This window comes from Xenopus tropicalis, chromosome 1 (assembly GCF_000004195.4).
Source record: "Xenopus tropicalis strain Nigerian chromosome 1, UCB_Xtro_10.0, whole genome shotgun sequence".
Classification (NCBI taxonomy): Eukaryota; Metazoa; Chordata; class Amphibia; order Anura; family Pipidae; genus Xenopus; species Xenopus tropicalis.
The window spans coordinates 196,709,707-196,770,654 of NC_030677.2; the positions used below are offsets into that span (position 1 = coordinate 196,709,707).

Sequence of the window (60,948 nt, forward strand, 5' to 3'; positions counted from 1 at the left end):
CTTTGCCATAAGAAGGATGCGCTGCTCCAGAAGAATGCTGCAAAATAAAGCCATGAAACGTTTATAGAAGAAAATGACATAGGTGGGACATCTGCACCATGAATGTAGTGAATGTAACGCCCATTTATACTAATGGCACTATAACACGTATACAAGTGCAAGCACAGAATATAGTGGCACCATCACCCACCCTGTGCCCAAATACACTAATCAGGCCCTTTGGTTGGTTCTAAGGTTTAGGGTGAAATCATTTCACTTTGACCAATGGGAGGTACTTGTTGCATATTTATAATTAGCCAATCCTACTAAATCCCTATAGTAATAATTAATTAGGGGCATAACTATCAATATCCCAACAACTTATCAATCAGTGGATTTTTTTTAATACAATTGTGGTTTTTTTCCTTGTGTATTTATAAACAATCATCAGTTCTGAAGATCAGATCCCTACTGACTCAATTGCGTCATGGCAGTCGTTAGAAAGAATGGTTTTCTATGCAAAGTGTTGTTTTTTATGATACATCTCAACAAGTAAAAGGAAAAATTGTGATTATGAAAATCACCTCAGGGTGGCAGATTTACAATTTAAGTTTAAATAAATCTGTTAAAAATAAGCCAATGGCACTTTATGAGAGAATATTATATCAATAATGGAATCTGTATATCTTCTGGAACAGATATAAAACATCTGCCTGTAGGAATGTTCCAGACTATACACACAAATACTTATTGTTTGCGGTTTCCCCATTTAACTGACCTTCTATATTTAAATATAGTTTTGACTGCAGCCTTTGGTTGAGTCTTGATGGCTACAATTCTCCTGGTTTCTCTGTGTTGTGCCCGATATACCTGAAATAAGAGAGAGACCCCCATTATTATGCCTTTGTTCCAATAACCCCCCACCCCATATCTAGGGGGCCAGTAACTCACCTGGCCAAAAGCACCAGCACCCAGTTCACATTGTAGTTTGAAATCAGCCATAGTTGTCTGATTCCTGAGAGAAAACAAGAATGAAATATAATCTCAGTTACTTTATGGTTGACCTGTGTGTGTCAGGCAAACCAGAAGATAGAAAGATAGAACAAATCTTTATTACATCTTAGATACAGGCCCGCATCTATTTTCTTAATGCATGTGCCCCTGACGAAGGCCCCTCCCTGTGAGGATGAAACGCGTTGGGTTTTTGTATCTAAGATGTAGTAAAGGCTTTTCTATTTTACCATAACAACCTCAGTATCAAAATAGAAACCCAATATCCTACCTTGCGTCCACCTTTACGTGGTTTAGTGCCCTATCAATCTCTCTGATTATTTCACAGTAACAATTTCTAGCCTAGAGAAGGAGATGAAACACCATTAATTCAGTCTCACTTGGGCTAATGATACCATACAGTGTAGTCTAATCTTATGTATATCTCTATAAAGGATATTATGTGCCATAATCATTCTTATAGTATATTCTTTTACTGCATTTATACACAATACCCTATAAACCCAAATCTAACAAAATCTCACCAGTTCCAGCTTAGAAGGAGATAAACTCTTATCAGAGAAGTAATCACTTGCATCAGTATATTTGGAACTTTGAGCAGTGAACTCGGAATGCGGATCAGTATAGTGATCACTTGCACTAGCATAATGAGAACTTGGATCAGTGTAGTAATTCAGTGGTTCCACACAGCTTAAATATAAGCTCGCAGATTTCTCATCCTTTGCGGGAACATTCTGAGCAATATCCTCCACGTCAGGAATCACTTCAACATTCTGCGGCATCTCTTCATCATCCTTCTCTCTCTTTGGAATCAAAGTATTTCCAAAATCTGAGGAAGGATCACGAGGAATACTTGGAGACTCTGGAAAGATTAAAAATATAAAATTATTTTTTAAAAAGTCACCTTTTTAGTTATATGGGGGTCTCTGTGGGTTTATTGGGCATATATGTCCTTGGTTCTGTACCTGTAAGGATCTCAATTGGTTTCTCCTTCAGTAGCTCCTTTTCCTCGAGGATCATCTCTGTGTTGCTTACTTCCTGCACAATTTCTGAACATTTCTATAGAAAGCCAAATGATAAACTCATGATTAAAAGGCAAAGAATGAATCAGAAACTGATGCTGAAAATTCAGGAGATATTTCTCTGCCAGGAAAGTCAAGGCCGTAGCATTGTTAGTACTAAAGCCGCCCCAATGAGACAGGGGAGCTTGCATTGCACTGAATGTTACTTGCCTGTAGCACCAGCACCTTTTTGTGTAATATATACAAATGCTAGCGCAGCGCATAAAATAAAGCCCTGTTTTACTGTGCCCAGTGGGCAGAGGTCATGGGCAGGGGCGGGAAGGCAAGATTTTTTAGGGGTGGCAACTAGTTACGCCACTGCCCTTAAAGTGATACTGACACAAAAAAAATACTTTGTAAATTATGAATCTACATAAAAAGTAACCTATAGGTCATGTTGATCATTTTTCCCTGGTAGGGCTGCTTATGTAAGTAATTGTCACTTGAAGTTCCTAAACCCGACTGTTTTGCCAACCTAACTGTCCCTTCTCAGCCTGTCAGTTATAGCTTCTAATGCTAACAGCCTACTGCTGCACAAATATGGCAGCCCCCTCATAGAGGAACATGGGGGATCAGATAGGGAATGTAAAAGTATCAGGAAATACTTTTATAGCAAAATTATAAAGCTCCTGCAAAGACAGTGTTATGATAGAAATAAAAAAAAAGTTTCATTTCTGGTGTCAGTGTCTCTTTAAGCCAAATATATTAGGGGCGGTGCTTCAGGCAGAACATTTACAATACAATAACTAATCTCAAAATCCTGTGGCCTAAATGAAACACCTTAAAACAGGATACAAATGTACAAATACTATATTGGTCAAAAAGGGGAGACGAGCCTAAATATGCAGAATATGCTCCACCTTCTCCGCTAGGTTGGACGCACATTTAAGAAGCACTACAGCCTATAGTAACCCAACATAGCTGAGAGAACATTCTTTCCATGTGCTGCTGAGAGAGAACATGAACCAACAGCCAGTGACACTCAAGCCTAAACTCAGAGAGAGATGGTGGAACGTTCCACCTTACCTTCTTTTTACATTGACAGAGGTTCCTAATTGATTTGCAGAGGCGTCGAAGTATTCCTTTCTTCGCGCTTGCTTCTATAGTGGAAAATATAGATTAAAATACATTGAGATGATACAGAAACAAATACAATCACTTTCTAATACTGCCTGGCTGCTCTGATTGGTTAATCAGGAGGCCAAGCCGAGCAGTAGACCTATGAAATCAGGAGAATGTGGAAGAAGTCTATAGACTTTTCACCATAGGAGGAGGACTAGATCCTTAAATAATCATGTGTGAGGGAGGGCATTTATATGGAGTGCTAATGGTTTCTCCTGCTTTAGTACAAGTAGAGGTTGGTCTCTAGGTTTTAGGGATATTTGCCAAATTGGTAAATGACTGAATGCTGTTACATGATCCCCCATAAGCACCCCCTTCAGTTCTACCAACTTGTTCCCCATTGCTATAATATAACCTTGGGTTCCATATTACTTGTGCATATAAGAAGGCTGTGTGTTTCGTTAACCCTGTGAGCTGCGACTAAGGACAAAACAACAAAGTAACGCAGCCGATCCCTCAAATTCAAATACCTGCAGGTTTTTCAGCTTTCAGGTTCGAAGCAGATGAGATGTCTGTCTCTGTCTTTTGCAGAGGAATAGAAAAGACACTTCTGCTTTTAGGTTCCTGTGGGGGGGAAAGATTTTCACAAACACCATTAAAAAAATAAAACCTCCAAATATAAATATATAGATAAATACACATATAGCCTTAAAAACAGAGCTCAGTGATGTCAGCGGGTATAATTATTGCTTGTTGATGTCACTTATGGCTAGGGTTGCCACCTTAACCCTTTAATATCAGTCACATATTGAACCCACATCCTGCATGCCTAATAAGCAATTAAGTTAGATACATGCTGCATGGCTACATATAAATCAGTTCAGTCTGCAGCATGCATCTAAATGAATTGCTAATTAGCCATGCATGATGTCGTATCAATATGTGACTGGTATTTTATAAGGGGTGAGGTGACAACCCTACTTGTGACACAGGCACAGGACTCATTGAAACCCATATGTTATAATAATATAATGATAAATAAATAATGCACCCCCCTAACAGTGTCCAATATACATGAGCAGCTCCTCCCAGTCAGTCCCAGTCCTTCCCAACTCATCCCAGTCAGTCCCAGTCCTTCCCAACTCATCCCAGTAAGTGGGACACTAAAGTCAATACCAGAGGAAGACATTGGGGCCTTACCTTATTTTTAAGTTTAAAAAAGTTGGTAAATATTTTTCGCATTCGGTCACCCATGCTGCAGCTCCTGTAACAGAAAATAGAGATTTTATTTGAGTTTATGCTAAAATAGAAAGGAACCAGAGATTATTGTTAATTCTATGCAATTGTGTGTTTATTTTTAATTGTCAGTGCATCATTCCTATCAGTGCCTGCCCCATGGAGCTTTCAATCTAAATACAAGAACATACAGGCATGGGACCTGTTATCCAGAATGCTTAGGGCCTGAGGTTTTGGATTTGGATCTCCATACCTTAAGTCTGCTAAAAAAATCATTAAAACATGAAATAAACCCAATAGGAGGTAATAATATCTTAGTTGGGATCAAGTACAGGTACTGTTTTATTATTACAGAGAAAAGGGAATCATTTAACCATGAAATAAACCCAATAGGGCTGTTCTGCCCCCAATAAGGGGTAATTATATCTTAGTTGGGATCAAGTACAGGTACTGTTTTATTATTACAGAGAAAAGGGAATCATTTAACCATGAAATAAACCCAATAGGGCTGTTCTGCCCCCAATAAGGGGTAATTATATCTTAGTTGGGATCAAGTACAGGTACTGTTTTATTATTACAGAGAAAAGGGAATCATTTAACCATGAAATAAACCCAATAGGGCTGTTCTGCCCCCAATAAGGGGTAATTATATCTTAGTTGGGATCAAGTACAGGTACTGTTTTATTATTACAGAGAAAAGGGAATCATTTAACCATGAAATAAACCCAATAGGGCTGTTCTGCCCCCAATAAGGGGTAATTATATCTTAGTTGGGATCAAGTACAGGTACTGTTTTATTATTACAGAGAAAAGGGAATCATTTAACCATGAAATAAACCCAATAGGGCTGTTCTGCCCCCAATAAGGGGTAATTATATCTTAGTTGGGATCAAGTACAGGTACTGTTTTATTATTACAGAGAAAAGGGAATCATTTAACCATGAAATAAACCCAATAGGGCTGTTCTGCCCCCAATAAGGGGTAATTATATCTTAGTTGGGATCAAGTACAGGTACTGTTTTATTATTACAGAGAAAAAGGAATCATTTAACCATGAAATAAACCCAATAGGGCTGTTCTGCCCCCAATAAGGGGTAATTATATCTTAGTTGGGATCAAGTACAGGTACTGTTTTATTATTACAGAGAAAAGGGAATCATTTAACCATGAAATAAACCCAATAGGGCTGTTCTGCCCCCAATAAGGGGTAATTATATCTTAGTTGGGATCAAGTACAGGTACTGTTTTATTATTACAGAGAAAAGGGAATCATTTAACCATGAAATAAACCCAATAGGGCTGTCCTGCCCCCAATAAGGGGTAATTATATCTTAGTTGGGATCAAGTACAGGTACTGTTTTATTATTACAGAGAAAAGGGAATCATTTAACCATGAAATAAACCCAATAGGGCTGTTCTGCCCCCAATAAGGGGTAATTATATCTTAGTTGGGATCAAGTACAGGTACTGTTTTATTATTACAGAGAAAAAGGAATCATTTAACCATGAAATAAACCCAATAGGGCTGTTCTGCCCCCAATAAGGGGTAATTATATCTTAGTTGGGATCAAGTACAGGTACTGTTTTATTATTACAGAGAAAAGGGAATCATTTAACCATGAAATAAACCCAATAGGGCTGTTCTGCCCCCAATAAGGGGTAATTATATCTTACTTTCTGGATAACAGGTTTCTCTATAAGGGATCCTATACCTGTACTAACTTTTATACTTATACACTTATGCCTCTGATTTATCCTACAGACTATAAACTCCTACACTACTTTGTGGCACTGTAAAACCTATTACTATATTATATATATATATATATATATATATATATATATATATATATATATATATATATATAAAAGTTCCTATCAAAATAGTCACAGTCTTGTCAAATAAATCGCCGTTGCATCAAGAAAAAAGTCACAGTCGTGTGTTTGACACGTTGGAATATCTATAGTTACACAGACGGCCCATTCCAGGCCTACAGCCCCAGGCTCACACCCTATTCCCTCTATATATCTGAATGATAAAACCAATTGGCTGACTTACAGATATGGAGCCGAGCGAGGATGCGCCGAAGCAATTCGATGGTAAAGGCTTAAAGCCTAAAGGTGTTAAAGTGGCTTTAAGGAGGCAAAAACAGCTGATTAGGACAGAGCAGCTCCCAGGGGATCTGCCCTGCAACCCAACCAGCTCAGCTCTGACACTCGCTTGGCAGGGAAGCTGCACAAACTTCGCTGCCCATTGTGACATCACAATGTTCTGTTTGTTTGTTATGATGCAGCCTGAAAGGTTATTACAGGGCGAATTGTTCTGCTGCTCAGCTCGTATTCATACAGATAGGGACTGAGTCCCACAGGCATTTTAAAAAGTCAGTGAAATAAAAAAAAATTGCAGTTGTGTCAAAAAAGTCGCAGTCAAATAAATTGTGGTGACTTCAAAAAAAGTTGTGGTCAGTTAACCCTAGGGTTGCTGAATTGCTGGTTGCCTGTTAATAGCAGTTTAAAAGTGCAAATATCTGTAAAAAAAAAAAAGTGCTCCGGGTATGGTTACAGCAAGTTATTAGTGGGGCTTGTGAAGCAAAGCATCCCTATTGTTATCTCACAGGCTTATTTTTCTTATTATTATTATTATTCTTCCGTACAAAAGTTTGGTGCGTAACTAGTCCCGCACCGTTTGTCGTACACCCATGATTAGAAACGTGAAATTTACCACATTTGAAGAGGTTTGCAACCTGTGTCAGAAGATACCCCGCACAAGGGTATAAGTTTTACCCCCGGGGCAAGAGAGGTCCCCAAATTTGCCCCATTTACTTATAATGGGGATTTGGCAAATAACTAGTTTGTCGTAGACCCATGAATGAGGTGTCAAACCGTGCGGCTTATTCGGGAATGGGGTGCAATGGCTGATCTGAAGGGTGGGCGGTTAGTTGCCCCCGCAGGGGGCAATTAACCGGGCCAAAAATCCCATTGACTTAACATGGAGGCAAACTTTGACGGATTGTAGCGCAAAGAGGGATATTTTTAGAAACGTGAAATTTACCACATTTGAAGAGGTTTGCAACCTGTGTCAGAAGATACCCCACACAAGGGTATACGTTTTACCCTGGGGCAAGACAGGTCCCCAAATTTGCCCCATTGACTTATAATGGGGATTTTGGCGAATAACTAGTTTGTCGTAGACCCATGAATGAGGTTTCAAACCATGTGGCTTATTCGGGAATAACTATGACTTTTCTGAGAGGTGGGCAGTTAATTACCACCGTTTGTCGTAGACCCATGAATGAGGTGTCAAACCATGCGGTTTATTCGGGAATGGGGTGCTGTGACTTTTCTGAGGGGTGGGAGATTAATTGCCCAGCAGGGGGCAATTAATCACCGTTTGTCGTAGACCCATGAATGAGGTGTCAAACCATGCGGCTTATTAGGGAATGGGGCGCTATGACTTTTCTGAGGGGTGGGCGGTTAATTGCCCCAGCAGGGGCAATTAACCACCGTTTGTCGTAGACCCATGAATGAGGTGTCAAACCGTGTGGCTTATTCGGGAATGGGGTGCTGTGACTTTTCTGAGGGGTGGGATATTAATTGCCCCAGGAGATGCAATAAACCACCGTTTGTCGTAGACCCATGAATAAGGTGTCAAACCGTGCGGCTTATTCGGGAATGGGGTGCTATGACTTTTTTGAGGGGTGGGCGGTTAATTGCTCCAGCAGGGGCAATTAACCACCGTTTGTCGTAGACCCATGAATGAGGTGTCAAACCGTGCGGCTTATTCGGGAATGGGGTACTATGACTTTTCTGAGGGGTGGGAGATTAATTGCTCCAGCAGGGGCAATTAACTACCGTTTGTCGTAGACCCATGAATGAGGTGTCAAACCGTGCGGCTTATTCGGGAATGGGGTGCTATGACTTTTCTGAGGGGTGGGAGATTAATTGCCCTAGCAGGGGGCAATTAACCGCCGTTTGTCGTAGACCCATGAATGAGGTGTCAAACCGTGCGGCTTATTCTGGAATGGGGTGTTATGACTTTTCTGAGGGGTGGGCAGTTTATTGCCCCAGCAGGGGCAATAAACCATCGTTTGTCGTAGACCCATGAATGAGGTGTCAAACAATGCGGCTTATTCGGGAATGGGGTGCTTTGACTTTTCTGAGGGGTGGGCGGTTGATTGCCCCAGCAGGGGCAATTAACCATTGTTTGTCGTAGACCCATGAATGAGGTGTCAAACCGTGCGGCTTATTCGGAATTGGGGTGCTATGACTTTTCTGAGGGGTGGCCGGTTAATTGCCCCAGCAGGGCAAAAGTTCGGCGCGTAACCAGCAGGGGGCAATTAACCACCGTTTGTTGTAGACCCATGAATGAGGTGTAAAACCGTGCGGCTTATTCGGGAATGGGGTGCTATTACTTTTCTGAGGGGTGGGCAGTTAATTGCCCCTGAAGGGGGCAATTAACCACCGTTTGTCGTAGACCCATGAATGAGGTGTCAAATTGTGTGGCCTATTCGGGAATGGGGTGCTATGACTTTTCTGAGGGGTGAGCGGTTAATTGCCCCAGCAGGGGGCAATTAACCACCGTTTGTCGTAGCCCCATGATTGAGGTGTCAAATCATGCGGCCTATTCGAGAAAGGGGTGCTATGACTTTTCTGAGGGGTGGGCAGTTAATTGCCCCAGCAGGGGGGCAATTAACCACTGTTTGTCGTAGACCCATGAATGAATGAGGTGTCAAATCGTGCGGCTTATTCGGGAATGGGGTGCTAAGACTTTTCTGACGGGTGGGCGGTTAATTGCCCCAGAAGACAATTGACTTTTCTGAGGGGTGGCATTTAACCACCGTTTGTCGTAGACCCATGAGTGAGGTGTCAAACCATGCGGCTTATTCGTGAATGGGGTGGTGCAATGACTTTTCTGAGGGGTGGGCGGTTAATTGCCCCCAGCAGGTGGCAATTAACCACCATTTGTCGTAGACCCATGAGTGAGGTGTCAAATCATGTGGCCTAATCGGGAATGGGGTGCTATGACTTTTCTGAGGGGGGGCGGTTAATTGCCCCAGCAGGGGGGCAATTAACAACCGTTTGTCATAGACCCATGAATGAGGTGTGAAACTGTGCAGCTCATTCGGGAATGGGGTGCTGTGATTTTTCTGAGGGGTGGGCAGTTAATTGCCCCAGCAGGGGGCAATTAACCACTGTTTGTCGTAGACCCATGAATGAATGAGGTGTCAAACCGTGCGGCTTATTCGGGAATGGGGTGCTTTGACTTTTCTGAGGGGTGGGCAGTTAATTGCCCCAGCAGGGGGCAATTAACCACCGTTTGTCGTAGACCTATGAGTGAGGTGTCAGATCATGCGGCCTATTCGGGAATGGGGTGCTATGACTTTTCTGAGGGGTGGGCAGTTAATTGCCCCCAGCAGGGGGAAATTAACCACCATTTGTCGTAGACCCATGAGTGAGGTTTCAAACCATGCGGCTTATTCGGGAATGGGGTGCTATGACTTTTCTGAGGGGTGGGCGGTTAATTGCCCCAGCAGGGGGCTTATTCGGGAATGGGGTGCTATGACTTTTCTGAGGGGTGGGTGGTTAATGGCCCCAGCAGGGGGGCAATTAACCACTGTTTGTCGTCGACCCATTAATGAGGTGTCAAACTGTGCGGCTTATTCGGGAATGGGGTGATATGACCTTTCTGGGGGGTGGGAGGTTAATTGCCCCAGCAGGGGGCAAGATGGAGGACAAGATGGAGACAGTGGAGGACAAGATGGAGACAGTAGGGCAAGATGGAGACAGTAGGACAAGATGGACACAGTAGGACAAGATGGAGACTGTAGGGCAAGATGGAGACAGTAGGGCAAGATGGAGACTGTAGGGCAAGATGGAGACAGTAGGACAAGATGGAGACAGTAGAGCAAGATGGAGACAGTAGGGCAAGATGGAGACTGTAGGGCAAGATGGAGACAGTAGAGCAAGATGGAGACAGTAGGACAATATGGAGACAGTAGGGCAAGATGGAGACAGTAGGGAAAGATGGAGACAGTAGGGAAAGATGGAAACAGCAGGGTAAGTTAGAGACAGCAGGACAAGATCAACCAACGAAAATAATTTCAAAGTTTAATTCCCTGCCCCCCCCAGGAGCCACAATAACCACAAAATCAAAGGACAGAGAATCTGGAGGGAAGACAAAGCAAGTGGGTCTGATGGGAGATTTAGTTCTACGTTTAGGGAATGTGCGCGTGTAGGTGCTTACTTGGGCCCAGGCTTTGTGGGGCCCCTCACACTAGCTGTTAAATAGAAAGATATTAGGGTTACATCTTCCAGCCCCTCTTGGCAACCAGACAGCTATTGCTACTACTAAACATACATGGAGCAATCTATGCCCAATTTGACCAATCTGGCTAATCCAATCATTTATGGCCCATAATCCTTATAGTGGGATATGAATGGACAATGGAGCCCTAAACCATCTGACAGATATCTGGCCAATGACCAATCACTTTCCAATCTGTTTAGGTTGTTTAGTGATAGTTCTTTACATGGAATTGCCCCCTATTTAGTGGCATTCTGCCCTTGGCACAGTTGTTCCGTCAGACAAATTAAGGCGGCCATACACGGGCAGATTTAAGAGCAATTCGGCAGCTTATCTGCCTGTGTATGGGCTCTCTCAACAGGCCTACCCAACCAACATCTGCCCTACAATTGGCCAGATATCAACCAGGCAGGTTTGATTTCCCTGTTGGATCCAACGATTTTTCGAAAATAACGCCCATAATTCTTGATTTATTAACATTTAGTTAATTTTTTTTGCTAGAAAAAAAAATTGTCAGGTTTGATCTGTCGAGGGCAACTGAGACCTATGAAGCCTTAGAATAACAGAGGAGCAGACTAGTCAGTGACAGCCTGTCCATCACACATTTTAAAGGGGAAGTTAATCCCCCTCACTGGTTTTTATTTCACACATTTTCAAGGGGAAGTTAACCCCCTCACTGGTTTTTATTTCACACATTTTCAAGGGTAAGTTAATCCCCCTCACTGGTTTCTATTTCACACATTTTCAAGGGGAAATTAATCCCCCTCACTGGTTTTTATTTCACACATTTTCAAGGGGAAGTTAATTCCCCTCACTGCTTTTTATTTCACACATTTTAAAGGGGAAGTTAATCCCAACATTCAACCAGTTTCAAGTGAAACAAAAGCAACGTCCATTTAAACTACGGATGCACCGAACCCACTTTTTTGTGTTCTGCCGAACCCGCCCTAATGGATTCTAGCGAATCCCGAACCGAATCAGAATCTAAATTAGCATATGCTAATTAGGAAGGGTTAAGAGTTGCCGCGCGCTGAGCACCTGTCTAAAAATTTCCCCCCTAAATTTTAACCCTTTCCGAATGCTAATTAGCATATGCCAATTTATGCTAATTCGGGTTCTGATTCAGTTCGGCCGGGACCGTGGATTCGGCTAAAACCAAATCCATCAAAAAAAGGCTGGATTCGGCCAGAATCCCCAACCGAATCTGGGATTCGCTGCATCCCTAGTTTAAACTCAAAGTTTTAACAATAATTAGTGGTTCTCAGCCCGATACCCAGCCAACCCGGTCAGTATTCAATGTAATCTCATTTGGTACCACTAGATGGCAGTATAAAATACATTTGTTGGTTCAAGAATAAAAAAAGGTTAAATGGCAGAGGGAATTATTTGCTGTGTAACAGTGTCATTTAGAAATAAAAAGTATCCCATAAATATCAGGGCAAGGATTTGAGTTTTGGGCAAACTGTAGGTTCATTTTATACAAAAATACCTGAATATTAAAATTATAGTTCAACAATTGGTTCAGTATTTGCTGAATATTTTGTGGAGAATTTGGCCAATTGTTTACCTTGTGGATGTGCTGTATCGCTGTTAAAGGGTAAGTCCACCTTCTAGTGTGTTTATCCAATCGAGTCGGCCGGTGACTTTCATACTCGGCGAGGGGGAGGGGCTGTGAGATGAGAAAAATGTGAGAAAAAGGTCCCATTCGACAGATGGAAAACACAAAATAACAATTTCACATTTTGCAAAAGATAAAGCGCAGGAGGGGCAGTCATAGGCGGAGGGTTGTTTGGGAAGGCTAAAGATGGGCCCTACACAGACTGGCCTAAAGCTAATGGGGGCCTTAGGGGATTTGCTGGTGATGTAAAAAAGAACATCCATGCTATCTCTTGGGGTTCCCACTGACTCCCAGGGATACTGAGCAAAAGTGCGGGTGGAGGTGCTTTATTCACCCTTAAATGCTTAGGATACATGCACTTCTGTGAGGGGTTCTCTATCCATTTGTGTTTGGGATCAGTTGGCTTCATTTTATTTTAGTTTGTCTTATAACAAGATAGGCAGTGGGTACTGACACACCAGGCACATTATATACAGTGAGTCTGTAGGTACAAACCCGGCACATTATATACAGTGAGTCTGTAGGTACAAACCCGGCACATTATATACAGTGAGTCTGTGGGTACAAACCCAGCACATTATATACAGTGAGTCTGTGGGTACAAACCCGGCAAATTTTATACAGTGAGTCTGTAGGTACAAACCCGGCACATTATATACAGTGAGTCTGTAGGTACAAACCCAGCACATTATATACAGTGAGTCTGTGGGTACAAACCCAGCACATTATATACAGTGAGTCTGTGGGTACAAACCCGGCACATTATATACAGTGAGTCTGTAGGTACAAACCCGGCACATTATATACAGTGAGTCTGTGGGTACAAACCCGGCACATTATATACAGTGAGTCTGTGGGTACAAACCCGGCAAATTTTATACAGTGAGTCTGTAGGTACAAACCCGGCACATTATATACAGTGAGTCTGTAGGTACAAACCCAGCACATTATATACAGTGAGTCTGTGGGTACAAACCCGGCACATTATATACAGTGAGTCTATAGGTACAAACCCGGCACATTATATACAGTGAGTCTGTAGGTACAAACCCGGCACATTATATACAGTGAGTCTGTAGGTACAAACCCGGCACATTATATACAGTGAGTCTGTGGGTACAAACCCGGCACATTATATACAGTGAGTCTGTGGGTACAAACCCGGCAAATTTTATACAGTGAGTCTGTAGGTACAAACCCGGCACATTATATACAGTGAGTCTGTAGGTACAAACCCAGCACATTATATACAGTGAGTCTGTGGGTACAAACCCGGCACATTATATACAGTGAGTCTGTAGGTACAAACCCGGCACATTATATACAGTGAGTCTGTAGGTACAAACCCGGCACATTATATACAGTGAGTCTGTAGGTACAAACCCGGCACATTATATACAGTGAGTCTGTGGGTACAAACCCGGCACATTATATACAGTGCGTCTGTAGGTACAAACCCGGCACATTATATACAGTGAGTCTGTAGGTACAAACCCGGCACATTATATACAGTGAGTCTGTAGGTACAAACCCGGCACATTATATACAGTGAGTCTGTAGGTACAAACCTGGCACATTATATACAGTGAGGCGCAGTGTGTGGGAGTGGGAGGATACAGTATAGTACCTGTGGGAGTGGGAGGATACAGTAAAGTACCTGTGGGAGTGGGAGGATACAGTATAGTACCTGTGGGAGTGGGGGATACAGTATAGTACCTGTGGCTGTGGGAGGATACAGTATAGTACCTGTGGGAGTAGGGGATACAGTATAGTACCTGTGGGAGTGGGAGGATTAAAGTATAGTACCTGTGGGAGGAAAAATATAGTACCTGTGGGAGTATACAGTATAGTACCTGTGGGAGTGGCATGATGATACAGTATAGTACCTGTGGGAGTGGGATGAGGATACATTATAGTACCTGTGGGTGTGGGAGGATACAGTATAGTACCTGTGGGAGTGGGGAATACAGTATAGTACCTGTGGGAGTGGGAGGATACAGTATAGTACCTGTGGGAGTGGCATGATGATAAAGTATAGTACCTGTGGAAGTGGGATGAGGATACATTATAGTACCTGTGGGAGTGGGAGGATACAGTATAGTACCTGTGGGAGTGGCATGATGATACAGTATAGTACCTGTGGGAGTGGGATGAGGATATATTATAGTACCAGTGGGAGGATACAGTATAGTACCTGTGGGTGTGGGAGGATACAGTATAGTACCTGTGGGAGTGGGGAATACAGTATAGTACCTGTGGGAGTGGAAGGATACAGTATAGTACCTGTGGGAGTGGGAGGATACAGTATAGTACCTGTGGGAGTGGGAGGATGCAGTATAGTACCTGTGGGAGTGGGAGGATACAGTATAGTACCCGTGGGAGGATACAGTATAGTACCTGTGGGAGTGGGGGATACAGTATAGTACCTGTGGGAGTGGGAGGATACAGTATAGTACCTGTGGGAGGATACAGTATAGTACCTGTGGGAGTGGGATAAAAAGTTCACAGTTGGTTCTTAGGTAAAGGTTACAGCTGCAGATCCTTCATATCTGTCTCCATTTCTGCACTGCCTTCAGTTTGTAATATCTTCCCAGCCCTGCCCACACCTGATCCTTGATTGGTCAATTTTACTGGAGAAGCAGCAAAAAAAAAGGAGCCAATCAGGGGGAGTGGCTGCATGGCGCGGAAGTGGGACGTACTTGTACTGAGCTTCGTGTTACAGATAAAAAGCGGATTGTGGGATTCCTGGCAAGATGGGGAAGCACAACAAGCACATTTCATCTGCCAACTACTCCGGGCATAAGGACTTACCTCTTCCGGGCGGCATGAAACAGTTCTTTCCCCGCTCACAAGAGACACCAGAACCGCCGGACGGAGACAACATGGTGGAGGAGCCTCGTGGTCCGTTGGGCCTGACATTAGCCCAGAGCCACAAGCGGTCTCAGGCACAGCCTCAGGGGGAAGTGCAAACCTGGAAGACATGTTTAATATACTGTCACTAATGCCGCGCAAATCCCATTTGCAGACTTTGGGCACTGACCTTAATCATACAATATACACAGAGACTGTGGCACTAAAACAAGAGTAAGTGAGTGTGAGAGACACGTTAGGAGAACTGGGGGAGTGCAGCATATCATATAAATGGAGTTTTGCACTACTAGCACATAAAGGCGGTAAGGCTTTTGCCCCACGGTATCCCATGGCAACAGCACAATTCTGCCAACAACTGGACATACCTGTTCCAGGCATCACAGAATGGCCCAACTATATTCTAGGGGCACCGGAAGAAGGTCTCCCGACCCAAACGCCCGAGGTACCCCCCACCCCGCTTCCCAGGAGAGATGCGACTCCATCCAGACAGTGGGGGAAGCGACACCCAATCCCCAGCTCTCTCGCCCAGTGTTCCCCCGAGACAAGCGACACTCGGGAAACCTTTAACACAGCCGAGAGTATAACCCATACGACTTGCCTGCTTCCTACCTAAATATAGCTAAGTCTCATAACGGAATGGGACATTTCCCATCGCTCATGATAAAATAATCTGGAAATCCCAGGGTGTGTATCTGCCCCCAGTATGGAAATGTATATAGTTATCCTATTCCTCCTTATACTGAAGGTTCCCAAACCTTATAGGAAGCTCAGTCCTAACTTTCTCCCCCCTTCCTTCCTTCCCTCCCTCCTCTATATACCGTATATACTCGAGTATAAGCCGAATTTTTCAGCCCTAAAAATGTGCTTTAAAAGTAACCATCGGCCTATACTCAGGTATATACGGTAATTGCACGCAAACTACATGCAATACAGTAGTTGAGCGCTGTTTGCTGGAAAATCCATAGCCTGAATAAATGGAGCTTTTCTTTAAAAATTAGTAGTCCTATGAATTACGGACCTCCAACCTCCATGCAGTGAAGTGAAGAGCAATTCTATTTTATCTGCTGCTTGCAATTTGGTGCAATTTGGTATTTTTTAAAGAATACAGAAATGCCATATTTACTTATGGGATTAAAGATTTTGTATACAGGTATATGGATGTTTTTCATGCTGCACCATTGAGGGGCTTATACTCGAGTCAATACGTTTTTCCAGTTTTCTTAGGTAAAATTAGGTACCGCGGCTTATATTCGGATCGGCTTATACTCAAGTATATACGGTACTTTCTTAAACTGGCCCCCAACCTACTTTGCTTCCTGCGCTGAACCATAAACACAGGATACAGTATAATATGTGTATGTTTAACTGAATACACCTATTTTGAAAATCTTGAATAATTTAATGTTAATCATTTTTGGAATTTGAAACCCAAAGGAGTTTACCCCTATACCACGAGTGTAGATTAAACGGCTCATACCAGTTTCTCTAGTGGTTTCATTTCCCCCCAGTTATTATATTTCTTACTCCCGCTCCACCCAAAGTACATATCCCATTTTTCCTTTCCCCCCTTCTCTCCTGACCTTCTTATATCTCCCCCCAGGTGGAAGGAACAATCTATAATGCCTTATCCCAAACCCAAACTCTCACCCACAACTACACGATCAATGCAAATGGATGGAAAGGACAGCCTTGTTGCAAGAATTCAAAGCTAAAAAGATACAGGTTGCGCTGATCCAGGAGACACATTACAAGACCAATCAGATACCGAAATGCTATGACAAATATGATTCCACGATCATACACAGCCCCCCACAATTTACAAAAGTCAGAGGCACAGCCATTGTCCCCACTAATAACCTACAATTAGAGATTAGAGCTGCCAAAATGGACCCTCAGGGAAACGACACATTTCTCAAAGGGAAACTGAACTCCCTTACGTACACATTTGCCTCAATCTACCTACCTGACACAGAGCAGACTGATATCATGAATAAGATCCATGATTTGCTGCTCCTGTTTGTGGAAGGGATGGTAATAGTAGGGGGGCATTTCAACACCCCACTAGAACCCAAACTAGACTGCTCCTCTGGAACATCATCCCTCCCATTTAAACAAATTAAAAGGCTTAAACAAGAACTACATTGGCTTCAACTACTAGATAGCCGGAGAACTCTCCATCCCCAAGATAAAAATGGCTCCTTCTATTCACATAGCCATGACACATATAACAGAATCGACTATATATTTATCTCACAAAGCACTAGATAGTACCCAAAAGGAAACAATAGGCTCCATTACATGGCCAGATCATGCCCCAGTAGGGGCATTAGAACCCCTTCTCTCAACTATCCGAAACAATCCAAACATTCAGGGCATCAAGGCAGGAACTTCCCATTGCAAAATTTGTGCCTATGCTGACGATCCGCTCTTTATTCTTACTCAACCTACCACCACGTTACCCAGCCATACGAGAAATAGACCGTTATAGCCTACTAAGGGGTTTTAAAATAAATTACAAATGAAGTGCACCCAACATTAGCCTCCCTCACCCTACTGTGCTAGCCTTAAAAGACAAATTTCTTTCCCCCCTGGACTGTAAATAAACTTACCTAGGTATTCTATTGACGGCCAGTTATAAGGACTGGACTTCTATCAATTACCATGCTATCATTAAGGAAATTAGAACCAATATTAATGTTTGGACTAAAATGCCCTTATCATGGTTTGGCAGAGTCAATACTCTCAAAATGAATATTTTGCCAAGGCTAATTTATCTTTCAAACTATCCCACTAAATCCACCTCCAGACGTCTTCCCCATGCTGAACAACTGGCAAGTTTGTATGGAACAATGAACAGTCACGCATCAAACCATTCTCCGCTGCTCCAAACAGAAGGTGGTCTGGGGTTACCAACACACGGGACTCACTAAAGTATAAATCCAAACTAATGGCAGAACCCTCACTACTGACTCCCCTAACTAACAATCTTGCTTTCCTGCCTGGACTACAAAAAGGCTATTTTACTAACTGGCAACAGGGTACAATACTACACATTTTTCACATCACAAGCAACCCCTCTCCTCTCCAAGCCTACCACATTTTACGAAGTGGGAAAAAGCTCTAAATGAGCACTTCACAGAACAAGAACTAGAAGGAATAACACTCAAATCATTTACTGGGCAAAGGAGCTGCAGAATAGTGGAAAACAATGATAAAATCATTACAGGATGGTATACCACACCAGCTAAACAAAGCAAAATTTACCCAGGAACATCAGTTGCTGGCGGTGCGGGCTGTAACCAGGCCCCCTAATACATATACCATAGCTCCAAACATTCAAAAAATTAAAGAAGGACAAAAGATTTGGCGCGTGCAGCGCGGCAACATTTTGACCACGCCAACTGTTGTGCCCATGCCCCAATTACCACACCCATTTTTTTTTTTCAAAAAATACTCCTTTTATATAGTTGAAATGGTGGGTTCAGATGCAAATGTGCTATACCCTCATACTGTACTACCTAAGGAAAACACTATAGCAACTACTACATATAAAATACAAATATAGAGAGAAGGCAGTTGGTTATAACTATGTACCAGTTTGGCCCCCCATACACAGTGCCCCAAATGGCCAAATAGACAGTATCCCCCATACACACTGCCCCCCATAGAAAGTGCCCCCAATTTCCTCCCATAGACAGTACCCCCCATAGAAAGTGCCCCCATAGACAGTACCCCCCCATAGAAAGCATCCCCAATTGACCCCATAGACCAGGGGTGGGCAAACTACGGCCCGCGGGCCACATCCGGCCCGTCAGCCCTTTTAATCCGGCCCGCCGTCTCAGGCCCCCTTAAAAGAATGACGGGCTCTGATTGGTTGCGCCCTGTGCGTGCGCACAGCGTCAGCACGCACGGGGCGCAACCATATAAAAGAATGCACTGGGGAGCCTGGGAACAGAAGGACGGGACAGAGGAAGCAGCGGGTCGCTGGGGAGGAGCTGAGAGGCCCCATAATTTTTGATGGCAGCCCGCGGGCGTAACGCTGTCCCGGCCGTATGTTAGTTAATGTGGCCCCTGAGCTAAAAAGTTTGCACACCCCTGCCATAGACAGTGCCCCCAATGGCCCCATAGAAAGTGCCCCCATATACAGTATCCCCCCATAGAAAGCACCCCCAATTGACCCCATAGACAGTGCCCCCAATTGCCCCATAGACAGTGCCCCCATACACAGTACCCCCATAAACAATACCCCAATAGAAAGTGCCCCCATAGACAGTACCCCCCATACACAGCGCCCCCATAGACAGTGCCCTAATTGCCCCATAGACCAGTGCCCCCATAGACACTCCTTCTTCTTCTGCGGCTTCCTGCTCCTTATGCGGCTCCTTGTGTGGTGGCGACAGGCCCTCTTATAAGGTTGCGCCCCGTGGGTACGTGTGACGTCAATACGCAAGCGAGCGGATCTTAACGTGTATGGCCACCTTTAGAGCGGGGAGTTTAAGTGGACTTGTAGCTTTAGGATGTACAGAAGCTGATGATACTCAGGGTGGGGAAATAATAAGAGCTGACGTGTACACTAGGACTTGGTAGGGTTCTTAATGCTTTTGAATATTGATGAGCGAATCTGTCCCGCTTCGCTTCATGGAAAATTTTGCAAATCTTTCGCAAAACGTCGAAAATGTTACGCGTCAAAAAAAATTTGTCACCTGCGTCTATTCTTTTGATTGTGCGACTATTTATTTTGACGCGTGACTATTCTTTTGACACCCGCAACTATTTATTTTGACCTGAAACTATTACTTTGACGCCTGCGACTTTTATTTTGATGCGAGACTATTCTTTTGAATAGAGACGTGTGGCGAATTTTTCTGCAGCAAATTTTTTCATCCGTTTCGCAAAACAATCTGCCAATGGCGAAATGTGGAAATTCCAAACCAGCAAATAGCAACGGCACTCAAGAGCTACATACGGGCCTTGCCCTTAAAAAATCCTTTATTGCGGAAATGCAACGTTTCGAGGCTAGGACAGCCCCTTTGTCATTTTTTAAGGGCAAGGCCCGTATGTAGCTCTTGAGTGCCGTTGCTATTTGCTTGTTTGGAATCTGTGGGGAGGGTGCCGATCCCTCTCTAGCATTGTGCACCGAGCTGTGAATTTTTCGTTGGAGGGCTGGAGTGCGGGTTTGGATTCGTTGCTTGCACGTAGAAATGTGGAAATTCGCCATGAATCCATGCCCTGGGCGAAACATTTCGCCCATCACTACTTTTGAAATAGGGGAAAAAGGACGACTAATGGGGTCAGTGGGTTTTGTCTCAGGTATGTAATCCCCATACATGGGCTGTTACCCAAAAGACTAAGACGATAAAGATAGACAGAATACAGTCACTTGTAGGTGCTCTGAATGCTGTGAGATCCACTATTCCGGCTCTACTGGACAAAGCCATATTGGCCATAAACCCTGGTAACTTTGTCCAGTTAGGGCTTGATGGTGGCAACATACTCCAATTCAGTTTTTTAACCAAAACACTATGGGGCACATTTACTAAACCCATGAATCCAAATTGAAACATTCCGATTAGAAAACGAACATTTTGCGATTTTTTCGTATTTTTTGCGATTTTTTTCGGTCGCCGTTACTTTTTTTTTATGAAAAATAGAATTACATTTTTTATAATTATATGGAAAATAGAATCAATTATATTATTTCAAATTTTTATTAGAAAAAATAGAATTATTTCCAAATTATATAAAAAAATAGAATTATTTTATTTTAAAAAGTTTTATAGAAAATAGAATTACATTTTTTTACAAATTATATACAAAAATAGAATTACATTTTTTACAAATTATATAGAAAAATAGAATTAAATTTTTTACAAATTATATAAAAAATAGAATTCAATTTTTTACAAATTATATAGAAAAATAGAATTAAATTTTTTTACAAATTATATAGAAAAATAGAATTCAATTTTTTACAAATTATATAGAAAAATAGAATTCAATTTTTTTACAAATTATATAGAAAAATAGAATTTCAATTTTTTTACAAATTATATAGAAAAAATAGAATTCAATTTTTTACAAATTTTTTTACAAAATAGTAAAAAATAAATAAATATAAACATTTATATAAAAATATAATCATCTTCATAGAAATGAAGACATTTGGCTTTGAACGTGTCTTCTTCCTCCGAGAAGATCGGGTCATCGTTAGTCAGCTGGGGATCTCTGAATTAGGAGGGAGAGGAAGTTAAAGAGAAAATACAACCTCCGCAGGACACCAAGATAACTCCAACAAGCTGTTTCCCAAGACCCCTTATGCTAAGTGTATAATGCACCCCCTCCCTCCCTTTGTTCCATTTTTTCTTTTTATTTTTATAAAGGCAAACTCCTTACCTGGACTAAAGAATTCACAGGAACCCGGTTTTCAAGGCAGAAGAGCAGGACAATTCAACTGTTCTAATGCCTCTTCCAATGGGGTCGCTGTGGGGTTGTGGGACACCAGCGCCCGGTAAGCGAAGGCGTACTAACTCCACTCGCTCTGGAACACTTATTTGAGGAGTGAATGGCGCCTGTATTTCTTGGCTCAGAAGGGCGTCCCAGTTAAATCCCTGTAAAACAGCAGGAATACTTTATTAGCACTATTTCGTTCTATTTATCTGTTATTTAACATATACAAATTCTATCCAATTCCAAGTGATACTGTATCTGCCCTGTGAAAGTGCGCAAGAGCTCACACAGGGAATAGAACTCGTGGATCTAAAAAGACCCCCCTGTTAATGGCTGTCACTTAGGAGGAGTAAAATATTCACATACCCTGAATAAAGAGCTTTCCATGACTTCTTTAGCGTCTGTTTTATGTGACCCGAGGCGAAGTTTGCATCTTTTTTCAGCAGCTGCAAAGAGAAAAATGTATCATATTGAGGAGCATAAAGCAAACTCATGTAGGCAGCGGGATGTGTCCAGAAACCGGTACCGTATAGGCAGTGTGGGAGAAAAAATTGTACAAAAAGAAATTGCTCAATGAGAAACATTTGGCATTTTTGGAGTGCGCCAGTAAAAAATAAAGCCCCAAAGTTTTAAATGGAAGTGCCAATGTGAGCAAGATTACATTAACATTAGGGGCAGTAAATGATCCCTGGACAGGGTTGGACTGGGCTACCGGGACACCGGGAAAATACCCGGTGGGCCCCAGTGATCCAGGCCCGACCCTATTGCCGCTTCATCTGACCTCCGATGTCTCCCCTGACGCGTTTCACATTGTGCGCGTTCAGGCCGGAGGACGTCGGACAGGGGGCCCCTGCGGGGGGAAGGGGGGTTAGAGGTGAACGGCAGGGGCCCCTGTGGGGGACACGGTAGCCCCGGTGGGCCCTGCACCCCCCAGTCCGACCCTGTCCCTGGATTAAACATTCAAACAGCAGGCTGCAAAATCCCAACAGGTACTTACCCCTTGTAATGTGACCTTGACACTTAAAAGCAGATCTGGAGGAATTTTCGGCTCTGTATGTATAATTTGGGCCGTCAGGAGCTGCTTGTCTGTTTCGTCGAAAGGAAACTACAAACAGAAAAAAATATTTGGTTTAAAAGCATGAAACAAAAAAATGGCAACAATATCAGTAATGGGGTACGGTCCTGTAATGCTGCACTTTATACATGAAGCTGTAGGCTCAGTCACCATTAAACCCAACCCCAACATGATGAGCAATGTAAATGGTTAGACTTAAGTACAGGAATAGGACCCGTTATCCAGAATGCTTGGGACCAAGGGTATTCCGGATAAGGGGTCATTCTGTAATTTGGATTTCTATACCTCAAGTCTACTAAAGAATCAATAAAACATTAATTAAACCCTATGGAATTGTTTTGCATCAAATAAGGATTATTTATATTTTAGTTGGGATCAAGTACAGGTACTGTTTTATTATTATAGAGAAAAAGGAATCATTTAACCATTAAATAAACCCAATAGGGCTGTTCTGCCCCCAATAAGGGGTAATTATATCTTAGTTGGGATCAAGTACAGGTACTGTTTTATTATTATAGAGAAAAGGGAATCATTTAACCATGAAATAAACCCAATAGGGCTGTTCTGCCCCCAACAAGGGGTAATTATATCTTAGTTGGGATCAAGTACAGGTACTGTTTTATTATTACAGAGAAAAGGGAATCATTTAACCATTAAATAAACCCAATAAGGCTGTTCTGCACCAATTAGGTGTAATTATATCTTAGTTGGGATCAAGTACAGGTACTGTTTTATTATTACAGAGAAAAGGGAATTATTTAACCATGAAATAAACCCAATATGGCTGTTCTGCCCCCAATAAGGGGTAATTATATCTTAGTTGGGATCAAGTACAGGTACTGTTTTATTATTATAGAGAAAAGGGAATCATGTAACCATTAAATAAACCCAATAGGGCTGTTCTGCCCCAATAAGGGGTAATTATATCTTAGTTGGGATCAAGTACAGGTACTGTTTTATTATTACAGAGAAAAAGGAATCATTTAACCATGAAATAAACCCAATAGGGCTGTTCTGTCCCCAATAAGGGGTAATTATATCTTAGTTGGGATCAAGTACAGGTACTGTTTTATTATTATAGAGAAAAGGGAATCATTTAACCATGAAATAAACCCAATAGGGCTGTTCTGCCCCAATAAGGGGTAATTATATCTTAGTTTGGATCAAGTACAGGTACTATTTTATTATTAAGAGAGGGAATCATGTACTAATTTTAAACCCAATACTGTTCTGCCTCTGATTTATCCTACAGATCAATAAAACTACTACACTACTTTTGGCAGAGTAAAAAACCTATTACTATATTATATAAATATAAAAGTTCCTATCAAAATAGTCACAGTCTTGTAAATAAATCTTAGTTGGATCAAGAAAAAAGTCACAGTCGTGTGTTTGACACGTTGGAATATCTATAGTTACACAGACGGCCCATTCCAGGCCTACAGCCCCAGGCTCACACCCTATTCCCTCTATATATCTGAATGATAAAAACCAATTGGCTGACTTACAGATATGGAGCCGAGCGAGGATGCGCCGAAGCAATTCGATGGTAAAGGCTTAAAGCCTAAAGGTGTTAAAGTGGCTTTAAGGAGGCAAAAACAGCTGATTAGGACAGAGCAGCTCCCAGGGGATCTGCCCTGCAACCCAACCAGCTCAGCTCTGACACTCGCTTGGCAGGGAAGCTGCACAAACTTCGCTGACCATTGTGACATCACAATGTTCTGTTTGTTTGTTATGATGCAGCCTGAAAGGATTATTACAGGGCGTATTGTTCTGCTGCTCAGAGCGGATATTCATACAGATAGGGACTGAGTCACCACAGGCATTTTAAAAAGTCAGTGAAATAAAAAAAAAATGTTGCAGTTGTGTCAAAAAAGTCGCAGTCAAATAAATTGTGGTGACTTCAAAAAAAGTTGTGGTCAGTTAACCCAATAGGGTTGCTGAATTGCTGGTTGCCTGTTAATAGCAGTTTAAAAGTGCAAATATCTGTAAAAAAAAAAAAGTGCTCCGGGTATGGTTACAGCAAGTTATTAGTGGGGCTTGTGAAGCAAAGCATCCCTATTGTTATCTCACAGGCTTATTTTTCTTAATATTATTATTATTCTTCCGTACAAAAGTTTGGCGCGTAACTAGTCCCGCACCGTTTGTCGTACACCCATGATTAGAAACGTGAAATTTACCACATTTGAAGAGGTTTGCAACCTGTGTCAGAAGATACCCCGCACAAGGGTATAAGTTTACCCCCGGGCAAGAGAGGTCCCCAAATTGCCCATTTACTTATAATGGGGATTTGGCAAATAACTAGTTTGTCGTAGACCCATGAATGAGGTGTCAAACCGTGCGGCTTATTCGGAATGGGGTGCAATGGCTGATCTGAAGGGTGGGCGGTTAGTTGCCCCCGCAGGGGGCAATAACCGGGCCAAAAATCCCATGACTTAACATGGAGGCAAACTTTGACGGATTGTAGCGCAAAGAGGGATATTTTAGAAACGTGAAATTTACCACATTTGAAGAGGTTTGCAACCTGTGTCAGAAATACCCCACACAAGGTATACGTTTTACCCTGGGGCAAGACAGGTCCCCAAATTTGCCCCATTGACTTATAATGGGGATTTTGGCGAATAACTAGTTTGTCGTAGACCCATGAATGAGGTTTCAAACCATGTGGCTTATTCGGGAATAACTATGACTTTTCTGAGAGGTGGGCAGTTAATTGCCCCAGTAGGGGGCAATTAACCACCGTTTGTCGTAGACCCATGAATGAGGTGTCAAAACCATGCGGTTTATTCGGGAATGGGGTGCTATGACTTTCTGAGGGGTGGGAGATTAATTGCCCAGCAGGGGGCAATTAATCACCGTTTGTCGTAGACCCATGAATGAGGTGTCAAACCATGCGGCTTATTCGGGAATGGGGCGCTATGACTTTTCTGAGGGGTGGGCGGTTAATTGCCCCAGCAGGGGCAATTAACCACCGTTTGTCGTAGACCCATGAATGAGGTGTCAAACCGTGCAGCTTATTCGGGAATGGGGGTGCTGTGACTTTTCTGAGGGGTGGGATATTAATTGCCCCAGGAGGGGCAATAAACCACCGTTTGTCGTAGACCCATGAATAAGGTGTCAAACCGTGCGGCTTATTCGGGAATGGGGTGCTATGACTTTTTTGAGGGGTGGGCGGTTATTGCCCCAGCAGGGGCAATTAACCACCGTTTGTCGTAGACCCATGAATGAGGTGTCAAACCGTGCGGCTTATTCGGGAATGGGGTACTATGACTTTTCTGAGGGGTGGGAGATTAATTGCTCCAGCAGGGGCAATTAACTACCGTTTGTCGTAGACCCATGAATGAGGTGTCAAACCGTGCGGCTTATTCGGGAATGGGGTGCTATGACTTTTCTGAGGGGTGGGAGATTAATTGCCCTAGCAGGGGGCAATTAACCGCCGTTTGTCGTAGACCCATGAATGAGGTGTCAAACCGTGCGGCTTATTCTGGAATGGGGTGTTATGACTTTTCTGAGGGGTGGGCAGTTTATTGCCCCAGCAGGGGCAATAAACCATCGTTTGTCGTAGACCCATGAATGAGGTGTCAAACAATGCGGCTTATTCGGGAATGGATGCTTTGACTTTTCTGAGGGGTGGGCGGTTAATTGCCCCAGCAGGGGCAATTAACCATTGTTTGTCGTAGACCCATGAATGAGGTGTCAAACCGTGCGGCTTATTCGGAATTGGGGTGCTATGACTTTTCTGAGGGGTGGCCGGTTAATTGCCCCAGCAGGGCAAAAGTTCGGCGCGTAACCAGCAGGGGGCAATTAACCACCGTTTGTTGTAGACCCATGAATGAGGGTGTAAACCGTGCGGCTTATTCGGGAATGGGGGTGCTATTACTTTTCTGAGGGGTGGGCAGTTAATTGCCCCTGAAGGGGGCAATTAACCACCGTTTGTCGTAGACCCATGAATGAGGTGTCAAATTGTGTGGCCTATTCGGGAATGGGGTGCTATGACTTTTCTGAGGGTGGGCGGTTAATTGCCCCAGCAGGGGGCAATTAACCACCGTTTGTCGTAGCCCCATGATTGAGGTGTCAATCATGCGGCCTATTCGAGAAAGGGGTTGCTATGACTTTTCTGAGGGGTGGGCAGTTAATTGCCCCAGCAGGGGGCAATTAACCACTGTTTGTCGTAGACCCATGAATGAATGAGGTGTCAAATCGTGCGGCTTATTCGGGAATGGGGTGCTATGACTTTTCTGACGGGTGGGCGGTTAATTGCCCCAGAAGACAATTGACTTTTCTGAGGGGTGGCATTTAACCACCATTTGTCGTAGACCCATGAGTGAGGTGTCAAATCATGCGGCCTATTCGGGAATGGGTTGCTATGACTTTTCTGAGGGGGGCGGTTAATTGCCCCAGCAGGTGGAAATTAACCACCAGTTGTCGTAGACCCGATGAGTGAGGTGTCAAATCACTGTGGCCTAATCGGGAATGGGGTGCTATGACTTTCTGAGGGGGGGCGGTTAATTGCCCAGCAGGGGGGCAATTAACAACCGTTTGTCATAGACCCATGAATGAGGTGTGAAACTGTGCAGCTCATTCGGGAATGGGGTGCTGTGATTTTCTGAGGGGTGGGCAGTTAATTGCCCCAGCAGGGGGCAATTAACCACTGTTTGTCGTAGACCCATGAATGAATGAGGTGTCAAACCGTGCGGCTTATTCGGGAATGGGGTGCTATGACTTTTCTGAGGGGTGGGCAGTTAATTGCCCCAGCAGGGGGCAATTAACCACCGTTTGTCGTAGACCTATGAGTGAGGTGTCAGATCATGCGGCCTATTCGGGAATGGGGTGCTATGACTTTTCTGAGGGGTGGGCAGTTAATTGCCCCCAGCAGGGGGAAATTAACCACCATTTGTCGTAGACCCATGAGTGAGGTTTCAAACCATGTGGCTTATTCGGGAATGGGGTGCTATGACTTTTCTGAGGGGTGGGTGGTTAATGGCCCCAGCAGGGGGGCAATTAACCACTGTTTGTCGTCGACCCATTAATGAGGTGTCAAACTGTGCGGCTTATTCGGGAATGGGGTGATATGACCTTTCTGGGGAGTGGGAGGTTAATTGCCCCAGCAGGGGGCAAGATGGAGGACAAGATGGAGACAGTGGAGGACTAGATGGAGACAGTAGGGCAAGATGGAGACAGTAGGACAAGATGGACACAGTAGGACAAGATGGAGACTGTAGGGCAAGATGGAGACAGTAGGGCAAGATGGAGACTGTAGGGCAAGATGGAGACAGTAGGACAAGATGTTGACAGTAGAGCAAGATGGAGACAGTAGGGCAAGATGGAGACTGTAGGGCAAGATGGAGACAGTAGAGCAAGATGGAGACAGTAGGACAAGATGGAGACAGTAGGGCAAGATGGAGACAGTAGGGAAAGATGGAGACAGTAGGGAAAGATGGAAACAGCAGGGTAAGTTAGAGACAGCAGGACAAGATCAACCAACGAAAATAATTTCAAAGTTTAATTCCCTGCCCCCCCCAGGAGCCACAATAACCACAAAATCAAAGGACAGAGAATCTGGAGGGAAGACAAAGCAAGTGGGTCTGATGGGAGATTTAGTTCTACGTTTAGGGAATGTGCGCGTGTAGGTGCTTACTTGGGCCCAGGCTTTGTGGGGCCCCTCACACTAGCTGTTAAATAGAAAGATATTAGGGTTATATCTTCCAGCCCCTCTTGGCAACCAGACAGCTATTGCTACTACTAAACATACATGGAGCAATCTATGCCCAATTTGACCAATCTGGCTAATCCAATCATTTATGGCCCATAATCCTTATAGTGGGATATGAATGGACAATGGAGCCCTAAACCATCTGACAGATATCTGGCCAATGACCAATCACTTTCCAATCTGTTCAGGTTGTTTAGTGATAGTTCTTTACATGGAATTGCCCCCTATTTAGTGGCATTCTGCCCTTGGCACAGTTGTTCCGTCAGACAAATTAAGGCGGCCATACACGGGCAGATTTAAGAGCAATTCGGCAGCTTATCTGCCTGTGTATGGGCTCTCCCAACAGGCCTACCCAACCAACATCTGCCCTACAATTGGCCAGATATCAACCAGGCAGGTTTGATTTCCCTGTTGGATCCAACGATTTTTCGAAAATAACGCCCATAATTCTTGATTTATTAACATTTAGTTAATTTTTTTTGCTAGAAAAAAAAATTGTCAGGTTTGATCTGTCGAGGGCAACTGAGACCTATGAAGCCTTAGAATAACAGAGGAGCAGACTAGTCAGTGACAGCCTGTCCATCACACATTTTAAAGGGGAAGTTAATCACCCTCACTGGTTTTTATTTCACACATTTTCAAGGGGAAGTTAACCCCCCTCACTGGTTTTTATTTCACACATTTTCAAGGGGAAGTTAATCCCCCTCACTGGTTTCAATTTCACACATTTTCAAGGGGAAATTAATCCCCCTCACTGGTTTTTATTTCACACATTTTCAAGGGGAAGTTAATCCCCCTCACTGCTTTTTATTTCACACATTTTAAAGGGGAAGTTAATCCCAACATTCAACCAGTTTCAAGTGAAACAAAAGCAACGTCCATTTAAACTATGGATGCACCGAACCCACTTTTTTGTGTTCTGCCGAACCCGCCCTAATGGATTCTAGCGAATCCCGAACCGAATCAGAATCTAAATTAGCATATGCTAATTAGGAAGGGTTAAGAGTTGCCGCACGCTGAGCACCTAAAAATTTCCCCCCTAAATTTTAACCCTTTCCGAATGCTAATTAGCATATGCTAATTTATGCTAATTCGGGTTCTGATTCAGTTCGGCCGGGACCGTGGATTCGGCTAAAACCAAATCCATCAAAAAAAGGCTGGATTCGGCCAGAATCCCCAACCGAATCTGGGATTCGCTGCATCCCTAGTTTAAACTCAAAGTTTTAACAATAATTAGTGGTTCTCAGCCCGATACCCAGCCAACCCGGTCAGTATTCAATGTAATCTCATTTGGTACCACTAGATGGCAGTATAAAATACATTTGTTGGTTCAAGAATAAAAAAAGGTTAAATGGCAGAGGGAATTATTTGCTGTGTAACAGTGTCATTTAGAAATAAAAAGTATCCCATAAATATCAGGGCAAGGATTTGAGTTTTGGGCAAACTGTAGGTTCATTTTATACAAAAATACCTGAATATTAAAATTATAGTTCAACAATTGGTTCAGTATTTGCTGAATATTTTGTGGAGAATTTGGCCAATTGTTTACCTTGTGGATGTGCTGTATCGCTGTTAAAGGGTAAGTCCACCTTCTAGTGTGTTTATCCAATCGAGTCGGCCGGTGACTTTCATACTCGGCGAGGGGGAGGGGCTGTGAGATGAGAAAAATGTGAGAAAAAGGTCCCATTCGACAGATGGAAAACACAAAATAACAATTTCACATTTTGCAAAAGATAAAGCGCAGGAGGGGCAGTCATAGGCGGAGGGTTGTTTGGGAAGGCTAAAGATGGGCCCTACACAGACTGGCCTAAAGCTAATGGGGGCCTTAGGGGATTTGCTGGTGATGTAAAAAAGAACATCCATGCTATCTCTTGGGGTTCCCACTGACTCCCAGGGATACTGAGCAAAAGTGCGGGTGGAGGTGCTTTATTCACCCTTAAATGCTTAGGATACATGCACTTCTGTGAGGGGTTCTCTATCCATTTGTGTTTGGGATCAGTTGGCTTCATTTTATTTTAGTTTGTCTTATAACAAGATAGGCAGTGGGTACTGACACACCAGGCACATTATATACAGTGAGTCTGTAGGTACAAACCCGGCACATTATATACAGTGAGTCTGTAGGTACAAACCCGGCACATTATATACAGTGAGTCTGTGGGTACAAACCCGGCACATTATATACAGTGAGTCTGTGGGTACAAACCCGGCAAATTTTATACAGTGAGTCTGTAGGTACAAACCCGGCACATTATATACAGTGAGTCTGTAGGTACAAACCCAGCACATTATATACAGTGAGTCTGTGGGTACAAACCCAGCACATTATATACAGTGAGTCTGTAGGTACAAACCCGGCACATTATATACAGTGAGTCTGTAGGTACAAACCCGGCACATTATATACAGTGAGTCTGTGGGTACAAACCCGGCACATTATATACAGTGAGTCTGTGGGTACAAACCCGGCAAATTTTATACAGTGAGTCTGTAGGTACAAACCCGGCACATTATATACAGTGAGTCTGTAGGTACAAACCCAGCACATTATATACAGTGAGTCTGTGGGTACAAACCCGGCACATTATATACAGTGAGTCTGTAGGTACAAACCCGGCACATTATATACAGTGAGTCTGTAGGTACAAACCCGGCACATTATATACAGTGAGTCTGTAGGTACAAACCCGGCACATTATATACAGTGAGTCTGTGGGTACAAACCCGGCACATTATATACAGTGAGTCTGTGGGTACAAACCCGGCAAATTTTATACAGTGAGTCTGTAGGTACAAACCCGGCACATTATATACAGTGAGTCTGTAGGTACAAACCCAGCACATTATATACAGTGAGTCTGTGGGTACAAACCCGGCACATTATATACAGTGAGTCTGTAGGTACAAACCCGGCACATTATATACAGTGAGTCTGTAGGTACAAACCCGGCACATTATATACAGTGAGTCTGTAGGTACAAACCCGGCACATTATATACAGTGAGTCTGTGGGTACAAACCCGGCACATTATATACAGTGCGTCTGTAGGTACAAACCCGGCACATTATATACAGTGAGTCTGTAGGTACAAACCCGGCACATTATATACAGTGAGTCTGTAGGTACAAACCCGGCACATTATATACAGTGAGTCTGTAGGTACAAACCTGGCACATTATATACAGTGAGGCGCAGTGTGTGGGAGTGGGAGGATACAGTATAGTACCTGTGGGAGTGGGAGGATACAGTAAAGTACCTGTGGGAGTGGGAGGATACAGTATAGTACCTGTGGGAGTGGGGGATACAGTATAGTACCTGTGGCTGTGGGAGGATACAGTATAGTACCTGTGGGAGTGGGGGATACAGTATAGTACCTGTGGGAGTGGGAGGATTAAAGTATAGTACCTGTGGGAGGAAAAATATAGTACCTGTGGGAGTATACAGTATAGTACCAGTGGGAGTGGCATGATGATACAGTATAGTACCTGTGGGTGTGGAAGGATACAGTATAGAACCTGTCGGAGTGGGAGGAAAAAATATAGTACCTGTGGGAGTATACAGTATAGTACCTGTGGGAGTGGCATGATGATACAGTATAGTACCTGTGGGAGTGGGATGAGGATACATTATAGTACCTGTGGGTGTGGAAGGATACAGTATAGTACCTGTGGGAGTGGGGAATACAGTATAGTACCTGTGGGAGTGGAGGATACAGTATAGTACCTGTGGGAGTGGCATGATGATAAAGTATAGTACCTGTGGAAGTGGGATGAGGATACATTATAGTACCTGTGGGAGTGGGAGGATACAGTATAGTACCTGTGGGAGTGGCATGATGATACAGTATAGTACCTGTGGGAGTGGGATGAGGATACATTATAGTACCTGTGGGAGTGGGAGGATACAGTATAGTACCTGTGGGTGTGGGAGGATACAGTATAGTACCTGTGGGAGTGGGGAATACAGTATAGTACCTGTGGGAGTGGAAGGATACAGTATAGTACCTGTGGGAGTGGGAGGATACAGTATAGTACCTGTGGGAGTGGGAGGATGCAGTATAGTACCTGTGGGAGTGGGAGGATACAGTATAGTACCTGTGGGAGTGGGAGGATACAGTATAGTACCCGTGGGAGGATACAGTATAGTACCTGTGGGAGTGGGGGATACAGTATAGTACCTGTGGGAGTGGGAGGATACAGTATAGTACCTGTGGGAGGATACAGTATAGTACCTGTGGGAGTGGGATAAAAAGTTCACAGTTGGTTCTTAGGTAAAGGTTACAGCTGCAGATCCTTCATATCTGTCTCCATTTCTGCACTGCCTTCAGTTTGTAATATCTTCCCAGCCCTGCCCACACCTGATCCTTGATTGGTCAATTTTACTGGAGAAGCAGCAAAAAAAAAGGAGCCAATCAGGGGGAGTGGCTGCATGGCGCGGAAGTGGGACGTACTTGTACTGAGCTTCGTGTTACAGATAAAAAGCAGATTGTGGGATTCCTGGCAAGATGGGGAAGCACAACAAGCACATTTCATCTGCCAACTACTCCGGGCATAAGGACTTACCTCTTCCGGGCGGCATGAAACAGTTCTTTCCCCGCTCACAAGAGACACCAGAACCGCCGGACGGAGACAACATGGTGGAGGAGCCTCGTGGTCCGTTGGGCCTGACATTAGCCCAGAGCCACAAGCGGTCTCAGGCACAGCCTCAGGGGGAAGCGCAAACCTGGAAGACATGTTTAATATACTGTCACTAATGCCGCGCAAATCCCATTTGCAGACTTTGGGCACTGACCTTAATCATACAATATACACAGAGACTGTGGCACTAAAACAAGAGTAAGTGAGTGTGAGAGACACGTTAGGAGAACTGGGGGAGTGCAGCATATCATATAAATGGAGTTTTGCACTACTAGCACGTAAAGGCGGTAAGGCTTTTGCCCCACGGTATCCCATGGCAACAGCACAATTCTGCCAACAACTGGACATACCTGTTCCAGGCATCACAGAATGGCCCAACTATATTCTAGGGGCACCGGAAGAAGGTCTCCCGACCCAAACGCTCGAGGTACCCCCCCACCACGCTTCCCAGGAGAGATGCGACTCCATCCAGACAGTGGGGGAAGCGACACCCAATCCCCAGCTCTCTCGCCCAGTGTTCCCCCGAGACAAGCGACACTCGGGAAACCTTTAAACACAGCCGAGAGTATAACCCATACGACTTGCCTGCTTCCTACCTAAATATAGCTAAGTCTCATAATGGAATGGGACATTTCCCATCGCTCATGATAAAATAATCTGGAAATCCCAGGGTGTGTATCTGCCCCCAGTATGGAAATGTATATAGTTATCCTATTCCTCCTTATACTGAAGGTTCCCAAACCTTATAGGAAGCTCAGTCCTAACTTTCTCCCCCCTTCCTTCCTTCCCTCCCTCCTCTATATACCGTATATACTCGAGTATAAGCCGAATTTTTCAGCCCTAAAAATGTGCTTTAAAAGTAACCATCGGCCTATACTCAGGTATATACGGTAATTGCACGCAAACTACATGCAATACAGTAGTTGAGCGCTGTTTGCTGGAAAATCCATAGCCTGAATAAATGGAGCTTTTCTTTAAAAATTAGTAGTCCTATGAATTACGGACCTCCAACCTCCATGCAGTGAAGTGAAGAGCAATTCTATTTTATCTGCTGCTTGCAATTTGGTGCAATTTGGTATTTTTAAAGAATACAGAAATGCCATATTTACTTATGGGATTAAAGATTTTGTATACAGGTATATGGATGTTTTTCATGCTGCACCATTGAGGGGCTTATACTCGAGTCAATACGTTTTTCCAGTTTTCTTAGGTAAAATTAGGTACCCGCGGCTTATATTCGGATCGGCTTATACTCAAGTATATACGGTACTTTCTTAAACTGGCCCCCCAACCTACTTTGCTTCCTGCGCTGAACCATAAACACAGGATACAGTATAATATGTGTATGTTTAACTGAATACACCTATTTTGAAAATCTTGAATAATTTAATGTTAATCATTTTTGGAATTTGAAACCCAAAGGAGTTTACCCCTATACCACGAGTGTAGATTAAACGGCTCATACCAGTTTCTCTAGTGGTTTTCATTTCCCCCCAGTTATTATATTTCTTACTCCCTCTCCACCCAAAGTACATATCCCATTTTTCCTTTCCCCCCTTCTCTCCTGACCTTCTTATATCTCCCCCCAGGTGGAAGGAACAATCTATAATGCCTTATCCCAAACCCAAACTCTCACCCACAACTACACGATCAATGCAAATGGATGGAAAGGACAGCCTTGTTGCAAGAATTCAAAGCTAAAAAGATACAGGTTGCGCTGATCCAGGAGACACATTACAAGACCAATCAGATACCGAAATGCTATGACAAATATGATTCCACGATCATACACAGCCCCCCACAATCTACAAAAGTCAGAGGCACAGCCATTGTCCCCACTAATAACCTACAATTAGAGATTAGAGCTGCCAAAATGGACCCTCAGGGAAACGACACATTTCTCAAAGGGAAACTGAACTCCCTTACGTACACATTTGCCTCAATCTACCTACCTGACACAGAGCAGACTGATATCATGAATAAGATCCATGATTTGCTGCTCCTGTTTGCGGAAGGGATGGTAATAGTAGGGGGGCATTTCAACACCCCACTAGAACCCAAACTAGACTGCTCCTCTGGAACATCATCCCTCCCATTTAAACAAATTAAAAGGCTTAAACAAGAACTACATTGGCTTCAACTACTAGATAGCCGGAGAACTCTCCATCCCCAAGATAAAAATGGCTCCTTCTATTCACATAGCCATGACACATATAACAGAATCGACTATATATTTATCTCACAAAGCACTAGATAGTACCCAAAAGGAAACAATAGGCTCCATTACATGGCCAGATCATGCCCCAGTAGGGGCATTAGAACCCCTTCTCTCAACTATCCGAAACAATCCAAACATTCAGGGCATCAAGGCAGGAACTTCCCATTGCAAAATTTGTGCCTATGCTGACGATCCGCTCTTTATTCTTACTCAACCTACCACCACGTTACCCAGCCATACGAGAAATAGACCGTTATAGCCTACTAAGGGGTTTTAAAATAAATTACAAATGAAGTGCACCCAACATTAGCCTCCCTCACCCTACTGTGCTAGCCTTAAAAGACAAATTTCTTTCCCCCTGGACTGTAAATAAACTTACCTAGGTATTCTATTGACGGCCAGTTATAAGGACTGGACTTCTATCAATTACCATGCTATCATTAAGGAAATTAGAACCAATATTAATGTTTGGACTAAAATGCCCTTATCATGGTTTGGCAGAGTCAATACTCTCAAAATGAATATTTTGCCAAGGCTAATTTATCTTTCAAACTATCCCACTAAATCCACCTCCAGACGTCTTCCCCATGCTGAACAACTGGCAAGTTTGTATGGAACAATGAACAGTCACGCATCAAACCATTCTCCGCTGCTCCAAAACAGAAGGTGGTCTCGGGTTACCAACACACGGGACTCACTAAAGTATAAATCCAAACTAATGGCAGAACCCTCACTACTGACTCCCCTAACTAACAATCTTGCTTTCCTGCCTGGACTACAAAAAGGCTATTTTACTAACTGGCAACAGGGTACAATACTACACATTTTTCACATCACAAGCAACCCCTCTCCTCTCCAAGCCTACCACATTTTACGAAGTGGGAAAAAGCTCTAAATGAGCACTTCACAGAACAAGAACTAGAAGGAATAACACTCAAATCATTTACTGGGCAAAGGAGCTGCAGAATAGTGGAAAACAATGATAAAATCATTACAGGATGGTATAACACACCAGCTAAACGAAGCAAAATTTACCCAGGAACATCAGTTGCTGGCGGTGCGGGCTGTAACCAGGCCCCCTAATACATATACCATAGCTCCAAACATTCAAAAAATTAAAAGAAGGACAAAAAGATTTGGCGCGTGCAGCGCGGCAACATTTTTGACCACGCCAACTGTTGTGCCCATGCCCCAATTACCACACCCCATTTTTTTTTTCAAAAAATACTCCTTTTATATAGTTGAAATGGTGGGATCAGATGCAAAATGTGCTATACCCTCATACTGTACTACCTAAGGAAAACACTATAGCAACTACTACATATAAAATACAAATATAGAGAGAAGGCAGTTGGTTATAACTATGTACCAGTTTGGCCCCCCATACACAGTGCCCCAAATGGCCAAATAGACAGTACCCCCCATTCACAGTGCCCCCATAGACAGTATCCCCCATACACACTGCCCCCCATAGAAAGTGCCCCCAATTTCCTCCCATAGACAGTACCCCCCATAGAAAGTGCCCCCATAGACAGTACCCCCCCATAGAAAGCATCCCCAATTGACCCCATAGACCAGGGGTGGGTAAACTACGGCCCGCGGGCCACATCCGGCCCGTCAGCCCTTTTAATCCGGCCCGCCGTCTCAGGCCCCCTTAAAAGAATGACGGGCTCTGATTGGTTGCGCCCTGTGCGTGCGCACAGCGTCAGCACGCACGGGGCGCAACCATATAAAAGAATGCACTGGGGAGCCTGGGAACAGAAGGACGGGACAGAGGAAGCAGCGGGTCGCTGGGGAGGAGCTGAGAGGCCCCATAATTTTTGATGGCAGCCCCGGGCGTAACGCTGTCCCGGCCGTATGTTAGTTAATGTGGCCCCTGAGCTAAAAAGTTTGCACACCCCTGCCATAGACAGTGCCCCCAATGGCCCCATAGAAAGTGCCCCCATATACAGTATCCCCCATAGAAAGCACCCCCAATTGACCCCATAGACAGTGCCCCCAATTGCCCCATAGACAGTAGCCCCCATACACAGTACCCCCATAAACAATACCCCAATAGAAAGTGCCCCCATAGACAGTACCCCCCATACACAGCGCCCCCATAGACAGTGCCCTAATTGCCCCCATAGACAGTGCCCCCATAGACACTCCTTCTTCTTCTGCGGCTCCTGCTCCTTATGCGGCTCCTTGTGTGGTGGCGACAGGCCCTCTTATAAGGTTGCGCCCCGTGGGTACGTGTGACGTCAATACGCAAGCGAGCGGATCTTAACGTGTATGGCCACCTTTAGAGCGGGGAGTTTAAGTGGACTTGTAGCTTTAGGATGTACAGAAGCTGATGATACTTAGGGTGGGGAAATAATAAGAGCTGACGTGTACACTAGACTTGGTAGGGTTCTTAATGCTTTTGAATATTGATGAGCGAATCTGTCCCGCTTCGCTTCATGGAAAAATTTGCAAATCTTTCGCAAAACGTCGAAAATGTTACGCGTCAAAAAAAATTTGTCACCTGCGTCTATTCTTTTGATGTGCGACTATTTATTTTGACGCGTGACTATTCTTTTGACACCCGCAACTATTTATTTTGACCTGAAACTATTACTTTGACGCCTGCGACTTTTTATTTTGATGCGAGACTATTCTTTTGAATAGAGACGTGTGGCGAATTTTTCTGCAGCAAATTTTTTCATCCGTTTCGCAAAACAATCTGCCAATGGCGAAATGTGGAAATTCCAAACCAGCAAATAGCAACGGCACTCAAGAGCTACATACGGGCCTTGCCCTTAAAAAATCCTTTATTGCGGAAATGCAACGTTTCGAGGCTAGGACAGCCCCTTTGTCATTTTTTAAGGGCAAGGCCCGTATGTAGCTCTTGAGTGCCGTTGCTATTTGCTTGTTTGGAATCTGTGGGGAGGGTGCCGATCCCTCTCTAGCATTGTGCACCGAGCGGTGAATTTTCGTTGGAGGGCTGAGGGAGTGCGGGTTTGGATTCGTTGCTTGCACGTAGAAATGTGGAAATTCGCCATGAATCCATGCCTGGCGAAACATTTCGCCCATCACTACTTTTGAAATAGGGGAAAAAGGACGACTAATGGGGTCAGTGGGTTTTGTCTCAGGTATGTAATCCCCATACATGGGCTGTTACCCAAAAGACTAAGACGATAAAGATAGACAGAATACAGTCACTTGTAGGTGCTCTGAATGCTGTGAGATCCACTATTCCGGCTCTACTGGACAAAGCCATATTGGCCATAAACCCTGGTAACTTTGTCCAGTTAGGGCTTGATGGTGGCAACATACTCAATTCAGTTTTTTAACCAAAACACTATGGGGCACATTTACTAACCCATGAATCCGAATTGGAAACATTCCGATTAGAAAACGAACATTTTGCGATTTTTTCGTATTTTTTGCGATTTTTTTCGTCGCCGTTACTTTTTTTTTATAGAAAAATAGAATTACATTTTTTATAAATTATATGGAAAAATAGAATCAATTATATTATTTCAAATTTTTATTAGAAAAATAGAATTATTTCCAAATTATATAAAAAAATAGAATTATTTTATTTTAAAAAGTTTTATAGAAAAATAGAATTACATTTTTTTACAAATTATATACAAAAATAGAATTACATTTTTTACAAATTATATAGAAAAATAGAATTAAATTTTTTTACAAATTATATAAAAAAATAGAATTAAATTTTTTACAAATTATATAGAAAAATAGAATTAAATTTTTTTACAAATTATATAGAAAAATAGAATTCAATTTTTTACAAATTATATAGAAAAATAGAATTCAATTTTTTTTACAAATTATATAGAAAAATAGAATTCAATTTTTTACAAATTATATAGAAAAATAGAATTCAATTTTTTTACAAATTTTTTTACAAAATAGTAAAAAAATAAATAAATATAAACATTTATATAAAAATATAATCATCTTCATAGAAATGAAGACATTTGGCTTTGAACGTGTCTTCTTCCTCCGAGAAGATCGGGTCATCGTTAGTCAGCTGGGGATCTCTGAATTAGGAGGGAGAGGAGAGTTAAAGAGAAAATACAACCTCCGCAGGACACCAAGATAACTCCAACAAGCTGTTTCCCAAGACCCCTTATGCTAAGTGTATAATGCACCCCCTCCCTCCCTCCCTTTGTTCCATTTTTTCTTTTTATTTTTATAAAGGCAAACTCCTTACCTGGACTAAAGAATTCACAGGAACCCGGTTTTCAAGGCAGAAGAGCAGGACAATTCAACTGTTCTAATGCCTCTTCCAATGGGGTCCTGTGGGGTTGTGGGACACCAGCGCCCGGTAAGCGAAGGCGTACTAACTCCACTCGCTCTGGAACACTTATTTGAGGAGTGAATGGCGCCTGTATTTCTTGGCTCAGAAGGGCGTCCCAGTTAAATCCCTGTAAAACAGCAGGAATACTTTATTAGCACTATTTCGTTCTATTTATCTGTTATTTAACATATACAAATTCTATCCAATTCCAAGTGATACTGTATCTGCCCTGTGAAAGTGCGCAAGAGCTCACACAGGGAATAGAACTCGTGGATCTAAAAAGACCCCCCTGTTAATGGCTGCCACTTAGGAGGAGTAAAATATTCACATACCCTGAATAAAGAGCTTTCCATGACTTCTTTAGCGTCTGTTTTATGTGACCCGAGGCGAAGTTTGGCATCTTTTTTCAGCAGCTGCAAAGAGAAAAATGTATCATATTGAGGAGCATAAAGCAAACTCATGTAGGCAGGCGGGTGTGCCAGAAACCGGTACCGTATAGGCAGTGTGGGAGAAAAAATTGTACAAAAAGAAATTGCTCAATGAGAAACATTTGGCATTTTTGGAGTGCGCAGTAAAAAATAAAGCCCCAAAGTTTATAAATGGAAGTGCCAATGTGAGCAAGATTACATTAACATTAGGGGGCAGTAAATGATCCCTGGACAGGGTTGGACTGGGCTACCGGGACACCGGGAAAATACCCGGTGGGCCCCAGTGATCCAGGCCCGACCCTATTGCCGCTTCATCTGACCTCCGATGTCCTCCCCTGACGCGTTTCACATGTGCGCGTTCAGGGGAGGACGTCGGACAGGGGGCCCCTGCGGGGGAAGGGGGGTTAGAGGTGAACGGCAGGGGCCCCTGTGGGGGACACGGTAGCCCCGGTGGGCCCTGCACCCCCCAGTCCGACCCTGTCCCTGGATTAAACATTCAAACAGCAGGCTGCAAAATCCCAACAGGTACTTACCCCTTGTAATGTGACCTTGACACTTAAAAGCAGATCTGGAGGAATTTTCGGCTCTGTATGTATAATTTGGGCCGTCAGGAGCTGCTTGTCTGTTTCGTCGAAAGGAAACTACAAACAGAAAAAAATATTTGGTTTAAAAGCATGAAACAAAAAAATGGCAACAATATCAGTAATGAGGTACGGTCCTGTAATGCTGCACTTTATACATGAAGCTGTAGGCTCAGTCACCATTAAACCCAACCCCAACATGATGAGCAATGTAAATGGTTAGACTTAAGTACAGGAATAGGACCCGTTATCCAGAATGCTTGGGACCAAGGGTATTCCGGATAAGGGGTCATTCTGTAATTTGGATTTCTATACCTCAAGTCTACTAAAGAATCAATAAAACATTAATTAAACCCTATGGAATTGTTTTGCATCAAATAAGGATTATTTATATTTTAGTTGGGATCAAGTACAGGTACTGTTTTATTATTATAGAGAAAAAGGAATCATTTAACCATTAAATAAACCCAATAGGGCTGTTCTGCCCCCAATAAGGGGTAATTATATCTTAGTTGGGATCAAGTACAGGTACTGTTTTATTATTATAGAGAAAAGGGAATCATTTAACCATGAAATAAACCCAATAGGGCTGTTCTGCCCCCAACAAGGGGTAATTATATCTTAGTTGGGATCAAGTACAGGTACTGTTTTATTATTACAGAGAAAAGGGAATCATTTAACCATTAAATAAACCCAATAAGGCTGTTCTGCACCAATTAGGTGTAATTATATCTTAGTTGGGATCAAGTACAGGTACTGTTTTATTATTACAGAGAAAAGGGAATTATTTAACCATGAAATAAACCCAATATGGCTGTTCTGCCCCCAATAAGGGGTAATTATATCTTAGTTGGGATCAAGTACAGGTACTGTTTTATTATTATAGAGAAAAGGGAATCATGTAACCATTAAATAAACCCAATAGGGCTGTTCTGCCCCCAATAAGGGGTAATTATATCTTAGTTGGGATCAAGTACAGGTACTGTTTTATTATTACAGAGAAAAGGGAATTATTTAACCATGAAATAAACCCAATAGGGCTGTTCTGTCCCCAATAAGGGGTAATTATATCTTAGTTGGGATCAAGTACAGGTACTGTTTTATTATTATAGAGAAAAGGGAATCATTTAACCATGAAATAAACCCAATAGGGCTGTTCTGCCCCCAATAAGGGGTAATTATATCTTAGTTGGGATCAAGTACAGGTACTGTTTTATTATTAAAGAGAAAAGGGAATCATTTAACCATTAAATAAACCCAATAGGGCTGTTCTGCCCCAATAAGGGGTAATTATATCTTAGTTGGGATCAAGTACAGGTACTGTTTTATTATTACAGAGAAAAGGGAATCATTTAACCATTAAATAAACCCAATAGGGCTGTTCTGCTCCCAATAAGGGGTAATGATATCTTAGTTGGGATCAAGTACAGGTACTGTTTTATTATTACAGAGAAAAGGGAATCATTTAACCATTAAATAAACCCAATAGGGCTGTTCTGCTCCCAATAAGGGGTAATGATATCTTAGTTGGGATCAAGTACAGGTACTGTTTTATTATTACAGAGAAAAAGGAAATCAGTTTTAAAATTCTGAATTATTTGATTATAATGGAGTCTATGGGAGCCGGGCATCCTGTAATTCGGAGCTTTCTCGACAACAGGTTTTCGGATAAGGGATCCTATACCTGTACTGGGAGTGGATGGGGTTCAGCTACACAGAGGGGATACTATAATGGGGCTTATACAGATAAGTCCACCTTTCATCCAGGTTGGACGCTAAATGTAATAAATGTAAAAAAATGTTGCAGTAACTGAGCTCCTATTATGTTCAGGCCAAGCAGTGATTCCCTGATTCAGTTAATAAATGGGCACTTACCTCGCCAATAGCCATTCTGTACAGGATCACTCCAAGAGCCCACCAGTCCACCGATCTGGTGTAGTTTAACTCAGTGAAAATTTCTGGAGCCTTATATGGTACAGTTCCACAGTTGCCCCAGATCTCGTCCCTGTAGCCAATTCCTTGAATACAAACAGAAACATTTCATTAGTAGATTTGTTGAGATTAAAAGATCATTTATCTAATATAAAGATTAACTTGAAACCTGAACTATTGGTTTTATAAAAAATGAGGAACGTCACCGCCATGTTGGCGTGAAACAAAGAATCTGAGGGCAGGCTCTCATTAGTGAATTTGTATCTGCATGGTGACTGGAGTCTTTATGGGGCTTTAAACATGACTGTAACAATACTAATAATGCTGGATAATATACTCCTGCATTATCCATCTAGTGGGGCCACTATGCTGCGGACCCTGAGAAAGTGCCTACAATATAATGAACTCTATTAAGTATGAACATAAAGTTCTAATATGAACCCGTATGTCCAATGTCATTGTACGCAGCCATCTTACCTTCTATGCTAAGACCAAAGTCTGCTATTTTGGCATATCCTCGGCCATCCAGAAGGATGTTTTCTGGCTTTAAATCTCTGTATTGAGAGAACAGACACTGTTAGCCGGCCCAATTACCATATCAGACATTTCTAGGACTAAAGGAAATGCTCCACTTACCTATGAACAATCTTGTTTTCATGTAGGAACTTCAGCCCGAGGACAATGCAGGAGGAGAAGAACCTACAAGGGTCAAAAAGAGAAAAGTCACCTTTTTATGAATGCAATATTGAGTATTTATCTATACGGGTAAAAACCGGTAGCAATTGTTGGGCCTAGGCCCTCACTAAGCCTTTGCTTTGTTTCATGGTAATGAAAGCACAACCATGGCAATAACATGTTCCTATATGCCCTCGCTTGATAAAGGGAAAGAAGCAACCGCCCATGTTCACTGTATTGATTGGACAGTAATTACAATACTATTTATGTGCAGTGTTATGGCTACTATAAGGCTATCACTTGTGTGACCCTCTATAAAAGCCCAGTAGTACTTACGTAGTTCTCTCCAGCGATATGGCACCTTGTTTCAGTTGGGACTCCAAGTCCCCTCCCTCAGCGTAATCCATAGCGAAGCAGATATGTTGTCTGGTTATGAAGGAGGAGAATAAACCGACAACAAAAGGATTCTGCTTTTGCTTTGCCATAAGAAGGATGCGCTGCTCCAGAAGAATGCTGCAAAATAAAGCCATGAAACGTTTATAGAAGAAAATGACATAGGTGGGACATCTGCACCATGAATGTAGTGAATGTAACGCCCATTTATACTAATGGCACTATAACACGTATACAAGTGCAAGCACAGAATATAGTGGCACCATCACCCACCCTGTGCCCAAATACACTAATCAGGCCCTTTGGTTGGTTCTAAGGTTTAGGGTGAAATCATTTCACTTTGACCAATGGGAGGTACTTGTTGCATATTTATAATTAGCCAATCCTACTAAATCCCTATAGTAATAATTAATTAGGGGCATAACTATCAATATCCCAACAACTTATCAATCAGTGGATTTTTTTTAATACAATTGTGGTTTTTTTCCTTGTGTATTTATAAACAATCATCAGTTCTGAAGATCAGATCCCTACTGACTCAATTGCGTCATGGCAGTCGTTAGAAAGAATGGTTTTCTATGCAAAGTGTTGTTTTTTTATGATACATCTCAACAAGTAAAAGGAAAAATTGTGATTATGAAAATCACCTCAGGGTGGCAGATTTACAATTTAAGTTTAAATAAATCTGTTAAAAATAAGCCAATGGCACTTTATGAGAGAATGTTATATCAATAATGGAATCTGTATATCTTCTGGAACAGATATAAAACATCTGCCTGTAGGAATGTTCCAGACTATACACACAAATACTTATTGTTTGCGGTTTCCCCATTTAACTGACCTTCTATATTTAAATATAGTTTTGACTGCAGCCTTTGGTTGAGTCTTGATGGCTACAATTCTCCTGGTTTCTCTGTGTTGTGCCCGATATACCTGAAATAAGAGAGAGACCCCCATTATTATGCCTTTGTTCCAATAACCCCCCACCCCATATCTAGGGGGCCAGTAACTCACCTGGCCAAAAGCACCAGCACCCAGTTCACATTGTAGTTTGAAATCAGCCATAGTTGTCTGATTCCTGAGAGAAAACAAGAATGAAATATAATCTCAGTTACTTTATGGTTGACCTGTGTGTGTCAGGCAAACCAGAAGATAGAAAGATAGAACAAATCTTTATTACATCTTAGATACAGGCCCGCATCTATTTTCTTAATGCATGTGCCCCTGACGAAGGCCCCTCCCTGTGAGGATGAAACGCGTTGGGTTTTTGTATCTAAGATGTAGTAAAGGCTTTTCTATTTTACCATAACAACCTCAGTATCAAAATAGAAACCCAATATCCTACCTTGCGTCCACCTTTACGTGGTTTAGTGCCCTATCAATCTCTCTGATTATTTCACAGTAACAATTTCTAGCCTAGAGAAGGAGATGAAACACCATTAATTCAGTCTCACTTGGGCTAATGATACCATACAGTGTAGTCTAATCTTACGTATATCTCTATAAAGGATATTATGCGCCATAATCATTCTTATAGTATATTATTTTACTGCATTTATACACAATACCCTATAAACCCAAATCTAACAAAATCTCACCAGTTCCAGCTTAGAAGGAGATAAACTCTTATCAGAGAAGTAATCACTTGCATCAGTATATTTGGAACTTGGAGCAGTGAACTCGGAATGCGGATCAGTATAGTGATCACTTGCACTAGCATAATGAGAACTTGGATCAGTGTAGTAATTCAGTGGTTCCACACAGCTTAAATATAAGCTCGCAGATTTCTCATCCTTTGCGGGAACATTCTGAGCAATATCCTCCACGTCAGGAATCACTTCAACATTCTGCGGCATCTCTTCATCATCCTTCTCTCTCTTTGGAATCAAAGTATTTCCAAAATCTGAGGAAGGATCACGAGGAATACTTGGAGACTCTGGAAAGATTAAAAATATAAAATTATTTTTTAAAAAGTCACCTTTTTAGTCATATGGGGGTCTCTGTGGGTTTATTGGGCATATATGTCCTTGGTTCTGTACCTGTAAGGATCTCAATTGGTTTCTCCTTCAGTAGCTCCTTTTCCTCGAGGATCATCTCTGTGTTGCTTACTTCCTGCACAATTTCTGAACATTTCTATAGAAAGCCAAATGATAAACTCATGATTAAAAGGCAAAGAATGAATCAGAAACTGATGCTGAATATTCAGGAGATATTTCTCTGCCAGGAAAGTCAAGGCCGTAGCATTGTTAGTACTAAAGCCGCCCCAATGAGACAGGGGAGCTTGCATTGCACTGAATGTTACTTGCCTGTAGCACCAGCACCTTTTTGTGTAATATATACAAATGCTAGCGCAGCGCATAAAATAAAGCCCTGTTTACTGTGCCCAGTGGGCAGAGGTCATGGGCAGGGGCGGGAAGGCAAGATTTTTTAGGGGTGGCAACTAGTTACGCCACTGCCCTTAAAGTGTTACTGACACAAAAAAAATACTTTGTAAATTATGAATCTACATAAAAAGTAACCTATAGGTCATGTTGATCATTTTTCCCTGGTAGGGCTGCTTATGTAAGTAATTGTCACTTGAAGTTCCTAAACCCGACTGTTTTGCCAACCTAACTGTCCCTTCTCAGCCTGTCAGTTATAGCTTCTAATGCTAACAGCCTACTGCTGCACAAATATGGCAGCCCCCTCATAGAGGAACATGGGGGATCAGATAGGGAATGTAAAAGTATCAGGAAATACTTTTATAGCAAAATTATAAAGCTCCTGCAAAGACAGTGTTATGATAGAAATAAAAAAAAAGGTTTCATTTCTGGTGTCAGTGTCTCTTTAAGCCAAATATATTAGGGGCGGTGCTTCAGGCAGAACATTTACAATACAATAACTAATCTCAAAATCCTGTGGCCTAAATGAAACACCTTAAAACAGGATACAAATGTACAAATACTATATTGGTCAAAAAGGGGAGAAGAGCCTAAATATGCAGAATATGCTCCACCTTCTCCACTAGGTTGGACGCACATTTAAGAAGCACTACAGCCTATAGTAACCCAACATAGCTGAGAGAACATTCTTTCCATGTGCTGCTGAGAGAGAACATGAACCAACAGCCAGTGACACTCAAGCCTAAACTCAGAGAGAGATGGTGGAACGTTCCACCTTACCTTCTTTTTACATTGACAGAGGTTCCTAATTGATTTGCAGAGGCGTCGAAGTATTCCTTTCTTCGCGCTTGCTTCTATAGTGGAAAATATAGATTAAAATACATTGAGATGATACAGAAACAAATACAATCACTTTCTAATACTGCCTGGCTGCTCTGACTGGTTAATCAGGAGGCCAAGCCGAGCAGTAGACCTATGAAATCAGGAGAATGTGGAAGAAGTCTATAGACTTTTCACCATAGGAGGAGGACTAGATCCTTAAATAATCATGTGTGAGGGAGGGCATTTATATGGAGTGCTAATGGTTTCTCCTGCTTTAGTACAAGTAGAGGTTGGTCTCTAGGTTTTAGGGATATTTGCCAAATTGGTAAATGACTGAATGCTGTTACATGATCCCCCATAAGCACCCCCTTCAGTTCTACCAACTTGTTCCCCATTGCTATAATATAACCTTGGGTTCCATATTACTTGTGCATATAAGAAGGCTGTGTGTTTCGTTAACCCTGTGAGCTGCGACTAAGGACAAAACAACAAAGTAACGCAGCCGATCCCTCAAATTCAAATACCTGCAGGTTTTTCAGCTTTCAGGTTCGAAGCAGATGAGATGTCTGTCTCTGTCTTTTGCAGAGGAATAGAAAAGACACTTCTGCTTTTAGGTTCCTGTGGGGGGGAAAGATTTTCACAAACACCATTAAAAAAATAAAACCTCCAAATATAAATATATAGATAAATACACATATAGCCTTAAAAACAGTGCTCAGTGATGTCAGCGGGTATAATTATTGCTTGTTGATGTCACTTATGGCTAGGGTTGCCACCTTAACCCTTTAATATCAGTCACATATTGAACCCATATCCTGCATGCCTAATAAGCAATTAAGTTAGATACATTCTGCATGGCTACATATAAATCAGTTCAGTCTGCAGCATGCATCTAAATGAATTGCTAATTAGCCATGCATGATGTCGTATCAATATGTGACTGGTATTTTATAAGGGGTGAGGTGACAACCCTACTTGTGACACAGGCACAGGACTCATTGAAACCCATATGTTATAATAATATAATGATAAATAAATAATGCACCCCCCTAACATTGTCTAATATACATGAGCAGCTCCTCCCAGTCAGTCCCAGTCCTTCCCAACTCATCCCAGTCAGTCCCAGTCCTTCCCAACTCATCCCAGTCAGTCCCAGTCCTTCCCAACTCATCCCAGTAAGTCCCGGTCCTTCCCAACTCATCCCAGTGAGTCCCGGTCCTTCCCAACTCATCCCAGTGAGTCCCAGTCCTTCCCAACTCATCCCAGTCAGTCCCAGTCCTTCCCAACTCATCCCAGTCAGTCCCAGTCCTTCCCAACTCATCCCAGTGAGTCCCAGTCCTTCCCAACTCATCCCATTAAGTCCTGGTCCATTCCACTAAAGTCAATACCAGAGGAAGACATTGGGGCCTTACCTTATTTTTAAGTTTAAAAAAGTTGGTAAATATTTTTCGCATTCGGTCACCCATGCTGCAGCTCCTGTAACAGAAAATAGAGATTTTATTTGAGTTTATGCTAAAATAGAAAGGAACCAGAGATTATTGTTAATTCTATGCAATTGTGTGTTTATATTTAATTGTCAGTGCATCATTCCTATCAGTCCCTGCCCCATGGAGCTTTCAATCTAAATACAAGAACATACAGGCATGGGACCTGTTATCCAGAATGCTTAGGGCCTGAGGTTTTAGATTTGGATCTCCATACCTTAAGTCTGCTAAAAAAATCATTAAAACATGAAATAAACCCAATAGGAGGTAATAATATCTTAGTTGGGATCAAGTACAGGTACTGTTTTATTATTACAGAGAAAAGGGAATCATTTAACCATGAAATAAACCCAATAGGGCTGTTCTGCCCCCAATAAGGGGTAATTATATCTTAGTTGGGATCAAGTACAGGTACTGTTTTATTATTACAGAGAAAAGGGAATCATTTAACCATGAAATAAACCCAATAGGGCTGTTCTGCCCCAAATAAGGGGTAATTATATCTTAGTTGGGATCAAGTACAGGTACTGTTTTATTATTACAGAGAAAAGGGAATCATTTAACCATGAAATAAACCCAATAGGGCTGTTCTGCCCCCAATAAGGGGTAATTATATCTTAGTTGGGATCAAGTACAGGTACTGTTTTATTATTACAGAGAAAAGGGAACCATTTAACCCAATAGGGCTGTTCTGCCACCAATAAGGGGTAATTATAGCTTACTTTCTGGATAACAGGTTTCTCTATAAGGGATCCTATACCTGTACTAACTTTTACACTTATACACTTATGTCTCTGATTTATCCCACAGACTATAAACTCCTACATCACTTTGTGGCACTGAAAAACCCATTACTATATTATATATATATATATATATATATATATATATATAAAAGTTGCCACCCTGTCAAAATAGTCCCAGTCTTGTCAAATAAATTACTGTTGCCTAACAAAAAAGTCACAGTTGTGTTCTAAAAGTGTCAGTTGCATCAAGAAAAAAGTTGTGGTTGTGTCAAAACATTTTGTGTAAAATAAATCCTGCAGCAGCCGCGTTACATAGATTTTTCGCTTTTTTTCCTGAACTTTTCAGCAGTTTCGCTAATTTTTGCCCAATGAAATGGGGCAGATTGGCTCATCACTAGAAACCCATTACCCATAAAGCCCCAAATTCCGTGTTTGCCACATTGGAATCTCTATAGTTACACAGACGGCCCATTCCAGGCCTACAGCCCCAGGCTCACACCCTATTCCCTCTATATATCTGAATGATAAAACCAATTGGCTGACTTACAGATATGGAGCCGAGCGAGGATGCACCGAAGCAATTCGATGGTAAAGGCTTAAAGCCTAAAGGTGTTAAAGTGGCTTTAAGGAGGCAAAAACAGCTGATTAGGACAGAGCAGCTCCCAGGGGATCTGCCCTGCAACCCAACCAGCTCAGCTCTGACACTCGCTTGGCAGGGAAGCTGCACAAACTTCGCTGCCCATTGTGACATCACAATGTTCTGTTTGTTTGTTATGATGCAGCCTGAAAGGTTATTACAGGGCGTATTGTTCTACTGCTCAGCTCGTATTCATACAGATAGGGACTGAGCTCACCTGGAACCCTATTGGCCAAATCATTTTACTGCTCTTTCTGCTCTTAGGGGCAAATTAGCATTAAGGTCATGTGGCATCGAAAAAGTTACAGTCACATGAAAAAAGTTGTGGCAAATAAATTGCAGTTTTGTCAAAAAAAGTCGCAGTCAAATAAATTGTGGTCAGTTAACCCTAGGGTTGCTGAATTTCAGTTGAGCTAAAAGCCTGTTAATAGCAGTTTAAAAGAGGAAATATATATTAAAAAAAAACCTATATAAATACAAAATTAATGTAAATTGCAAATGTGCTCAATAAAACTCCGGGAATGTTTCCAGCAACTTATTGTTTAAATTAATCTTTAAAGGACCGGACTGGGATTCAAATTAGGTGCAAGCATTCCCAGTACCCAGAGGCACAAACAGACCCCCCCAGCCAGATAAATAGTGACTGTCTGTGGCACCTTACAGCCCCCCTGGCATTCCCAGTACCCAGAGGCCCAAACAGCCCCCCCAGCCCAATAAATAGTGACTGTCTGTGGCATCTTAAATCCCCCCTGGCATTCCCAGGACGCAGAGGCAAAAAGAGCCCCCCCAGCCCAATAAATAGTGCCTTTCTGTGGCATCTTAAATCCCCCCTGGCATTCCCAGGACGCAGAGGCAAAAAGAGCCCCCCCAGCCCAATAAATAGTGACTGTCTATGGCACCTTACAGCCCCCCTGGCAAACAGCCCCCCCCCAGCCCAAAAAAAACTGACAGTCTGTGGCACCTTACAGCCCCGCTAGCATTCCCAGTACCCAGAGGTACAAACAGCCCCCCCCCCCAAGCCCAATAAATAGTGACTGTCTGTGGCACCTTACAGCCCCCCTGGCATTCCCAGTACCCAGAGGCACAAACAGCCCCCCCCCAGCCCAATAAATAGTGACTGTCTGTGGCAACTTACAGCCCCCCTGGCATTCCCAGTACCCAGAGGCACAAACAGACCCCCCCAGCCCAATAAATAGTGACTGTCTGTGGCAACTTACAGCCCCCCTGGCATTCCCAGTACCCAGAGGCACAAACAGCCCCCCACCAGCCCAATAAATAGTGACTGTCTGTGGCAACTTACAGCCCCCCTGGCATTCCCAGTACCCAGAGGCACAAACAGCCCCCCACCAGCCCAATAAATAGTGACTGTCTGTGGCAACTTACAGCCCCCCTGGCATTCCCAGTACCCAGAGGAACAAAAAGCCCCCCCCAACCCCAATAAATAGTGACTGTCTGTGGCACGTTACAGCCCCCCTGGCATTCCCAGTACCCAGAGGCACAAACAGTCCCCCCCAAAAAAATAAATAGTGACTGTCTGTGGAACCTTACAGCCCCCCTGGCATTTCCAGTACCCAGAAGCACAAACAGCCCCCCCCAGCCCAATAAATAGTGACTGTCTGTGGCAACTTACAGCCCCCCTGGCATTCCCAGTACCGAGAGGAAAAAAAAAGCCCCCCCCCAGCCCAATAAATAGTGACTGTCTCTGGCACCTTACAGCCACCCTGGCATTCCCAATACCCACAGGCACAAACAGCCCCCCCCCAGCCCAATAAATAGTGCCTTTCTGTGGCACCTTACAAACCCCCTGGCATTACCAGTACCTACAGAAAAAAAAGCCCCCTCCCAGCTCAATAAATAGTGACTTTCTGTTGCACCTTACAGCCCCCCTGGCATTCCCAGTACCCAGAGGAAAGAACAGCCCCCCCAGCCCAATAAATAGTGACTGTCTGTGGCACCTTAAAGCCCCCGTGGTATTCCCAGTACCCACAGGCACAAACAGCCCCCTCAGCCCAAAAAAAAGTGCCTTTCTGTGGCACCTTACAGCCCCCCTGGCATTCCCAGTACCTAGAGAAAAAAACAGCCCCCCCCCCTAGCTCAATAAATAGTGACTGTCTGTTGCACCTTACAGCCCACCTGGCATTCCCATTACCCAGAGGCACAAACAGCCCCCCCAGCCCAATAAATAGTGCCTGTCTGTGGCACCTTAATGCCCCCCTGGCATTCCCAGTACCCAGAGGCACAAACAGCCCCCCCCAGCCCAATAAATATTGACTGTCTGTGGCACCTTACAGCCCCCTGGCAATCCCAGTACCCAGAGGCACAAACAGCCCCCCCCAGCCGAATAAATAGTGACTGTCTATGGCACCTTAAAGCCCCCCTGGCATTCCCAGTACCCAGAGGGAAAAAAAAGCCCCCCCCAGCCCAATAAATATTGACTGTCTGTGGCACCCTATAGCCCCCCTGGAATTCCCAGTACCCAGAGACACAAACAGCCCCCCCAGCCCAATAAATAGTGACTGTCTATGGCACCTTAAAGCCCCCCTGGCATTCCCAGTACCCAGAGGGAAAAAAAAGCCCCCCCCCAGCCCAATAAATAGTGACTGTCAATGGCACCTAAAAGCCCCCCTGGCATTCCCAGAACCCAGAGGCACAAACAGCCCCCCCCCAGCCAAATAAATAGTGACTATCTGTGGCATCTTAAATCCCCCCTGGCATTCCCAGGACGCAGAGGCAAAAACAGCCCCCCCAGCCCAATAAATAGTGCCTGTCTGTGGCACCCTATAGCCCCCCTGGAATTCCCAGTACCCAGAGACACAAACAGCCCCCCCAGCCCAATAAATAGTGACTGTCAATGGCACCTTAAAGCCCCCCTGGCATTCCCAGTATCCAGAGTGAAAAAAAAGCCCCCCCCAGCCCAATAAATAGTGACTGTCTGTGGCACCTTAAAGCCCCCCTAGCATTCCCAGTACCCAGATGAAAAAAAAAGCCCCCCCCAGCCCAATAAAAAGTGACTGTCAATGGCACCTAAAAGCCCCCCTGGCATTCCCAGAACCCAGAGGCACAAACAGCCCCCCCCCCAGCCCAATAAATAGTGACTATCTGTGGCATCTTAAATCCCCCCTGGCATTCCCAGTACCCAGAGGCACAAACAGCCCCCCCCAGCCCAATAAATAGTGACTGTCTCTGGCACCTTACAGCCCCTCTGGTATTCCTAGTACCCAGAGGAACAAACAGCCCCCCCAGCCCAACAAATAGTGACTGTCCGTGGCACCTTACAGCCCCCCTGGCATTCCGAGAACCCAGAGGAACAAAAAGCCCCCCCAGCCCTATAAATAATGACTGTCTCTGGCACCATACAGCCCCCCTGGCATTCCCAGTACCCAGAGGCACAAACAGCCCCCCCAGCCTAATAAATAGTGACTGTCTGTGGCACCTTATAACCCCCTGGAATTCCCAGTACCCAGAGGCACAAACAGCCCCCCCCCCAGCCCAATAAATAGTGACTGTCTCTGGAACCATACAGCCCCCCTTGCATTGCCAGTACCCAGAGGCACAAACAGGCCCCCCCCCCCAGCCCAATAAATAGTGACAGTCTTTGGCACCTTACAGCCCCGATGGCATTCCCAGTACCAAGAGGCACAAACAGACCCCCCCAGCCCAATAAATAGTGACTGTCTATGGCACCTTAAAGCCCCCCTGGCATTCCCAGTACCCAGAGGCACAAACAGTGCCACCCAGCCTAATAAATAGTGACTGTCTCTGGCACCCTATAGCCCCCCTGGCATTCCCAGTACCCAGAGGAACAAACAGACCCCCCAGCCCAATAAATAGTGCCTTTCTGTGGAACCTTACAGACCCCCTGGCATTCCCAGTACCTACAGAAAAAACAGCCCCCTCCCAGCTCAATAAATAGTGACTGTCTGTTGCACCTTACAGCTGCCCTGGCATTCCCAATACCCAGAGGAACAAACAGCCCCCCCAGCCCAATAAATAGTGCCTGTCTGTGGCACCCTATAGCCCCCCTGGAATTCCCAGTACCCAGAGACACAAACAGCCCCCCCAGCCCAATAAATAGTGACTGTCAATGGCACCTTAAAGCCCCCCTGGCATTCCCAGTACCCAGAGGAAAAAAAAAGCCCCCCCCAGCCCAATAAATAGTGACTGTCTGTGGCACCTTAAAGCCCCCCTGGCATTCCCAGTACCCAGAGGAAAAAAAAAGCCCCCCCCAGCCCAATAAATAGTGACTGTCAATGGCACCTAAAAGCCCCCCTGGCATTCCCAGAACCCAGAGGCACAAACAACCCCCCCCAGCCCAATAAATAGTGACTGTCTCTGGCACCTTACAGCCCCTCTGGTATTCCTAGTACCCAGAGGAACAAACAGCCCCCCCACCCCAACAAATAGTGACTGTCCGTGGCACCTTACAGCCCCCCTGGCATTCCGAGAACCCAGAGGAACAAAAAGCCCCCCCAGCCCAATAAATAATGACTGTCTCTGGCACCATACAGCCCCCCTGGCATTCCCAGTACCCAGAGGCACAAACAGCCCTCCCCCAGCCTAATAAATAGTGACTGTCTATGGCACCTTATAACCCCCAGGAATTCCCAATACCCAGAGGAAAAAACAGTCCCCCCAGCCCAATAAATAGTGACTGTCTGTGGCACCTTACAGCCCCCCTGGCAAATAGCCCCCCCAGCCCAAAAAATACTGACAGTCTGTGGCACCTTACAGCCCCCCTAGCATTCCCAGTACCCAGAGAAACAAAAAAGCCCCCCCCCAAGCCCAATAAATAGTGACTGTCTGTGGCAACTTACAGCCCCCCTGGCATTCCCAGTACCCAGAGGCACAAACAGACCCCCCCAGCCAAATAAATAGTGACAGTCTGTGGCACCTTACAGCCCCCCTGGCATTCCCAGTACCCAGAGGCACAAACAGACCCCCCCAGCCCAATAAATAGTGACTGTCTGTGGCAACTTACAGCCCCCCTGGCATTCCCAGTACCCAGAGGCACAAACAGACCCCCCCAGCCCAATAAATAGTGACAGTCTGTGGCAACTTACAGCCCCCCTGGCATTCCCAGTACCCAGAGGCGCAAACAGTCCCCCCCAGCCAAATAAATAGTGACTGTCTGTGGCACCTTACAGCCCCCCTGGCATTCCCAGTACCCAGAGGAACAAAGAGACCCCCCAAGCCCAATAAATCGTGACTGTCTGTGGCACCTTTCAGCCCCCCTGGCATTTCTAGTACCCAGAGGCACAAACAGCCCCCCCCAGCCCAATAAATAGTGACTGTCTGTGGCACCTTACAGCCCCCCTGGCATTCCCAGTACCCAGAGGCACAAACAGCCCCCCCAGCCAAATAAATAATGACTGTCTGTGGCACCTTAATGCCCCCCTGGCATTCCCAGTACCCAGAGGCACAAACAGCCCCCCCAGCCCAATAAATAGTGATTGTCTGTGGCACCTTAAAGCCCCCCTGGCATTCCCAGTACTAAGAGGCGCAAACAGCCCCCCCAGCCCAATAAATAGTGACTGTCTGTGGCACCTTACAGCCCCCCTGGTATTCCTAGTACCCAGAGGCACAAACAGCCCCCCCAGCCCAATAAATAGTGATTGTCTGTGGCACCTTAAAGCCCCCCTGGCATTCCCAGTACCCAGAGGCACAAACAGCCCCCCCAGCCCAATAAATAGTGATTGTCTGTGGCACCTTAAAGCCCCCCTGGCATTCCCAGTACTAAGAGGCGCAAACAGCCCCCCCAGCCCAATAAATAGTGACTGTCTGTGGCACCTTACAGCCCCCCTGGTATTCCTAGTACCCAGAGGCACAAACAGCCCCCCCAGCCCAATAAATAGTGATTGTCTGTGGCACCTTAAAGCCCCCCTGGCATTCCCAGTACTTAGAGGCGCAAACAGCCCCCCCAGCCCAATAAATAGTGACTGTCTGTGGCACCTTACAGCCCCCCTGGCATTTCCAGTACCCAGAGGCACAAACAGCCCCCCCCAACCCAATAAATAGTGACTGTCTGTGGCACCTTACAGCCCCCCTGGCATTCCCAGTACCCAGAGGCGCAAACAGTCCCCCCAGCCCAATAAATAGTGACTGTCTGTGGCACCTTAATGCCCCCCTGGCATTCCCAGTACCCAGAGGCACAAACAGCCCCCCCAGCCAAATAAATAATGACTGTCTGTGGCACCTTAATGCCCCCCTGGCATTCCCAGTACCCAGAGGCACAAACAGCCCCCAAAGCCAAATAAATAATGACTGTCTGTGGCACCTTAATGCCCCCCTGGCATTCCCAGTACCCAGAAGCACAAACAGCCCCCCCAGCCCAATAAATAGTGATTGTCTGTGGCACCTTAAAGCCCCCCTGGCATTCCCAGTACTAAGAGGCGCAAACAGCTCCCCCATCCCAATAAATAGTGACTGTCTGTGGCACCTTACAGCCCCCCTGGTATTCCTAGTACCCAGAGGAACAAACAGCCCCCCCCCAAACCAACAAACAGTGACTGTCCGTGGCACCTTAAAGCCCCCCTGGCATTCCCAGTACCAAGAGGCGCAAACAATCCCCCCCAGCCCAATAAATAGTGACTGTCTGTGGCACCTTACAGCCCCCTGGTATTCCTAGTACCCAGAGGAACAAACAGCCCCCCCCCAACCCAACAAACAGTGACTGTCCGTGGCACCTTACAGCCCCCCTGGCATTCCCAGAACCCAGAGGAACAAAAAGCCCCCCCAGCCCAATAAATAGTGACTGTCTATGGCACCTTACAGCCCCCCTGGCATTCTCAATACCCAGAGGAACAAACAGCCCCCCCCAGCCCAATAAATAGTGACTGTCTATGGCACCTTAAAGCCCCCCTGGCATTCCCAGTACCCAGAGGCACAAACAGCCCCCAAAGCCAAATAAATAATGACTGTCTGTGGCACCTTAATGCCCCCCTGGCATTCCCAGTACCCAGAAGCACAAACAGCCCCCCCAGCCCAATAAATAGTGATTGTCTGTGGCACCTTAAAGCCCCCCTGGCATTCCCAGTACTAAGAGGCGCAAACAGCTCCCCCATCCCAATAAATAGTGACTGTCTGTGGCACCTTACAGCCCCCCTGGTATTCCTAGTACCCAGAGGAACAAACAGCCCCCCCCCAAACCAACAAACAGTGACTGTCCGTGGCACCTTAAAGCCCCCCTGGCATTCCCAGTACCAAGAGGCGCAAACAATCCCCCCCAGCCCAATAAATAGTGACTGTCTGTGGCACCTTACAGCCCCCTGGTATTCCTAGTACCCAGAGGAACAAACAGCCCCCCCCCAACCCAACAAACAGTGACTGTCCGTGGCACCTTACAGCCCCCCTGGCATTCCCAGAACCCAGAGGAACAAAAAGCCCCCCCAGCCCAATAAATAGTGACTGTCTATGGCACCTTACAGCCCCCCTGGCATTCCCAATACCCAGAGGAACAAACAGCCCCCCCCAGCCCAATAAATAGTGACTGTCTATGGCACCTTAAAGCCCCCCTGGCATTCCCAGTACCCAGAGGCACAAACAGCGCCACCCAGCCTAATAAATAGTGACTGTCTGTGGCACCTTACAGCCCCCCTGGCATTCCCAATACCAAGAGGCACAAACAGACCCCCCCAGCCCAATAAATAGTTACTGTCTGTGGCACCTTAAAGCCCTCATGGTATTTCCAGTACCCACAGGCACAAACAGCCCCCTCAGCCCAAAAAAAAGTACCTTTCTGTGGCACCTTACAGACCACCTGGCATTCCCAGTACCTAGAGAAAAAACAGCCCCCCCCCCCCTAGCTCAATAAATAGTGACTGTCTGTTGCACCTTACAGCCCCCCTGGCATTCCCAGTACCCAGAGGCACAAACAGCCCCCCCCCCAGCCCAATAAATAGTGATTGTCTGTTGCACCTTACAGCCCCCCTGGCATTCCCAGTACCCAGAGGCACAAACAGCCCCCCCAGCCCAATAAATAGTGACTGTCTCTGGCACTTTACAGCCCCCCTGGCATTCCCAGTACCCAGAGTTACAAACAGCCCCCCCAGCCCAAAAAATAGTGACTGGCTGTGGCACCTTAAAGCCCCCCTGGCATTCCCAGTACCCAGAGGAACAAACAGCCCCCCCCCAGCCCAATAAATAGTGACTGTCTGTGGCACCTTAAAGCCCCCCTGGCATTCCCAGTACCCAGAGGAAAAAAAAGCCCCCCCCCAGCCCAATAAATAGTGACTGTCTGTGGCACCTTAAAGCCCCCCTGGCATTCCCAGAACCCAGAGGCACAAACAGCCCCCCCCAGCCCAATAAATAGTGACTGTCTGTGGCACCTTACAGCCCCCCTGGCATTCCCAGTACCCATAGGCAAAAACAGCCCCCCCAGGCCAATAAATAGTGACTGTCGGTGGCACCTTACAGCCCCCCTGGCATTCCCAGTACCCAGAGGCACGAACAGTGCCCCCTGGCATTCCCAGTACCTAGAGGCAGAAACAGCCTCCCCTGGCATTCCCAGTACCCAGAGGCACAAACAGCCCCCCCTGGCATTCCCAGTACAAAGAGGCACAAAGAGCCCCCCAAGCCCAATAAATAGTGACTGTCTGTGGCACCTTACAGCCCCCTGGTGAGGTTCTTCCTTGTCCTAGAACTCAGAGTTTCATAATACAGGTATGGGATCCCTTATCTGGAAACTAGCTATCCAGAAAGTTCTAAATTACAGGAAGGTCATCTCCCATAGACTCCATTATAAGCAAATAATTCAGATATTGAAGAATGATTTGCTTTTTCTCTGTAATAATAAAACAGTACCTGTACTTGATCCCAACTAAGATATAATTACCCCTTATTGGGGCAGAACAGCCCTATTGGGTTTATTTCATGGTTAAATGATTCCCTTTTCTCTGTAATAATAAAACCTGTTCTGCTTTTCTGCCCCCAATAAGGGGTAATTATATCTTAGTTGGGATCAAGTACAGGTACTGTTTTATTATTACAGAGAAAAGGGAATCATTTAACCATTAAATAAACCCAATCGGGCTGTTCTGCCCCCAATAAGGGGTAATTATGTCTTAGTTGGGATCAAGTACAGGTACTGTTTTATTATTACAGAGAAAAAGGAATCATTTAACCATTAAATAAACCCAATAGGGCTGTTCTGCCCCCAATAAGGGGTAATTATATCTTACTTTCTGGATAACAGGTTTCTCTATAAGGGATCCTATACCTGTACTAACTTTTACACTTATACACTTATGCCATTTATCCCACAGACTATAAAGTCCTACATCACTTTGTGGCACTGTAAAACCTATTACTATATTATATATATTTAAAAGTTCCCGTCAAAATAGTCACAGACTTGTCAAATAAATCGCTGTTCCATCAAAAAAAAAAGTCACGGTTGCGTCAAATAAATTGCGGTTGCTTCAAATCAATTTGTGGTCATGTAAACAAAAGTCCCGCAGTAGCCGCGTTACATAGAATTTTAGCATTTTCCCTGAACATTTCAGCAGTTTCACTAATATTTGGCCAATGAAATGGGGCAGATTGGCTCATCACTAGGAACCCATTACCCATAAAGCCCCAAATTTTGTGTTTGCCACATTGTAATCTCTATAGTTACACAGACGGCCCATTCCAGGCCTACAGCCCCAGGCTCACACCCTATTCCCTTTATATATCTGAATGATAAAACCAATTGGCTGACTTACAGATATGGAGCCGAGCGAGGATGCGCCGAAGCAATTCGATGGTAAAGGCTTAAAGCCTAAAGGTGTTAAAGTGGCTTTAAGGAGGCAAAAACAGCTGATTAGGACAGAGCAGCTCCCAGGGGATCTGCCCTGCAACCCAACCAGCTCAGCTCTGACACTCGCTTGGCAGGGAAGCTGCACAAACTTCGCTGCCCATTGTGACATCACAATGTTCTGTTTGTTTGTTATGATGCAGCCTGAAAGGTTATTACAGGGCGTATTGTTCTGCTGCTCAGCTCGTATTCATACAGATAGGGACTGAGTTCCCACAGGCATTTTAAAAAGTCAGTCAAATAAAAAAAAATCGCAGTTGTGTCAAAAAAGTCGCAGTCAAATAAATTATGGTTATGTCAAAAAACGCAGGGCTGTGGAGTCGGAGGCAATTTTGGGTACCCGGAGTCGGCAGAAAATGAACTTAATGAAATTTAAATGGGAATAAAAAAAATAAAATAAAGCAAGTTTAAATGGCCCAATTCACAAACAGTCATAATTCATTACTTCTCTGCTATAAGAATAAAGCCCAATGCACGCAGTGCATAAACGATCACGTTGAGCGACCATGAAGCATGCTTTTCATTGTATGCTTCACTAAATGGGACGTAACGCACAGTTACGGAGCGGCAGCTCCACTGCGTCGGGTTCCTCTGTTACAGGGAACACAATGCCCACTGGGAACCCAGCCGAACTCTCACTGATAACTAATTAAGAAAAAAAAATATGCAGGCCTAGAAATACTTGTATACGTGAAGGGAATGGGTAGTCAATAGTTTAGAGGAACAGTAACGTGAAAGTGTATAAACGTAACTAAAATATAATGTACTGCTGCCCTGCACTGTGTGTTTACTTCAGAAAATCTACTATAATTTATATAAATACCCCGCTGTGTAGCCCCGGGGGCAGCCGTTCCTGCACTGGTACAGCTGGGATGTTTGCTACAGAAACCCTACTATAGTTTATATAAATATCCCGCTGTGTAGCCCCGGTGGCAGCCGTTCCTGCACTGGTACAGCTGGGGTGTTTGCTACAGAAACCCTACTATAGTTTATATAAATACCCCACTGTGTAGCCCCGGGGGCAGCCATTCCTGCACTGGTACAGCTGGGGTGTTTGCTACAGAAACCCTACTATAGTTTATATAAATACCCCGCTGTGTAGCCCCGGGGGCAGCCGTTCCTGCACTGGTACAGCTGGGGTGTTTGCTACAGAAACCCTACTATAGTTTATATAAATACCCCACTGTGTAGCCCCGGGGGCAGCCATTCCTGCACTGGTACAGCTGGGGTGTTTGCTACAGAAACCCTACTATAGTTTATATAAATACCCCGCTGTGTAGCCCCGGGGGCAGCCATTCCTGCACTGGTACAGCTGGGGTGTTTGCTACAGAAACCCTACTATAGTTTATATAAATACCCCGCTGTGTAGCCCCGGGGGCAGCCGTTCCTGCACTGGTACAGCTGGGGTGTTTGCTATAGAAACCCTACTATAGTTTATATAAATACCCCGCTGTGTAGCCCCGGGGGCAGCCGTTCCTGCACTGGTACAGCTGGGGTGTTTGCTACAGAAACCCTACTATAGTTTATATAAATACCCCACTGTGTAGCCCCG

The 60,948-nt window shown here is 44.1% G+C and overlaps 2 protein-coding genes across 4 annotated transcripts in view; both read right to left on the reverse strand.

Annotated features, from left to right (window-relative positions):
* The window catches only part of LOC101730448 (serine/threonine-protein kinase N1), a 19,434-nt gene extending 4,226 nt beyond the window's left edge, over positions 1 to 15,208 (reverse strand). The window contains exons 1-11 of one of the 2 annotated variants that reach the window (XM_031894432.1): positions 15,083 to 15,208; positions 12,221 to 12,322; positions 4,314 to 4,377; positions 3,644 to 3,737; positions 3,078 to 3,151; positions 1,956 to 2,049; positions 1,515 to 1,852; positions 1,262 to 1,332; positions 931 to 994; positions 758 to 849; positions 1 to 37 (exon numbers count right to left, since the gene is read on the reverse strand). The exon at positions 1 to 37 is cut by the window's left edge and continues 140 nt beyond it. In XM_031894432.1, the coding sequence (XP_031750292.1) occupies positions 1 to 37; positions 758 to 849; positions 931 to 994; positions 1,262 to 1,332; positions 1,515 to 1,852; positions 1,956 to 2,049; positions 3,078 to 3,151; positions 3,644 to 3,737; positions 4,314 to 4,367 (918 nt within the window). In that variant the 5' untranslated portion in view covers positions 4,368 to 4,377; positions 12,221 to 12,322; positions 15,083 to 15,208. Of the gene's footprint in view, positions 38 to 757; positions 850 to 930; positions 995 to 1,261; positions 1,333 to 1,514; positions 1,853 to 1,955; positions 2,050 to 3,077; positions 3,152 to 3,643; positions 3,738 to 4,313; positions 4,378 to 6,408; positions 6,581 to 12,220; positions 12,323 to 15,082 lie in introns of those variants that run through there. The other variant, XM_031894428.1, reaches the window with a different exon arrangement.
* Positions 15,209 to 39,164: 23,956 nt separating this feature from the next.
* Positions 39,165 to 59,486, reverse strand: LOC100496120 (serine/threonine-protein kinase N1-like). Of its 2 annotated transcripts, none has more exons than XM_031894441.1 (17): positions 59,305 to 59,486; positions 48,149 to 48,212; positions 47,261 to 47,354; positions 46,695 to 46,768; positions 45,573 to 45,666; positions 45,132 to 45,469; positions 44,879 to 44,949; positions 44,548 to 44,611; positions 44,375 to 44,466; positions 43,477 to 43,653; positions 43,102 to 43,164; positions 42,943 to 43,019; positions 42,409 to 42,551; positions 40,486 to 40,593; positions 39,857 to 39,937; positions 39,438 to 39,651; positions 39,165 to 39,264 (listed from the first exon to the last, which is right to left on the reverse strand). In XM_031894441.1, the coding sequence occupies exons 2-16, from the start codon at positions 48,200 to 48,202 to the stop codon at positions 39,469 to 39,471; spliced, it is 1,713 nt and encodes a 570-aa protein (XP_031750301.1). In that variant the 5' UTR covers positions 48,203 to 48,212; positions 59,305 to 59,486; the 3' UTR covers positions 39,165 to 39,264; positions 39,438 to 39,468. The 2 variants fall into 2 exon arrangements, with proteins under 2 accessions (XP_031750301.1, XP_031750310.1); XM_031894450.1 differs by lacking the exon at positions 59,305 to 59,486 and adding an exon at positions 49,514 to 49,674.
* Between the last annotated feature and the right edge of the window lie 1,462 nt (positions 59,487 to 60,948).

Excerpts from the sequence above, each read along its gene's own strand:
- LOC100496120 (XM_031894441.1), bottom strand. The coding sequence starts at position 48,202 with ATGGGTGACCGAATGCGAAAAATATTTACCAACTTTTTTAAACTTAAA. Across the intron at positions 47,355-48,148 it reads TTTTTAAACTTAAAAATAAG|GAACCTAAAAGCAGAAGTGT; the intron begins GTAAGGCCCCAA and ends TCCCCCCCACAG. Across the intron at positions 46,769-47,260 it reads GAAAGCTGAAAAACCTGCAG|AAGCAAGCGCGAAGAAAGGA; the intron begins GTATTTGAATTT and ends TTTCCACTATAG.